This window comes from Cetorhinus maximus, chromosome 5 (genome assembly GCF_964194155.1).
Source record: "Cetorhinus maximus chromosome 5, sCetMax3.hap1.1, whole genome shotgun sequence".
Lineage (NCBI taxonomy): Eukaryota > Metazoa > Chordata > Chondrichthyes > Lamniformes > Cetorhinidae > Cetorhinus > Cetorhinus maximus.
Genome location: NC_135883.1, coordinates 91,201,851 through 91,262,798, shown reverse-complemented (window position 1 = coordinate 91,262,798; position 60,948 = coordinate 91,201,851). Strand labels below are relative to the sequence as shown.

At 44.9% G+C, this 60,948-nt stretch overlaps 1 protein-coding gene across 1 annotated transcript; it reads left to right on the top strand.

Moving 5' to 3' along the window:
• The first annotated feature begins 1,003 nt into the window (after positions 1–1,003).
• On the top strand, positions 1,004–42,633 carry LOC144681123 (G-protein coupled receptor family C group 6 member A-like). The gene is made up of 7 exons (XM_078542853.1): positions 1,004–1,013; positions 11,074–11,242; positions 22,824–23,127; positions 29,750–30,538; positions 31,744–31,944; positions 35,215–35,335; positions 41,525–42,633. The coding sequence occupies exons 1-7, from the start codon at positions 1,004–1,006 to the stop codon at positions 42,631–42,633; spliced, it is 2,703 nt and encodes a 900-aa protein (XP_078398979.1).
• Positions 42,634–60,948: the final 18,315 nt, after the last annotated feature.

The window sequence follows — 60,948 nt, the reverse complement described above, 5'->3', positions numbered from 1 at the left end:
GTATAACAATCTGATCCACTTCACTCCAGTTTTCATCTGTTGAAACATGATATGGCTGCCACTTTGGCATTAAAACAATAACCTTAAGGTAATAACATTCTGGAATATATTCTGCCTCTGTTTCTGAGTAAACTGTCTGTTATAACTGTTCTATTTGCATACTCTTTTTCTGTAATTCTACCAACTGCCTTGAGTTAAATACCTCAGCTGTATTATCCCCCATTCTTTCTTCCTGAACAATCTTATCAAAGACGGTGTCAGCTAATTGGACTTCAACACCTTCTCCTTGCCTTTTAATTTCCTGTTCTTCCTGTTTCAACCCATGAGCCGGCAACCTTGTTATCATACAATCTGGAAACAATCCAGGATGCTTTTTCTGCTGAAAGCACCTCTACAGGCTGCTCAACTACCATAGGCATCACCCAGATCTGTGACCCAGCTATATCATTACCTAAAATAAATTGAACCCCTGCAATGGGCAATTTTTCCATTACTCCAACAATCACCTCATCTGTTTTCCACTTACTCTTTAAACTTACCTTCCACAATAGAATAGGTTAAGCGTCTCCATGAATCCCACTTGTTGTCACCTGTTCCTGCAATACTCCCTCTGAACAACAAATATCACTATCCCACAACATAAAAGATTGGCTAGCCCCTGTGTCTCATAAAATTTTAATAACTTTATTTACTTCACCCTATATGCATGGAAAGACTTCCCCTTCACATACAAAATCTTTAAACATTTCTGCAACCTGCTCCTCAGAGCTCCCTTGGGTAAATTATGAACACATTCCTACTTCTTTACATATAACTGATTCCTTCTGTTTCACCTGTGCCTGAACCTCAGAACCCACAGTACTTTTACTTCCAGAACTTTTCTGCATCCCAATAATTCCAACAGATTTTCCCTGTAATTTTCAACACACTGACTTCACGGGCAGAATATCATGCTCTGCGTGTAGGCGTGCGCCCAACACGCCCGTGTGTAAGATAACGTGCGATGACGTCAGGTGAGCGTCCCAATGTCATCGTGCAGTGTCACAATATTTTGCTCAGCGGGCACGCGCCAGAGTTGGCTGTATGCCACCGACAATTAAAAGGCCTATTAAGGCCATTAAGAAGCTAATTAAATTCAAATTTACAGTAATCGTCCAACTTAACAGTTAGTGTGCAAACAAAAAGGCAAAGTGGCCTTTATATTTTTTAGGAAACCTTATCCACGGGCGGGATGAGGTTTTCTAAAGCAAATAAACATCAAATAAAAATGTTATTTTTGAACTAAAAACATGTCCCAGCTCATGTGGCAGAGTCACATGAGGGGACATGTTTTATGACAATTATATTTCCTTTTTTTTTTAAACAGCACTTCATCTTCCTGAGGCAGCTCTGTGCTTCAGGGAGATTCAAGCGCTCTTTTGCATGCATGCGTGAAGATCGCGCTAGGCCAGCTCGCTCTCCTCCCCCCGCCTGCACAGGCAGCGCTGACCGCTGGCCGCTGCCGCTCGCGTTCCACGCTGAGTGGGTCTTAATTGGCCCGCCAGCGTGAAATCACGGTGTGGAACCAATTGCGGGCGGTTGTCAGTTTCCCGACCGTCGCCACCGAGCACCCCCGCCAAGGGCAAAATCCTGCTCCACATGCCCAACTTTATTACAATGAAAACACATCAATTTCCAAGTGTCACTTCTACTCTCAGCACCTTCCCTTTTATTCTGAGAAAAACTTTCTGGGCATTTCTCCCTCCTCCTGCTCTTCCCTGACTACCCACCTTCCTTTCACCTTCCCACTTTCTATCCATAAGACCATAAGATGTAGGAGCAGAATTAAGCCATTCGGCCCATCAAGTCTGCTCCCCCATTCAATGAGATCATGGCTGATCTGATAATCCTTGACCCCAATTTCCTGCCTTTTCGCCATAACCCTTGATTCCCTTACTGATTAAAAATCTGTCTATCTCAGTCTTGAATATACTTAACGACCTAGTCTCTACAGCCAACTGTGGTAAAGAATTCCACAGATTCACTGGCTTCTGAGAGAAGAAATTCTTTCTCATCTCTGTCTTAAATGGGTGATCCCTTACTCTGAGATTATGCCCTCTGGTCCTACTTGCTCTGAGATTATGCCCTCTGGTCCTTCTCTGATTCAAAAGGACGATGAAGAAAGGGTTTAGATCTATGAACTAATTTGTAATCATCAGCTCTCTCCGCTGCTTGTCTTGCCATTTTAACCCTCTGTTCCTCTACTTGAGTTCTCACTACCAAAGGAATTAAATCTTTAAGTTCTTCCAAAAGAATGACTTCTCTAAGAGCTGCATACGTCATCTCTATCTTTAATGCCCGTATCCAACTTGTTTTACTCTCACAGGCTCAAAATAAGTTTGCCCAGGCTCTTTTCTCACATTCCTAAATTTCTGCCTGTATGCCTCAGGAACCAACTCATATGCACTCAAAATAACCTTTTTTTAACCACATCATAATCCACTGACATTTCTTCTGACACTGAAGCATAAACCTCATGTGCTGTACCCACCAACCTAGATTGTAACAACAATGTCTAGTTTTCTTGTGGCCATTTCATCTGTTTAGCTAACTGCTCAAATGAAATAAAGAACACCTCCTCATCTCTTTCCTCAAACTTTGGAAGTACTTGAAAGAAATGTTTATTTTTAAAAGCGGCTTAAGTACTTGAAGTGATTTAAATGTATTTCTCAATGAGAGTGATTCTTTTTTTAATTTGTGACATCTGTAATAAATACTTTAAACTGTATTTTGTTAAAACTCACCGTGGCTCCTGAGTTCTGCCCATGATGGATACTGGGTGAGCTGACATGGAGAGTGTGAGGGCAAAGGGTGCTGGGTGGAGGGCATGAGTTGATGCTAAATTGGCATAAGGGCTATAAAGGACTACAGGAATGAATGGGGAGTCATGGATTGGTATCAGCTGGCACTTTATTTGCATGGAGGGTATGATGGGCCATGGAGATGGGTGGGAGGGACATGAGGTGGCATGAGTTGGCATGGATGTGGCATGGAGAGTTTGTGAGGGGTGAAGGGGTGTGAGGGGTGAAGGCTTGAGGGCTGTTTTTGGTTTTACTTTTTCACAGGGGCGGGCCTTTTAACCAGGCTGCCTCGGCACCTGGCAGCTCCTGTGGCTGCCTCTGAATTTTTTCCAGGAGGGTTGGGCCTGACTTCAGTTAGCATCCCCACCCACCCCCACCATCACCTCCCTCCCACCCCATCCCCAACACCCAGAATGAAAATCTGACCACTTAGGGCACTTACTCTCAAGTCGGCTTTCTGGAATGAGGAACCAAGACCCAGATTTTCATTGTCGAGATGGTAAACATAACTTGGGCCATTTCCTGATGTTGTGATCCTGCCTCCTGACTGCAGTACCCGCCCACGCTATTTTCATGGTGGGTACTGGCTGGAGTTGGGCCGCCGCCTCCTGCAGCAGGCCCAAGGCATTAACAGAGGCAGGAGCATGCTGAAACGGGTAGTTTAGAAGGCCTGTTTCTGTCTGCTGGGACATCAGCACATTTTCATAGATGAGTGTTAGTCACCATAGCCCTCACACCTCACCCCCACCCATTCAAATTCCACTTGAAAGAAAACCTGCTCCTTGCAACCTTTTTGTAGCCTCTTTGCATTCTCCGCACAGCTTACATTCCCATCTAACTTTATATCATCAGATTGCAAATTGCTGAGGCCCAAGTACTGATCCTTAGCTTAAGTGGCTATAAAACTGTCAATCAAAACAAAGCTCATAGTCCCCTTGACAGCAGTATCAACAGCCCCTGCTGAGCTAAATCCATTAGTGGGGTTTGGAGCTCAGCCAAGCAATCAAAATAAGAGTCCATTGCATAAATGTGTCAACAAAGCCTCCAAAGTGGAATAGAATAAGGCATATGAATGAACTGAACATCTGGATATCTGTTTTACTCCTTCAAGGACCCAACAAATGGCTTGGCTCCCAATCAAAGAAGTAATCCAGCTGTTCAACTATTTAAAAGGCCCAACAAATGGCTGGGCTGTCAATCAATAATCAATATAAAGATTAAAGCACAGGGTCCAATTGGCACCTTAAAATATGAATTGCAGTACTGTTGAATGCAGAACAACACTTTATCCATTGCACAAAGTACTCTAATGCATTTGAAAACTTTCACAATGCTGGTAAATTTATTGGTCACTTATCTTTTAAGAACAAAGCCCTACCATCAACCACTGCATTAGAAATATACTTAATTTATCATACAGCATTTAATTATTACATGTGACAATTATTACCTTTTAAATTTACCTGTCAAAAATGTCCCTGACTCCAGACAAGGCTTCCCCATGATCCATGACTCCTCTGAGTTCTTTGAACCATGTCACCTACCAAAATGACCCAGCTCCATGAAAAAAGTGGGGGCCTAAAGTGCCCACCCCTGCAATGAATAGGTAAGGGCCAGATTTGCTGTGTGCAGGTTTGCTACCTTAACCTTTAACCCATGCCCTAAAAAATGTGACACAATAGAAATGGGGTTGGGGATCCCAGAATAGGGTCCCACCTGTCATTTTTAAAACCCCCTCATGTCCGTTCTGACTTGGACAGAAGCATGAAAATGAGGCCCAAATGTCTAGTGGAAAAAAGGAGGTAATTGATATTAGTAAAGAAATAGTACTGGAGAAAGACAAATCCTCCAGACTTAATGGTATACACTCTAGGGTTTAAAACTGGTGGCTACAGAGATGTTGAATGCATAGGTTTTGTTCTTCCAGAGTTCCCTAGGTTCCTGAATGGCCCTTGTGGATTGAAAGGTAACAAACATAACCCTTGTATTCAAGAAGGTAAGGAGAGAGAAAATAGGGAACCATAAGCTAGTTAGCCTGGCATCAGTGATAGGGGAATGTTAGAATCTATTATTAGGGAAGTGATAACAATGCACTTATAAAATCATAATGGGGAGAGTTTTCCCCATGTCGGGAGGGCCAGGCGGGAGCAGGCGCGGACCCGGTCGCCACCCGCAATTGGGTCCGCGCCGCCATTTTATGCGGGTGAGCCATTTAAGGCCCACCCAGTGGATTTCTCCATTCTCAAGGATAGCAGGAGTGGGTGGGTGGTGGCGGGCGTGCATAGACCGCTGGGTCCAATGGTAACCTGGCAGCCTGTTTAAAGGTTTGAAGGTCTGGCGGCCTTTGCAAGGCTGCTCACAATGGCCAGCAGAAGGGCTCAGCAGAGGGCTACTATGCAGCATGCAAGTCCTGAGGGTAGGCCAGTAGGGCAGGCCAAGCTGGTGGGTAGGCCATTTGGGCAGGCCAGGCTGGAGGGTAGGCCAGTGGGGCAGTGTGCCCCTCGTTTCTCAGGTGAGTACCTTGCTGCCCTCCTGGAGGAGGTGGCAGCGCGGCGGGAGGTCCTGCTTCCAAAAGACGGGAGGTGGAGGCCCCCTCACCTGACCAAACGTGCGTGGGAGGAGTTGGCTGAGAGTGTGAGCTCCCATGATGTGGTGTGTTGCACATGGGTCCAGTGCCGTAAAAGATTCAAAGATCTCCTGGACTCGGAAAGGGTGAGTACTATATTGGCTGAGGTCACTTAATGCAGCCGTCACCCTTTCCCCAAAGCCGCCACCAACACTGCCCCACACCCCCACCGCCCACCGGCCAATCCCCACCCCCCAGCAACTCTGAGTACAGTAACAGCATTGAATCCTTCACGGCATGGATCCCTCGCTGGGTGGGCCAGCAGATATTACCAATGCCTAGTTCACCTTGAGAGGGTTGAACTAGGGTGTGTTCTGCATCCGCAGCATGTGTGACACTGACACCCAGAGTATAGAATGGGGGTGAAACTCAAGGGTCTGGCCTAGGCAGAGTGCTGGAACTGGGAAGCATGTCAAAGTCAGGGTGCTAACATGCTGGGAGGGGAGCTTCAAGGTGGCAGGGAACTAATCCATCTGCTGGCCTTTGCGCTCCACGTGCTTGTGCCTCCTTGCTTAGCAAAGTTACACCTTGTGGTGCCACATGTGAAGGAGGCAGCATTTGGGCAATTGGAAGGTGGGGGTTTCAGCCCTGGCATTTTTGGGTGAGTGTGCGGCAGCTGTGGGGTGACGAAGAACTGGAGTCCTGCAATGTCCCACTCTGGTTGGGGTGGCAGGGATGCGATGGGAATTCAGGTACAGGCTGGACTAATCAATGCTCTTCTCTCCTTTTCAGGAGAAGACTGCGCACAATTCCGCAGAGCAGATGTGGACTGGCGGAGGCCAGGCCCAATTGGCGATCCTGACACCTTCTGGAGAGGTGTCATGCGCCCAGGTCCACCAGTGGCAGTGAGGCTGGGGTGCCACGGGGAGGTATGTTTGCCGAGCAATCAGGTCACCATGTGTGTCCCAGCAGCCACGGCACTGCTGAATGATCAGTGATTGAAGTTAACAACATGGGTTGACCATTGATTATGGAAGGATGGGCACATAATGATCCGGGGCATGCAAATTGACATTGTCTGCACTGTAACTAATCAAATGTCCTTGTTCCTACTTTCAGCATCACTGGAGCAGGACCAGGACAAGGAGGCAGAGGAAATTGACTCACCAGCATCACACCATCTCTGCCAGGCAGGCACCAGTGCAGATACTAGCACCTCGGTGGGAATTAGGTCTTTGGCTAGTGTCCCGGGGCACGGTGGTGAGGGCACTTCACACTAGCTTGAGGTGCAGGCAGAGACAGGGAGTGCCCAGAGCACCACCAGTCGGAGGACTGCTGGGGACCAGGCACATGCTCGGTCTGTGGCTGATGATGTGCCCCTGGAGTCGTCCATGAGGCAGCAAATGCTGGAAGTGCAGCAGGGTGTGTGGGAGGATCTAGTGGAGATACATGAGACTATGCGTGGCATGGTGCCCATGCTGGAGGAGTCCACACGGAGCATCACCGATGAACCTCATGGCCGAGTGCCATGCTTCCTCCATGGAGAGACTGGCGACTCTTGTGGAGAGGCTCCTCCAGGAGATCAATCAGGGCCTCCTAGGGTTGCACTCGGACCTGCAAGCCCTCATAGAGGCATTGACCTCAGCTGGTCAGTGCCAGTGTGGGAGATGGTCTGGGCACCAAGTATCCCAGCTTGGTGCCTATCCATCCACGGTGAGCAGGGAGGTCAGAAGTGACCTCATGTTGGCACAGCAGCTGCCTGTCATCTCTGCGGGCTCCTCTCAGGGCACTCCGGGTAAGGGCAGCAGCTCCTCCGCCCCTCTGCCAGTGACCAAGGCATCTGATGAGGCTGTGGTGACTGGGGAGAAGCCAGCAGTGGAACTGGCCGCTTCCTCCCAGGCGAGGCCATCAAAGGCTCCACGGCCCAGAGGACATTCGCCAAGGTCATCGAGGCCAACAGGACAGCGCAGTGAGCAGGCTGGCTCAGATGCCAGTCCCAGCAAGGGGAAAGCACCTAGACATAGCACCCGTAAGTGTAAATTTAAGGCACCTTAGGCACACCATGGGCTTCTCACTGGTGCTTTTATGTTGCCTCATATTAGTTCATTTAAGACTTTTTTGACTTCTGAAGTTACTTTTGTTCTCTCAATAAATTTTGATATGTTGCCATGCCTCAGGATGATTCCTTACTTCTGCAAGTGGACGGGAAGCCATGATGTTATGAGGGAGTTGTTTGACTTTGAGCTTTGTTGATAAGGGCCTTTGTTAATGTTATTATCCAGGTAGATTTAACAATCAGAGCCTGCAGCCCTGGCTTGTGTTGAAGGTCCATCTGTGGTGGGCTAGCCGAAGGTTCTTTGGATTAAAGCCTCCTGGGTGTCCCTGCCTCCCTGGAGTATGCCCGGGTCAGCGTCTACTCCCTCAGCATTCTCCTGTGTGTGCTCATCCTCGGACTCACTACTGGACTTATCATGTGCACCCGAAGCCACTGCGTCTACGTCTTCCTTGTCCACTGCGTTGCCCCTTTCCAGCGCCAGATTGTGGAGGGCGCAGCATGCAACCACTATCGGCGACACAAAATCTGGGGGGTACTGGCGTGCGCCCCCTGAACGGTCCAGGCATTAGAAGCGCATCTTGAGAAGACCGATGGTTCGCTCCACCATAGCCCTTGTGGAGGCGTGGCTCCTATTGTAGCTCTGCTCAGCTTCTGTTATCGGATGGCGGAGAGGCGTCATGAGCCACCTTTTGAGGGGATAGCCCTTGTCACCCAGCAGCCATCCATCCAGCCGGGCTGGAGCACTGAAGAGCCTCGGCACCTGGGAGTGTCTGAGGATGTAGGCATCGTGGGAGCTGCCTGGGTACCTTGCACAGACTTGTGAAATCTGCATCCTGCGATCACACACTATCTGCACGTTCATGGAGTGGAAGCCCTTCCGGTTGACGAAGGCACTGGGCTCACCTGCTGGTGCCTTGCTGGCCACAAGTGTGCAGTCGATTGCACCCTGGATGCAGGTAAAGCCAGGAATCATAGCGAAGCTTCTGGCTCACTCTGTCTGGCTGGCTTCGTCCCAGCGTGAGTGGATGAAAGTCAATGCACGCCTGAACAAAGCGTCTGTCACCTGCTTGACACATGTGTGGACAGCTGATTGGGAGACTCCGCAAAGATCACCCACTGACCCCTAGAAAGAGCCAGAGGCATAGAAGTTTAGCACCACTGGCATGGGGTGCCCACCCACACAGTTTGCGCAGATCTCAGGGCCTATCAACTGACAGATGGAGGTGACTGTCTCCCTTGTGAGGTGGAGCCTCCTTCGGCACTGCACCTCAGACATATTAAGGTAGCTGCTTCGCTGCCTGTATACCCAGGCAGCAGGATAATGGCATCTTCTGCAGCCCCTTCCGCCTTGGGCTTCTTGTTGGCCCTGAGCACCTTGATCCTGCGCCTCTCCTCCCAGAAGTGGCTCCCTTGGAGGCTGAACATGGACTCCTGGCCTCCTCCCGCTTCTGGCCCTCCCTTCCTCCTCAGAGGAGGTGCCTCCAGTGGAGAGCGCAACTCCCATTTCCAGGCTAAGGGAAGGCTTCCTGAAACCTGCAGGCCCCAAAAATGATCTTTACTCTAGAGTCCTGACCTGAAGGCTGTTAATCCTGTCCAAGCATCTGGTATGAGTTTTGAAGTATTCCTGCTCACACAGGCAAGTATCAGTAACTTTCACAATTAAATATCTGACAGATAACATTCGCGACCCCACTCACCCCTCTTATCCCGCCCGTGGATGAGGTTTATTCAAATTCTCCTACCCGCCTGCCCGTTGCACCCATGCGACATCCTGAAGATCACACGGGAACCAAAAAATTGCAGTCAATTACTGCCTCAAGAGCATTAGCTACATGATTAATTAATGGCGGGCGCGCATCGGAGAACATCACGCGCCCGCCCACCTAAATATTGCGATGGCACGCGGTGACATCGGGACGCTCGCCCGACATCACCGTGTGTCACTTTACGCATTGGTGTGCGGGGCCCAATATGTTTAAGCAGAATCAACTTGGATTTATGAAAGGGAAATTGTGTTTGACAGATTTGTTAAAGTTCTTGAGGATGTAATGTGTAAACATTTAAATAAAAGAATAAGTAGGTTGGAAAAGGGAGAGCAAATGGACGTAATGTATTTGAATTTTCAAAAGCCATTTGATAAGGTGTCACGCAAGAAGTTATTACACAAAACTATGGCTCATGGGGTTGGGGGTAAATATTATGCATAGAGGATCAGTTAATGCACAGAAAACAGAGTAAGAATGAACAGGATTTTCTTTGGGTTGACAAGTTTTACCAAGTGAGGCACTGCAAAGGTCAATACTTGGGCCTCAGCTATTTACAATCTATATCAATGACGTAGATGAGGAAAATGTAAGTTTGCTGATGATACACAGTTAGGTGTAAAATGTAAACTGTGAGGAGAACGCAAAGAGGCTGCAAAGAGGATTTAGGCGGTTTAAGTGAGTGGGCTAGAATGTAGCACATGGAATTTAATGTTGAAAAATGTAAAGTTATCCACTTTGCTAGGAAAAGTAGAAAAGCAGATGTTATCTTAACTGATGAAAGACCAGGAAATGTTGGTATTCAGGGGATCTGGGACAAATCATGGTAGCAAACAATTAGGAAAGCAAATGGTGTATTAGCCTTTATTACAAAGGGATGGGGTATAAGAGTAAAGAAATATAACTGCAATTGTACAGGGGCTTGGTGAGCCACACCTCAAGTACTGTGTAGAAGTTTGGTCTCCTTAGCTAAGGAAGGATCTACTTACTTTGCAGGGAGTCACTTAGTTCACTAGACTAATTCCTGGAATGAGGAGATTTTCCTATAAGGAGAAATTGAGTAGCCTAGGCCAACATTCCCTAAAATTTAGAAGAATAAGAGGTGATGTCATTGAAACATTGTAAAATTCTTAAGAGCTTTAATAGGGTAGATGCTGAGAGGATGTTTCCCCTGGCTGGGAAGCCTAGAATTCAGGGTCAGATTTAGAATAAGGGATAAGCCATTTAGGACTGAGATTAGACTAAATTTGTTCACCCAAAGGTTTGTGAATTTTTGGAATTATCTACCCCAGAGGGCTGTGGATACTCAGTCATTGAGTATATTCAAGACATTGATCAACAAATCTTTGAATATTAAGGAAAACCAAAGGACTGACAGTGTGCGAAGGTGTGGAAGTCATCCATCATCTTATTGAAAGCTGGAGCAGACTCAGGAGCTGAAGGGCCTGTTCCTGCTCCTATTTCTTATGTTCTTATGTTACAGTTATCATTAAAATCACAATTAACATTGATGGAAGAAAAAAAACAATCAGATCTTTAACTACCTTCCTTAACGGCTAGAAATTACCATTAGTGCTATTATCCTACAACAGTTTAATGTACTTTGTGAAATTTGTCTGTCATAAATAAAAGCAGCCATTGATCAATTTAAAAAGGCAAGCTAAAATGTATTTAAAAATAGTGGAGAGAGGAATTTGATATAAGTAGCTCCTCCCCATTGAATGATAGTAAAAGCAGATAAGGGTGCTGTTACATTAGAATTCAGCTTACCACAGGTACTCACTTCACACCTAGCTTGACGTGTTGATGAATTGGTGAACATGTTTTCCACACTTGTCGTACTCACAGTTTCTTGCTGGGCTTCACTTATCCACCCAGTCAGTCTTTGCAATATCCCTGATGATATTGTAGGAGCCAGAGCTCCAGGTGACATCATCATCGGAGGACTCTTTGCAGTCCATGATAAGGTAGCAAATTTGGAAAACCGGACTCAACCAGGACGATTACGTTGTTCAGGGTAAGTTTGGCATTATTATTAATTAGCATTCCTTCGATATAAATTACTGTCTTTTTAAGACCATGCTTATTTTCAACTGAGTTGGGTGAGGTATTTAAAGAAATGAAGGAAAAGGGAGGATAGAAGAAAAGAAACTTCTATTTTTATTGTGTTCATCAAGGGCTCAGGATGTACGAAAGTACTTCACAGCCAAGGGAGTACTTTTGACATGTCATTGCTAGCACTAATCTTAACTAATCCAGCTGCTGGGAAACCTACACTAACTAAGAATGATTTCTAATTGCAGTTTTTAATTATTATACAAGAATAACAATGCTAGCAGAATCTGAGCAGGGGCCAGAGGGATTGTGGTACATGAAAAATGCAATAATTCGATGAAAAAATATAAGTAAAATAAGATGGCACCAGCCTTCCACTGAGTGGTTAGGCTAAAATTGTAATTTAGGAATCACAACAGGCAATCTGCTTACATCAAGGTCTCTCGAACAGCAATCTGATAAATGAGCAGTTAATCCATTCTGATGTTGCTTAAGTGATAAATTTTGGACAAAATGCCTGGAAAGCTGCCCCTCTCTTTTTTCAGTAGTGCCATGATATGTTTTAAGTCCACCTACAAGGACAGATGGAGCCTCGGTTTAAAATCTAATCTGAAATACAGCACTTCTGACAGTGTAGTAGTTGGGAGCCACGTTCTTAATACCTGTGAACACAACCCACTGACGGATATTTTGAATGCTGCCTTTTATTGTAAAATAATAAGGAAAACCATTTGCAAATATTACATGCAATAGCTCTGCAGTCAATTCCATTGCATATACATAAAACTATATATCTTTCATAACCTTCACCGTGATTAGTATAATAGTTTTAACATAGCACAAAATATAAACTAAAAAATGAAAAATTGAAGTCTCAAGCAGTAACCAGTAGCAAAGGCAGTAGGGGAAGTAATGGGATCCCATTTTGCCTCGTTGTGCAAGTTGATGCTAATCTGAGTCGTACAATGCCTAAGGCTGTGCATTGTTCTACTCAGAAACAAAAGCTATTTTTACAGCCGCAGACGCAAGTGTTTTGTGGATCATTTTATGAATATTATATACTTGTGATGTACTTTGAGGGATAGTACAATTGTAAGTGTACAAAACAGTTGTCCAAGTGAACGAAACAAAATCAAACCTTCCAAACAAACTTCAGGAAAAAGATGTAGCAAAGATTTTTAACCAGGAAGCTTCATGAGTGAAGGAAGGAATTGTACTTCCTGCTAGAATTTGGCCAGTTACACTGGACATTTTGCATTGTGTTCTATTACCTCACCTTCCCTCACTCAATTTCAAATAGGCACAGGAGTCAATGTGTGTGAGCATCATGCGTGGCTTAAGGACACTGACTTCTGCTTAAAGCAAAAGAAGTCTTATAGAATCATTAAATGATACTGCACAGATTAAGCCATTTGCCCATTCTGCTTGTGTCAGCTCATTGAAAGGGCTATCCAGTTAGCCCAGTACCACTCTTTGCCCATTGCCCTGCAGATTTTTCCATAATAAGGATTTTTCCAATTTCCATTTGAAAATTATTATGGAATCTCTTCCAACCCCGTTTCAGATTGTGCTTTCCACAACATAGCAACTCTGCATAAAAAGCGGTTTTGTCACACCACCACTGGATCTTTTGCCAAACGCCTTAACCCAGTATCCTTTGGTTACTGACCTTTCTGCCAGTGGAATCAGTTTCTATTTATTTACTGTAGTACTTATTCAGGTTGGGAAAATTATTGAATAAACTAACAGTTAGAATATTGGCATTTTCTTCAGTAAATCAAAGATGTGACTGACACCGGTTCACATAAAACACCTCATTTATTCCTGGAGATTGTAGCTTGCTTGACGAAACTAAAGATAGATAAAACTAGATTAGCATAAATTTCCTTCATGTTGTAATTATTTTTGTCTTTTTTTCAGTTCCATTATTTTCTGGTACATATGACTCTACCCTCTTTTCCTTGTATCTCAACAATAAATAATTCTGAGAGGCTGCTTTCCCTAGCTTTGAAGGTGATTTTCCTAAATTGTTGTTGCAAAGATGGAACGCAGTTTGCATGGAAAGAAAAATAATTATTTTTCTCCCTCCATCATCCTCCTTTCCCTTTGATCTTTTTTATCTCTTCTCTCCTGAAGGTGCTGATTTTTGTTGGGCAATGCATCTACCGTCACTCCTTGTTCATGACTCAAATGATGACCAGTCTTATATGAGACCTGACAGTGAAAGAATAGCAGGTTTTGGAAGGAGTGGCAGCTCAGCCCAAGCCTGTCCTAACCCTCAACTTCCTGACATACATCATACACCATGCAGCACTGCATAACAATGAGGAGTAGGAACACTAGCTGACTTCTCCCCACTTGGTCGCAAAATGTTGTCCCAACTGAGATCAGTTAACTCAACAGAGAACAGGAAATGAAAATGGGGACTTTTGGTCTGAAAAATTGAGTATTAACAAAACTGTTCAAGCATAATATAGTGTTGAAAAATAAGTTACCTTAATTATATTTTCTAAAGCTTCTACCTTAGTAGCTCAGGATTATGTAAACTGGAATTATTATTAATATTATATGTGTTACCCAGTGCTTCCCAGGTATTTTAGGCATATGGGTCTCAATATTAATCCACACCCCACGACAGGCAGAAGGTCAAGGTGGGCTTAAAAATGTTAACATGGGGAACGTGACCCTAACTTGCCTTGTACATGCCTGTTGCTGTTTATGGTGGTAGATTGTGTGTCCTGCAAAGTTTGCAGTTTGGACAGGATGATTGGAAGCATGGTTTAAATTTAACCATTTCTGTATGGTTTTCCCAGGGTAAATAGGAAACCTGCTGTGAAAGGAAGCTGCCCATTACAATGCTGCTTGTGATCCTGGAAGAGTAGTAGTGCTTCCCCCCATCCCCACCCTGCCACTCCCAGCCAGTCAAGGAAGCCTTTTGCCTCCCCTATGTTCATTTAAGCCTCTCCCTCCCTCCTGCTGTGATAACAAACCTCCCCTTGTCCAATTCCAAACTCAGGCCTGACAATTGCTGACTTTTCCCCTCATCAAGCCCGATCACTTGCTCCCCTCCTTCCACAATGGCCTGTCTCCTCACCACCCATCCAATCCCTGATCACCATCCTGCTCCCTCACCCCTCCTGATTGTCAGGGACTGTGTCCAAGGGTTTTTCCACAGTTTGCTTGCCTGACCATTTGGCCAAATGCCAGGTGGTATATGGAAGAATAATTAAGGTCCCACTTTAAAATGAAAGGATCTCCAAATCCCTGGCTTTTCCCAGGTTAACTTGTTCTCTGCACCCTCTCTATCTTCTCATGATTTCCATGGGGGAGGGCACAAGCCCATGCTCTTTACTCAATTTCAGCAACAGACATTCCTTTCTTCACTACTTATGATTCAGATATATTTCCCAGTATCTTAATAACTTACACTTACATAGCACAACTGGAAATAACAACTTGCACTTATATAGCATCTTAACATAGTAAAACATCTCAAGGCACTTCACAAGAGTATTATCAATCAAAAGTTGCCACCAAATCCCAAAAGGAGATGTCAGGACAGAGGCCTCAGCAGGATCTATACAGAAAATAATTACTCATTGTCTATTGTGTCCATAATGACTGATCAAAGTTTTGCCCAAATGCAAAAGTAATCTACGACAGAAAGTTTTCAGGCTTCCGACGACTGCACAGTCCCAAGTGGTTGCACCTGAGCAACCCATTGTCCTGGTGACGCACTCTCAGTGAGGACAATGCAAACAAACCTTGAAACTTTAATGCATGATCTATATGTTAATAGTTACTGCTTCACAATGTGCAAATGGTGACTGGGGGGCAGTAGCAAGATGATGCCATAACATTCTGCATTAAGGAGAGTTGCCGATAGGACATATGGTGCTCTCATGATGCTGCTCCCTGTTGAGCCATCCATCCAATAATGCTTGAAAGAATGATATATATGGCCGGGGCACCTTATTATGCAGGTGTCAGACTGACGTGAGTATATCCCTGTGTGATTTGGAATTCTATCCAATTATAAACTGCAATGGACACTGGTGTGGTGAGTGCATGGGTGAAAGGACTGTACTATGTGGAGTTGCCTAAGGATGTGCGAGAAAGGAGTGCTGTTCAGGATCCACAGGGTCCAGTTGCCGAGACTGCTCAGTTAACCATGGTTTAAGCTCTTCCAAGAATGACCGCATCATTAGGGCAGACTGATATTTCCCTAATCATAGTGAGAACATTGAACATTTGAAAGAATTTCTTGCTGAGATTGAAAGTGACCCTTCCAGGCAGCAAAGGCGAAAGAAACTACTATTGTGAGAATTTGTCTGCACTTTACTCCTCCTGGAATCTTGTAGCTATCAGGTTGTCATGGGCACATCTTCCATGTCATTCCCTTGCGACGGTCTCTTCATGTGACTTATCCACATCCTCGCCCTTGTCAGATGCATCCCCTTCAATGTCCTCCTCATCCGAGGAAACATTTCACTCCCCTATTTCTTCCTCAGGCAACACATGCCCCCTTTGCAAAGTTGTGTAGGGCGCAGCAAACAACAATGTCCTGGGAGACTCTCTGTGGTGAGTATTGGAGAGCCCTGCCTAATTGGTCCAATCATCTTCAGGAGGCCAATCATCTGCTCTATCAAGGACCTGGTGGTGGAATGTGCAACATTGCACCTCTCTTTAGCAGTGCTATGTGGATAGCAAACAGGCAGTCAGGTTTTCTGGGGTATCCCTTGTCACTGAGGAGCCAGCCCTGTAAATGCTGAGGTCCCTCAAAGATCTGTGGCACCTGTGAGTGTGTCAAGATGTAAGAGTTGTGAGAGCTCCCTGGGTACCTAGCACAAACATGTAGCGTCTGCTATCCGTGATCACAAATTAGATGGCCGTTCAGAGAGTGAAATCCTTTTCAGTTGATGAATCTCACTGGCTGCTGCCAGCAAGCTCTCAATGTGTACAAGCGATGGTGCACTTGTGGAAAACCACATATTGTTGCAAATCCAACAGTTCTGGCAGCCTGGTTTCTGGAATTCATGCAGAATTAGGCATACTGATGAGCTTTATTGAAAAGGGCATCTGTCACCTCCCTTATGCATTTGTGTGTCGCCGATTGGGTGTTGCTGCAAAAGTCACCCAGACGAAAAAAGCTCGGTGCTGCTGTTTCAAAGCCAGCTGCATGGGATGCCCTGTAAGTCCTTGTGGCATCAGTTTTCAATGGAGAAGCTGAAAAATGTGAGCTACCACACCCCTGGACAAGTGAAGGCACCTGTGGCATTGTCTTTCGCTCATTTCCATATATGAACATCTATATACCTGTGGTTGTGCCACTAGTGTTCATTGCATTTGTCCATCTTCAGTAGCATCTTGGAATTCTTGGGGCCCTGCTCTCTCTTGCTGCTCAAGCCGCTGCTGCTTGTGGACCTGTGCCAATCAGTGGTGAGCCCTTTTTCTGCTCATTCAAATTAGAGCTATAAACAAGACATGGTTGCCTGTGGCCTGCATCCTCTTTATATCTGTCAACAAACAGATTTGAGAGTTCACTTTAACTTTCTGTTGATTGGTTTCCTGCCATCTTCAAGCCAGGAAGCCAGCACAAAGCCCTTGGCCTGACCTCTGTCTAGACATGGCATCCCCAGGCCACACCTTGCAGGTGAAGCACATCCTAGAGATCCACAGGTCTCAGACATGACAAAGGGTCTTGACTGGGATGAATACAGCCATATGTGAGAACTCTCCATCAGCAATTATCAGCTTGCCTCCATGGGCCAAGACATTCAATATTGATACCATAGCCTTGTAATAATGTCATGACTTTAGGCATTGTGCCTTGTAAACCATGACCATTAAACTGGGAATATTGAGGCTTGGAGTGTGCATGTAGCTTCTGTCCAGCAGCCAAAGCCCTTAAATGTTTTATCTTCCACCCCTTTTTACAGGCCTCTGTCAGGAACAAATGGCCAATCACATCAAATCAAAAGTAGCCCCAAAACTTAAAGGTTTCTCCCATGAATGTGCTCCATTAGTCAAGGAGCAATGCTTCTTCGAAACCAGTACTCAGCTGAGCCTTGTTCTCCATTTCTTGAGTGAATAAATAATAGGGTGCCCCTTCATTTGGCCCAAAAGGGTAGTCCTGAACTCCTCCCACACAATTTGAGACCCCCTCCCATGTTGTTCTTTTCAGGTATGTTTGTCCAACTGTGTCATTACTCAGTAAAGGTGACAATGGTGCTGCTAACATTTGTGAGTGCGACCAACACTTCCAACTTCTCCCGGTCAACCACCAAGTTCCTCCCATCCTCCTCCATTGGCAACACCTTCTAATCCCACTCCCTATAGTTACCATCCTTGACCCCATAATTGTATATTCCTGATGTCACCCTGTTCTCTTCAATGTTGATGCCCTTTCTTGATCTGACCCTTCCCCTTCTTGAGGCCACCTGCATCCTTACTTTCAGTTTTTTTTTAATTCACGGGATGTGGGCTTCATTGGCTGGGCCAGCATTTATTGCCCATCCCTAGTTGCCCCTGAGAAGGTGGTGGTGAGGTGCCTTCTCGAGCCGCTGCAGTTCATGTGGTGTAGGTACACCCACAGTGCTGTTAGGAAGGGAGTTCCAGGATTTTCACCCAGCAGCAGTGAAGGAATGGCTATATATTTCCAAGTCAGCATGGTGAGTGACTTGGAGGGGAATTTCCAGGTGGTGGTGTTCCCATCTATCTGCTGCCCTTGTCCTTCTAGATCGTAGTGGACGTGGGTTTGGAAAGTGCTGTCTAAGGAGCCTTGGTGAATTCCTGCAGTGCATCTTATAGATGGCACACACTGCAGCTACTGTGCGTCGGTGGTGGAGGGAGTGAATGTGGTGCCAATTAAGTGGGCTGCTTTGTCCTCAGTGGTATCAAGCTTATTGAGTGTTGTGGGAGCTGCATTCATCCAGGCATGTGGGGAGTATTCCATCACACTCCTGACCTGTGGCTTGTAGATGATGGATGGGCTTTGGGGAGTCAGGAGGTGAGTTACTTGTCACACAATTCTTCACCTTTGACCTGCTCTTGTAGCCACAGTATTCATATTGCTAGTCCAGTTCTTTCAGAATACTCCACTATGAGACCATCCAACAATCCCCCCATGCCCCCACCTCCGACTTTAGAATTTCTGACTTACCAGATCCAAATGCCTCCAATGAATGTGACTGTGCCCTCTGTATCCGAGTACCATGCCTCAAAACCCCAGGACCAAATGCTTTAGTTGACTGACCACACCCTACACACAATTCTGCGCAAGGCCATCACTGCCCAGACAGGCCTTCCCCCGCCTAAGACCGGGACCAAGACATGCATGGCCGGCTCTAACATGGCCCAGACATTGTGGACATTCCCTGGACGGTCTCTTAAAGGTGCCCCCGACAATGTGGCATCATTCCACAGACAGTCTCTTAAAGTGTCCTCGACAGTGTGGCCTCATTCCCTGACAGTCTCATATAAATAGTAAAAGGGTGGTAAAAGGAGGAGTAAGGCTGATTAAAGACCTAAAAGGGAATTTACACATGGACAAAGGAACCATGGCTGAGGTATTAAATGAATACTTTGCATCTGTCTTTACCAAGGAAGTAGATGCTACCCAGGCCATGGTGACAGACGAGGAAACTCTGTCGCTAGAAGGGTTCAAAATTGACAAGGAGGAAGTGTTGAATAGACTGTCGGTACTTAAAGTTGACAAGGCACTGGGACCGGATGAGATGCATCCAAGGACATTGAAGGAAGTGACAGTAGAAATTGCAGGGGCACTGGCCAAAATTTTTCAGTCTTCCTTAGACTCAGGGGTGGTGCCAGAGGACTGGAGAATTGCAAACATTATGCCCTTGTCCAAAAAAGGTTGTAAGGATAAGCCCAACAATTACAGGCCAGTCAGTTTAAGTTCAGTGGTGGGCAAGATTCTAGAAACAATTATTCGGGATAGAATTAGTAGTCACTTGGAAAAATATGGGTTGATAAGGAAGAGCCAGCATAGATTTCGAAAGGGGAAACCATATTTAACTAACTTGCTGGAGTTTTTTGAAGAGGTAGCAGAAAAAGTTGATGGGGTAATGTTGTTGATGTGGTGTACATGGACTTTCAAAAGGCATTCGACATAGTATCACACAACTGAACTGTGAGAAACGTTATTGCTCATGGAATAAAAGGGACAGTCACAATGTGGATACAAAATTGGCTGAAAAATAGGAAGCAGAGATAATGGTCAATGGGTATTTTTCGGGCTGGAGGAAGGTTTGTAGTGGAGTTCCCCAGGGGTCAGTACTGGAATCCTTGTTTTTCCTGATATATATTAATGATCTAGACCTTGGTGTGCAGGAGACAATTTCAAAGTTTGCGGATGATGTGAAGCTGAGGGGTTTTGTGAACTGCGAGGAGGACGGTGTGGAACTTCAAGAGGACATAGACAAGTTGGTGGAGTGGGCAGATAGGTGGAAGATGAAGTTCAAGAAGTGTGAGGTGATGCATTTTGTTAGGAAGAACATGGACAGACAGTACAAAATAAGGGGTGAAATTTTGAAGAAGAAGCAGGAGCAGAAAGACTTGGGTATATATGTGCCTAGATCATTGAAGGTGGCAGGACAGTGGAGAGAGCAGTTAATAAAGCATGTAGTATCATGGGCTTTATTAATAGGGGCATAGAGTACAAGAGCAAGGAGGTTATGCTGAGTTTATATAAGACCCTTGTTAAACCTCAGCTGGAATATTGTGTACAGTTCTGGGCACCATATTATAAGAAGAATGTGAATATATTGGAGAGACTCTGGAAGATGTGATGGCATAGTGGTATTGTCGCTGGCCTAGTAATCCAGGGACCCAGGGTAATGCTCTGGGGACCTGCGTTTGAATCCCATCATGGCAGATGGCAAAATTTGAATTCTATTAAAAGTCTGATGATGACTATGAAACTATTGCTGATTGTTGTGAAAGCCATCTGTTCACTAATGTCCTTTAGGGAAGGAAATCTGCCCTCCTTACCTGAGAAAAAAACATTTTCACACAACGAGTGGTTTGGGTCTGGAATGCACTAGTGAGGTGATTATTGGAATAGAATCAAAGTGCAGGGGTTCAAGAAAAAAGCAGGGCAATGGCACTAGGTCATAATGCTCATTTGGAGAGCTGGTGCAGACACGATGGGCCGAATGGCCTCCTTCTGTGCCATTAAAATTCTGTGATTCTGTGAAGGTGCCTCTGACAGTGTGGTATCATTGCACAGGCAGTCTCTTAAACATGCCCCCAGACAGCCTTTCCAACCCTCCCGGACAGTCTGTTAAACTTGCCTCCCGGAGGGTCTTCTACCCTTCCCCTCTGGTCCTTCCCCCCACCTAGTCCTGCCTCCATCTCACTCTTCCGCTCTGGCCATGCCTCCTGTGCCCAGCCTTGGCACTACTTGTGTGACAGGCACACAATATATATCAGTAACAATGTAAAGGAAAGGTGAAAGCCGCATCTACTGACCTCCAAATTGTGGATGAAGTGAAACTTGCCAGATGCCACAGTTGTGAAACAGAACATCCTAATTAGCTACTGGTGGAGAATGTGATTCCAGCAAGTTGGCCTTTTAATGAGCATTCATGGCATGCTAACGAATGCAAATGGGCTTCCCAACATTGCTGAGTGGAAAACTCGACCTGCCTTTAACCCATCTTGAAAGTCAGGAAAACTAATTTCCTGCAGTCAGGAAACTGATTTTTCATTCATACATTAAGTATCCCGCCCGCCACGATTCCTGCTGCTGGTGAGAGCAGAAGATTCTGCCCTATGTGTTTTTTTAAATACTGGAAAGACTTTATTAAATAGGCTTAGTGTTTAAATCTTACTGTTTATTATGGTGCATCATGATGCATTAGTGTAGATAGTTAAGCGCTTTGCTAGTTAGTTTTAGTTGTATTTCATCTTACCTCCATTTCATGAGCAGCAACTACAGGCTTGTTTTCCCACATTGATATCTGTCATTTTTTTAAACTGCTGGTGTATTTCCCCTTACTCTTCCTTCTTGACAATTCAATGCAATTTCACTTTGTGTTATCTTGTTTGTATTGCTAAAAATAAACTTACCTCATAGTGCATGCAGTGGTTTGTTCCAATTGCATTTAGTTATTGAGCAACCTCCAACCAGAGCTCCATTTCCTCCTCGTATTGGGTAAATTGCCCTCAATATTAAATATTTTTTGACATCCACCATGTGCAGATCTAATTCTTGGGTCAGTAAATCTTTATTTCTGTATGTTTTAGCTAGGTGCAATATTTTCAACTGGATATTATACTTTATTATTTATAGCTGTCAATGACCTAATTTCTGGTTTACTTAGATGCTTTACTGTGGTTATGCTGGTCTCTACTGATTAGATAGTTTAACTTCCCAATAATGACTGCAGGATGCTGCAACACAGAGGGATCTGGATGTCCTCGTACATGAATCCAAAAATTTAGCATGCAGGTGTAGCAAGTAATTAGGAAGACAAATGGCAGGTTGGCCTTCATTGCAAAGGGGATGGAGTATAGAAGTAGAGAAGTCTTGATACAATGATACAGGGCATTGGTGAGACCGCACCTCAATGTACAAGTACATGTATAGCTTTGGTCTCCTTATTTAAGGAGAGATATACCTGCATTGGAGCCAGTTCAGACAAGATTCACTAGGTTGATTCCTGGGATGATGGATTGTCTTATGAAGAAAGGTTGAGCAGGTTGGGCTATATTCATTGGAGTTTAGAAGAATGAGAGGTGATCTTACTGAAACATAACAATTCTGGGGGGCTTGACAGGGTAGATGCTGAGATGAAATTTCCCCTCATGGGGGAATCTAGAATTAGGGAGTGCAGTTTCAAAATAAGGGGTATCCCATTTAAGACAGAGACTAGAAGGAATTTCTTCTCTCAGAGAGTTGTTAATCTTTGGAATTCTTTACCCCAGAGGGCAGTGGAAGTTGGATCATTGAGAATGCATTCAAGTCTAAGTTCGACAGATTTTTGATCTACAAGGGAGTCAAGGGTTAGGGGGGACTGGCAGGAAAGTGAAGTTAAGGTTATAATCAGTTCAGCCGTCATCTTATTGAATGGCAGAACAGACTTAAAGGGCCAAGTGGCCTATTCCTGCTCCTACGTCTTAAGTTCTTATGTTCTTATAATGGTAAGTTAAAACTCTCTCAATATCCAGCACTCCTAAGGATAACTAGAAATATAATTTATAAAACATGTGTAACTTAATGTATTTACCTCAGAGAGCCCATATCAGCTCTACAGTAACACTACAACATTCCGGTCTTCGCACATAAATCATAGGCACATTGGGGTATATTTTTCTATCAACACTCTTTTGGTATGAGCAATTAATTCCTGTCTGTGCTAAATTAACATAGGATTTAACATATTTAGAACTACTTGTACCAAAATAACACTAATTGGAAAATATATTCCAATATGTCTTGGATCAGCATGTTAATAGCTATGAAAAAAAAGGATATATCCAAAATTGGGGAAAAAATTGTTGTGTTTTTTAATTCTCTCTAGATTCGACCTTTCCGTGTTTCTCCAAGCCCAGGCTATGATATACAGCATCAAACAGATAAACAATTCCACTTTTTTACCGGGTGTAAAACTGGGATATGAAATTTATGACAGCTGCTCTGAGGTCATCACTGCAATACAAGCAACCACAAGGTTTCTTTCCAAATTTAACTCCTCAGACAGCAGAATTGAAGTTCACTGCAATTATACTGACTACATACCAAATGTCAAAGCAGTTGTCGGGGATGTTTACTCAGAAATATCGATTGTAGTTGCACGATTGTTGAATCTGTACCTTATTCCACAGGTATGTGCATTTATTCTTTATTATAAGTAACATTGTTTCTTCAATTCAACTGTTATAATTAATTTCGGATGTGGGAATTAATGGCAAGACCAACATTTTATTTCCATACATAGTTGCTCTTGGGAAGGTGACGGTGGATATTCCTCTTGAACCACTGCAGTCCATGTGGTGCAGTGCTCCCACAGTGTTGTTAGGGAGGGAGCTCCAGGATTTTGACCTAGTGACAATGAAGGAAGGTGATAGAATGCTCTGCAACTTGGGGTGAAACTTGGAATTGATGGTTTTTCCATCAATTTGCTCCTTTGTCCTTTTCGGTGATAGAGGTCTCAGGTTTAGGAGACATTATGGTGGAAGAAACCTTAATGAGTTGCTGCATTGCATCCTGTAGGTAATAGACACTGCTGCTACACTAAGCTGATGCTGAAGGGGGTGAGTTTTAATTCAGTGGGTGCAGTGTCAATCAAGAGGACTTCTTTGTCTTGGATGGTGTTGAGCTACTTGAGTGTTATTGGAGCTGCATCCATCCAGGCGAACGGAGAATATTCCATTACAATCCTGATTTATGCCTTGCAGATGGTGTAAAACCTTTGGGGAGTCTAGAGGTGAGTCACTCGCCACAAAATATCCAACCTGGGATCTGTATCAGCAGCCACAGCATTTATTTGGCTAGTTTAGTTCATTCCCTACTGAGGATGTTAATAGTGGGGGTTTTGATGATGGTAATGCCATTGAATGTCCAAGGGGAGATGATAATGTTCTATCTTTTGGGATATGATCATTACCTGACACATGTGTGGTGCAAATGTTATCTGCTACTTATCAGCCCAAGTCTGGATAATGTCCAAGTCTTGCTGCATGAAGTCATGCACTGCTTCATTATCCAAGGAATTATGAATGGTACTGATCGAACTATGCAGTCATCAGTGAGCAGGTTCACTTCTGGCCTTCTGATGGAAGACAGGTCATTGATGAGGCAGTTTAAAATAAGGGAAAGGGTATTGCCAAGAGAAAACCCTGCAGTGATATCCCGGGGCTCAAGTGATTAGTCTCCAATCTCCACAACTAATATCACTTTATGCAAGTTGTGACACAAACCACCGAAGAGTTTTCCCCTGACCCCCTTGACTTAGTTTTTCTCAGCTTCCTTGGTGCTACAAATCACCTCTGAAATTCAGAGCTTTTGTCTACATTTGGGTCAAAAATATACTGACGTCTGGAACCAAGTCATTCTGATGTAACAAACTGTATTAGCGAGCAAGTTATTTGTGAATATGTGCTGCTTGATAGAACGGTTAACAACATCTTCCATCACTTTGCTGGTGATTGAAAATAGGCTGATTGAGCAGAAATTGCCACATATGTTGCTAATTTTCAAAAAGTAATCCTACCGTCGATTGTTATTTTTAAAAAAGATCAAAGAATTAAATTTAAATTTTGTCAAAACTGACAGAAGCAAGGCTGAAATATTAATTCAAAAGTAACACTGATGATAACCCCTCATATGTTGTTAGTGTCGAATGCACTACTGGGGTGGAGACAAAGAAAGGCTCAGGTTTGATCTTTTATATGCTGAAGTAAACAGGGCTCAGGGCAATTGTAGCCATACTGCAATTGGTCTCAGTGTCCTTGGGTAGGAAAATGGAAATCATGCAAGGGTCCCATTCTCAATACTATTCAATGATCACTGCACCAAATTGCATGCTTTTGTGTGTATGTGTACAAGTCACTGCCTTCAAGCGATATGCAGTGGTGGGAAAAGGAATCCACAAAGCAAAATTGGGACATATAAATTGAGATGTGTAGGTTCACTACTGATCACTACTGATAACATATGGCCCATTACATTAATGAAGTAGGGACAGTAAGATTTAACTTGTCTGATAAACTGCAGAACGTATCGCAGCATCAATGAATGTCCACTGCACTCTATTCTGACATACTTTTTACAGAAGATTTTATTCAGTAGAAGCAGCTGTTTCTACACAATGCAATAAAAAGTTTTCAAATTTATTACGCTGGCAAACTACATTTTTAGTGCAGGCCAATGTTGTCTCCAGCTACAGCTCCTACTATAGTCGTTTTACAAGATTCATTTTAAGCTATGAAAATCATTTATTTTTCCTCACTCTGAGCAAGTATTCTTAGAATTTTAGAGAGTAAGGAGAGTTTGAGGTTATGACCAATCCGCAGCATGAGTTTCACATGCAGGTGATGAGTTGAAATTCGACCCCAGAGTGACATTTCATTGTTTCTATGGGCAGAATTTTACGTCCTGCAGGTGGGTGCGCGCCCGACCCAATCGGACATAAAATAGCACGCGATAACGTTGGATGAGTGTCCTGACGTCATCGTGCACTCGCGCGATATTTCGGTCGGTGGGCGCGAGCAGGAGCTAGAGCCACGCCCACCATTAATTAAGAGGCCACTTAAAGCCATTAAAAAGCCAGTTGACGGCGATTTTTCATTGCTCGTACGATTTTTGTGTTCGTTGCACGGGCAAAAGGGGCAGACGGACAGCCGACAATTTCAAAACCTCATCCGCGGGCAGAATAAAAGGGGTCAGTAGAATTGCCAGTGTCAGGAGTGGGGGGTTCGGTACATAGTTTGCTGCTGGTGACTTACTGGTACTTGGCAGCTTCATCTCAGTTCGGGGCTTCATTGTTAGCATTACTAGGCCTCATTTCAGGATCATTGCTGTCTCCAAAGGCCCCCGGAGGATTCAGACTGTGTGGACCCTTCCAGATATCAGACCTCCATTACCCTGGTAATGGGGATTGTGGTCTATGATGGAGGCACCTCCTCCTCTGAGGAAGAGAGGGGCAGAAGGGAGAGGAGGCCAGGTGTCCCTATGCGACTTCCAGGGGAGCGACCTGTGGGAGGAGAGGTGCAGGCACAAGGGACCAGCAGATAGTCCAAGGCGGAAGGGGCCGCAGAAGACGCCACTATCCTGCTGCTAGGGTTTACAGGCGGCGATGCAGCTACCTCAATATGTCTGAGGTGCAATGCCGAAGGAGGTGCCGTCTCTCAAAGGAGACAGTGACCTCCATTAGCCAGATGTTTGGGCCTGAGCTCAGCTCCGACTGTGTGGGTGGACACCCCATGTCATTGGCTCTGAAAGTCACAGCGGCCCTCGACTTCTATGCCTCCGGCTCTTTCCAGGGGGAATCTTTGTGGATTCTCCCAGTCAGCTGTCCAGTTGCTTCAAGCTGGTAACGGAAGCTCTGTTCAGGCATTCTTTACTGTATGAACAAGGCCAACAAGGCTGAGCGAAGCAGAGCGTTTGCAGCGATTGCTGGGTTCCCCTGTGTCCAGGGTATCATCGACTGCACACATGTGGCCATCAAGACACCAGCAGTTAGTCAGGTGCCTTCGTCAACAGGAAGGGATTCCACTCCATGAACGTCCAGATAGTGTGTGAAAGCAGGGTGCATATTCTTCAAGTCTGTGCAAGGTACCCTGGCGGCTCCCATGATGTGTACATCCTGAGACACTCCCAGGTGCCAAGGCTCATGACACCTCTCGGCCACCCAAGAACAGAGGCAGAGCAACGTTACAATATGAATCTTGCTTCCACAAGGACAGTGATAGAAAGGACCATAGGTCTTCTCAAGATGCGCTTCCGATGCCTGGGCCGTTCAGGGGGAGCACAACAATACCCCCCAGAGCAGGTGTCACTGATCGTGGTTGCATACTGTACTCTCCACAATCTGGCACTGGCAAGGGGGGACCCACTGAAGGAAGAGAATCTTGACGCAGTTGCACAGGCCACAGAGGATGAATCCAGTAGTGAGTCAGAAGAGATGCATGATGAGGAGAATGCTGAGGGAGTGGAGGCAAACCTCAGTAACCTCCTGGGAGGCAGGGACACCAGGGATGACTTGATCCAACGCTTCTTCAGCTCGGCTGCCAAAGATCAGCTTCAACCTAATCCTTGATGTCTGAAATGACCCTTTCATTTGTGTCCAAAGTTACTCAGTGCCTGTGCAATAAAGTTTTGAGCCACATCCAGCTTTACATATTGGCATACTCTGCACCACATTAAATAAAAAAGGTGAAGCATACTCAGGCCATTATGACAAGAAAATTTATCTCATGTTGACATTCAAAACAAATTGACAGAACCTTCTCTGGTCTTCAACCCCAAACCGGTTAAAATAAACAAAACATTGCACAACAGAAGATCACCCATAGCCAGTCTTTCTTGTGATCATGGTGCCTTAAACTTACATTTGCGAGTGCTACATCTTGGTGCTCCCCCCGCTGGCACTGGCATTGGAGCCTTGATGTCATTGGCAGTTGTCCTCTGGCCAGTGGAGCCTGGGCTGGCCCTGCTTGGGAGGGAGTAGCCAATGTCACAGCTGGCATCTCCCCAGTCATCGCAGTCTCACCAAATGCCATGGTCACTGGCAGAGGCAGAGAGGAGCTGCTGCCATCATCCAGAACACCCTGAGAGGAGCCCGTAGAGATGACAAGCAGCTCATGCACCAACATGAGGTCGCTCTGGACCTCCTTGCACACCATTAATGGACGGCACCTAGCTGGGAAACTGGGTGCCTCATCCATTTCCCACACAGACACTGACCACCTGAGGCCTTGATTCTGTTCCTGGAGCTGTGTCTCCATGACAGTCGCCACTTTGTCAATGGAGGCGGCAGTGCACTCGGCCATGAGGGTCCATGCTGTGCTCCTGCTCCACATGGACTCCTCCATATGGAGACCATGGCACACTTACCTTCATGGATCTCCGCCAGATCCTCCCAGACATATCACTAGACATCCAGCATCTGCTGCTTAATGGATGACTCCAGAGGCTCATCATCTGCCTTTGACTGAGCATCATCCTGGTCTCCAGCAGTCCTCCGACTGCTGGCGCCCTGGACACTCTCTGCCTCTGCCTGCACCTCAAGCGAGGTAAAATGCCCTCACCGCTGTGCACCGACAATCTAGCCAAAGATCTAATGCCCACCAAGGTGCTGTTATCTACACTGGTGACTGGTTTAGAGAGCAGATGTGACACAGGTGCATCTGGAGCCTGGCTGGCCTCTGTTGTCAGGGGTGGATCTTCAGGGTCATGCAATTGGGTGCATGGTGGCACCTGAGGGAGGACAAGGACATGCCATTAGTTTAAGTCATCTCACTGTCACTGTGCATGCCAGGCACCCTGGTGAAACAATGGAGATCTGCAGCATGGAGCCATCGTTTTTCAATGATCAATTGAGAATCCAGTTTTGAGGCTCCCATCAATAATGAGACTGCACAAGAATATTTGCAGCATCTGAAACTCTCACCTCTGTGCACCGCACTCTTACCTTCGTCTGACACCCCAGCCTCACTGCGGCCGGTTGACTGAGGTTCCGTGGCTCCTCTCCAGATCTAAGGCGTCCTGCTCATATCTGGAAAGGTTTAGGAGGTTTGCGGGGTCATCGCAGGTCCGCGACCTTTTATTGTTGTTATGGGTCGTCTTCTCCTGAAAGGACAGAGGAGCATGGATTAGCCCACTCTCTACCTGCAGTGACATTGCAGCCTGGCCAACCCCACCTGAGGAGCACCTTGCAGGGCACACCAGAGTCGTGGCCCTCGAGCCGCAAGGCACTCAGTCCAAGCAGCCAGGGCTCACCCCCTTGGCCAGCTCCAGCGTCATTGACCATTGACACTCAGACTCTAACGCCCCTGAGCACCACGGTGGGGGTATGGCCAGACCTTAACATTTCACCACGCTGACCCATGCCGACACTGTACTCACCCTTTCCGAGCACAGCAGGCCGTTAAACCTCTTGCGGCACTGCACCCAGGTGCACTGTACCACATCATGGCTGCTGACCAGCATTGCCACCTCCTCACAAGCTCTTTTTGTTAGGTGCAGTGGCCTCCTCCTTCCAAGATCAAGGGTGTCCTTCCTGGCAGCCATCTCCTCCAGGAGGATTGTGAGGCACTCATCAGAAAACTGGGGTGCCGAGTGCCCACCCAATCTGCCCTTCCGCCTGGTGTCTGCAGCTGCATTACTCTCCATAATTTATAATCTCCTGTTGACAACACCGAAGATGTCTTCGTCACTGGCAGCCTTCCAGGGCCTGACTGTGCTGGTTTTAAACCAGCTGCCGGGTCGCCATTGGACCCAATGGCCAACAAGCCCCATCCCCCACCTGCCCCTTCCCAACAATTGGGGAACCGCCATTCACGCTCAGCAGGTCTTAATTGGCTCACCAGCGTGAAATTGCGGTCAGGGGCCGATCGCGGGCAGTGGCCTGTTTCCCAGCCGCTCCTGGGCCCACCGACTGTGCCCACCCACCCACCGACCTCAAAATTCTGCTCTGTTAGTCTGAGCTGACTGAGTAAAACTCAGTGCAAATTAGTACTGAATTATAGGTCATTTTTGGCCCACAGCATTGGCTGTGGGCTCAATGCTACTAAAACTGGATTGAGTCTATACGAACTTATTTCTCTCTTACATCTTTCATGCTTCATTATTTATAAAAAAAAAGTACAAATTACTGCCTCACACTTTTAATATTTGATTAAAAATATTTGCTTAAAATAATTAATGTTTGTATATAAATGCATTTTTTTCTAAAAATACAAGATGGTTCTGTTTTGAAACATTGTCTCCTTGAACTCTTGACAGGTCAGTTATGCATCATCAGCAGAAACGCTTAGTGACAAGGCAAAGTTTGCATCATTTCTACGGACTATTCCAAATGACGGCCATCAAACTTATGCTATGGCTAAACTTGTTGAGCATTTCAACTGGAATTGGGTTGGAGCCATTGCTAGTGAAGATGCATATGGACGGGCCGGACTAAACAGTTTTTTCACACATGCAGCAAGACTCAATATATGTGTTGATTTTCATGAATTTATTCCAATTCATGACAATGAACAACACAGTGCTAAAATCAGTGCAACAGCTGAAAAGATTATGAATTCAACTGCAAATGTTATGATCACATTTTTAAGAGCTTTAGATGTCATCAAACTATTCACTATACTGGTTCAACAGAATGTAACTAAAACCTGGATTGCCAGTGATTCCTGGTCCAATTCTAGGCAGGTTGCCAGCATGAACCATATTGAAAAGATTGGACCTGTTTTGGGCTTTACATTCAAAAGCGGAACCATCCCAAACTTTAAAGACTACCTTAAAAAGTTGGAGGTGAATCCCCACGATGATAAGGAGCTTGATAAAGACTATATAAGCTTTGTAAACAAAGGCGACACAAATAAACCAACTTGGAATGATTCAAACTCACAGCAAAACAAACCTCTGACGTATAATCAAATAATTGAAACTATTAATGAATCCGCTATCTATGGGGTATACTTAGCCATCAATGCTGTAGCTTATGCCCTTCACAGGGTGCTCAATTGCACTCAAGGAAACTGCGACCTAAGTTTTAATTTCCCACCATGGCAGGTAAACAAATGTCAACATTTTTTCTGTATTATTCAAGCATCTTCAGAGTCTTACCAGTCTACTTCCCTCCCTGATCTCCATGACTTCCCAAGACTTGATTTTTCCAATCCTCTCATAATTGGCGCTCTGCCTCCATCCTTCACAACCTTCAACTCATCCAGAACTTTGCAGCTTCTTTCCTATTCCAAATAAAATCTTGTGTGCTCTGTCCTCATCTTTAAATAGGTTTTTAACCTCATTCAATCCTACCCTGACAATCTTCTCAACATCCATGTACCAAATACACATTCCAGTCTTCTGCCTCTGATCTACGCCACACACTCTCTCCTTCAAATCTATCATTAGTGACAAAACTACCAGCCACATCTCTCCTCACTTTCAAAACTCTCCATAAAACTTGGCTCTTTGGAAGTAATTTTAACTTACGTCACCATGTAAGAAACAAGCATTAGCAAACCAGTCACTTATTTTTGCACCCCACCTGTTTTTCTTTTCCATGAACGTTAACCAGGTGACAGATTCACAATTGCCTCTTTTTTGCCAGGTGATAAAGTTATAATTCTCTTCTTTTCTTGCTTTTCTTCCCTAACCTCTTTAGTTTTCTTACCTAAAAGCTTCCATCTGGCTCAGGAGCAGATAACACTTAGCTTTGGCAACACTAAGGTCAGCAACATCGTGGGGAAGAAATGCAGGAGACATCCTTCTGCAGAGAAAAACCTCACACTCCATTAAAATAAAACTTAAGTTCACTCATCTGCTTCACTAACCTTATAACTACTCATCTACTACCATATCTCTTCACACATGGATCAAGAGAACTCCTTGAAATGCTCCCTAGGAGCCTTCTCATTTCCAAAGTTAGCTAAGATGTATGCTTGCACATGAAACACATGTACCTGTTCTTTGGAAGTGTTGGCAGTGATAGTGCTCTGAAGTTCCCTCTTTGGCATCTGAAATGATAATGCAAGAAAGGAAAACAAAACAACACTAAATAAAACTCTTACCTAACCCCAATGAGCCATATTCTCAACTCCCTCAATCACAATGCCATTGTTGTAAAGACTTTCTCCCTCTGCCCAAACCTCACTCTACCTGAAAATTGTTAACATTGTACACCTCAATATTCTGAAAATAAAGTGGTTCTGCTCTGTGTTTGACATATTTCTGTATAAACTTTCAATAACTGAAGAATGTTCTATTTTCAGTTGTTAAATGAATTGAAGACCATTAGTTTTACGACAGAAGATGGGCAATTTGAATTTGACCGTTCAGGAGATTCCTCAATTGGGTATGACATAATCACATGGACAATGGTGAAAGGTTCAATACAGTATGTCAAAGTTGGTAACTACAATGTGGTGAAACGCATGATAAGAATCAACAATAACTTCGGGAAAACAGCAAAGGTGATTTATTCAAAATAATTCAGAAATGGATGTGGTTGTTCTGAGTTATACTTTTTTTCTGTACATTTTTAAAAAAATATCTAATATAAAACAATTTGTATTTGGGCTTCAGGTTTTAATGTCAGGGAGTGGGGATCCAACCAGGGGAAGGGTATGTTGGGGTGATTGAGAAGGGGACCAAGGTATTGCAAAGGAAAAGGCCCTTTCAGAATGTTGAAAGAGGGGGAGTTGTGTAGGAGGTGCCATCACATTGGAGGCGACAGAAATTGTGGAGGATCATCCACTGATTAAGGAGGCTGGTGGAGTGGAAGGTGAGGACAAAGGGAATCCTATTATAGTCTGGGAAGGTTTGCAAGGGGTGAAACCAGGAGTGTGTAAAATGGAACAGGAATGGGTAAGGACCCTATTGGTCATGGTGGGGAGGACGGGAGTGTTTGGTTGAGGAAAAAGGAAGACTTAGCAGAAATGTTAGTAGGAAGATTTTTTTTCGTTCATGGGATGTGAACGTCACTGGCTAAGCCAGCATTTATTACCTATCCCTAATTGCCCTTGAGAAGGTGGTGGTGAGCTGACGTCTTGAACTGCGGAAGTCTATGTAGTGTAGGTACATCCACAGTGCTGTTAGGAAGGGAGTTCCGGGATTTTGATCCAGCAACAGTGAGGGAACAGTGATATATTTCCAAGTCAGGATGGTGAGTGGCTTGGACGGGAACTTCCAGGTGGTGGTGTTCCCTTGTGTCTGCTGCCCTTGTTCTTCTAGATGGTAGTGGTCATGGGTTTGGAAGGCGCTGTCTAAGGAGGCTTGGTGAGTTGCTGCTGTGCATTTTGTAGATGGTACACACGGCTGCCACTATGCACCAGTGGTGGAGGGAGTGAATGTTTGGGGGTGGGGTACCAGGCAAGTGGGCTGCTTTGTCCTGGATAGTGCCAAGCTTCATAAAATGGACAAAAAAGTTATTAACAATATAAGCATGTACTGGTTTTGCTGTTGGCACCAATCAGATATCATGCCAGTCACCTAAAATCAACCATAAGATTGGAATCTAATGATAGGACATGAAAAATGACAATTTGGAAATAAAACTCCTGTAAATTTGCAACATTGAAATTTTGAATTCTCAAACAATACAAAGTCAAGGAAGGAAATAGAAATGAAACAATAGGAATGAATAAGTTAAAAAATCCAAAAGGTAGAACGGTGCCAGAATAAATAAAATATGCTACCCACAAAATTAAACAAGTTAACTATTTACATAATTTGAATCGTATACCTGATATGGTATAACATATTAAGTTATGTAATGGGGCAAATACTGACAGTTTCACTTATTACCAACACAAAATCCCAACCAATCTTGCCCAACATAGAAATCTGACTAGTTTGTCCTGAATTGTTGGAAATATGTTGCAATGGACTGATGCTACAAACTTATATCATGAAAGCATAGTCATTCTCAAAGGGTAAAATTTTCAGCTCGGCGTGCATCCCAACGTTATCTCACACTTGTGCGATATTTCGGTCAGTGGGCGCCTGCCGGAATTGGCAGCACACCCGCTGACAATTAAAAGGCCTATTAAGGCCATTAAGAAGTTAATTAAAATAATTTTTCGCTGCCCATCCAACCTTAAGGTTGGCAGGCAGGCAAAAAGGCCAAGCGATCTTTGCACTTTTTTGGAAACCTCAACCACGGGCGGGATGAGGTTTCCAAAAGCAAATAAAATTCAAATGAAAACTTTATTTTTTTATTAATAACACGTCCCTGCTCTATGTGACAAAGTCACATGAGGGGACACGTTTCATAACATTTATAAAATCTTTAATTTTTTCAAAATCAGTTCATCTCCCTGAGGCAACTCTGTGCCACAGGGAGATTATGAAGCACGCACTTGCGCTCATGAGTGAAGGTTGCGCTTGCCCAGCTCGCCCTCCTCCCCCCACCCGCACAGGCAACGCTGAGCACTGCTGCTCGCGTTTCATGCTGGGCAGGCCTTAATTGGCCCGCCAGTGTGAAATTGTCTTCCGGCCCGATCGCGGGCGGTAGTTGGCTTCCCAAACACTCCTGCCCGCCCTCGCTGAGCCTGCTTGCCAAGGGCAAAATTCTGTCCATAATATTATTGTGATTTGTTGTAAAAGTAGGTTAATAGCGGTGTTTGGATAGTTTCTGTGTGTGTGTGCGGGATTTAATTGAATTGGAGACAGCTGGTCTGGAGGGTTTGACTCATCAAAAGAAGCTAGGTTTGAAATGCTAAATATGTAAACATGGCTGAAATCTTAGAATGTAACGTGAGGAGAATTTGCATTTTTAGATGAATCAGGGCAGTTGGAGTTTCAAAGAGATGATACGCTGTTTATACCTAGCCAGAGAAGCTAGGCCAAGCAATGTGTTTATTTTTCCCAATGGTTACTGACAATATTAGCACCATGAAAAGTTTATACTATGGGAAAGACATATGGGAAGAATGGAATTTACATTAAAAGGGAGAAACATGTTTAAAGGAGAATGAGACTATGTGTTAGCAAAGGCATTGTAAGGCCTAACAGATGTGTGAGAAGCCTCCAGTATTTGTGCATTAAGCCTGCTGTCTGCAGAAACAGAAGCTGGGAAAAGCCATTTTGAATTCTACTGTCCAGGTTGTCATGTTGACTTGCTTGGATATGTTTAAAATCTATTTTTATTTACTGTTGCCTTAACAGAGGTGTAACTGGAAGCAAAATTAAGTAGGAGCTTTAGGAGTTATTTTAATAGTAATTTGTAGACCTATGTATGTGCTTGAAATCTTTTCTTTTGTTAATAAATGTTTAATTTAGTTTTCTAAAAAACCTCTGAAGCCTTGGTGGACTTATTACTTCTTAATTCAGGGCACACATCTTCAAATAAATACAAATTGCGAAACTGTTGTGATCACGTGATCAAGTTTCGCTCCTGGATTTGATCCAACTGACACACATCATCTGCTGCGTCATAACACTTGGGTGAACTTGTTTCACATAGACTTGATGACTGTTAAAGCTTTTCATTCTATTTCTTGCCTAAAAGTGATTTAAAAGCTGGTACCATAACTGAGATTAAGTTTTTCCTATCCATTGCATCACTATCCCTCTGCACCACAGCCCCTTACTATTTTGTTTTTCGCTACCTTTGCTAGTGTTACATTAGTCTTTGTTCTCCTAGGCTGGTTGTAGTGTTGGCTTGAGGTGGAAGCTTCAAAAGGTGCACTGTCAACAAAATTTTCAGTTATTCATGCATTTTCTTACTGTGTTTCTCATAGGTTGCATTCTCTAATTGCTCACGAACCTGTAGACCTGGAGAAATGAAGACTTTATCCAATAAAAACCCTTGTTGTTTTAATTGTAAGGTCTGCCTGGCAGGATTTTACTCCAGAAAAAATAGTAAGTATCAAGCGTGAGACAGTAGGGAGAAAATCTAGCAGAATTCATTACAAATATAAAGATATATACAAACAATGGACTGAACATGAGATTGGACTTTCAGTTTGTAAAGTTACTTCTAATATTTAGTACCTGGTATCAATTACAATGCTATAATCTAACCATGGTCACAAAATAGTTATAAATCAAAAGAGCAAAAAATTGAGTGGTTGGATTGTATTTTGAACTCCAAAGTTCAGTATTAAAATCATTATTGATACCCATTATTTTTATGTATACGAACTTGCAGATCTCATTTGGCCAGTGAGCCAGAGGTTATGCAGTTTTAAGCAGGAACATTGGGGTGTGGAAGTGGAATAGCGGTGCACCCTGCACTAAAAGGACATGGAAAGAAGTTTGTAAGAGATCTCTAAGATACAGTGAATTCATTTCTTTTATTGATTCTGAAAAAGAATAGGGTGAGGCTTAAAAGCAGCAATGCTTGTATGGTCTGTGAATGACTCTTCTTCCTGTCATACTTCAAAAAAATCTAAGAATAATAACCATAGAAGCCTGCTGAGAGCTATAGTTTGCACCTTGTTGAAGATTTCAGTCAACAATTTGTGAAGCCCCAAGTATATCATGGGGCACAGAAAATCCTATTGAATAGATAAGTTTGGTCACTGTTTTTTCAAGTCTTTTCATCATGTTTCAAAACTTATTACCTATACTAAGTATGTCACCTTAGAGACAGCTTAAGAGGGTGGTTGAAAGGATTTTTAAAAAGCGTATGAATTAATTCAATTTCAACATTGAGTTGAACAATATCAGATCAGAACCTCAGCTTCCATTTTATTTTGTGTTTTCTGGTTTTGTTTTTAGACCGCAGCTGTTGGTAATAATTCTACATTCCAATTTATGTCTCCACTAAACCCATCATTTGTTTCTGTTTGCCCCATTACCAACTCCTTTTGCCTTCCACCCCATCACAGACCTCCCCTTTTATTCTATCCCTCCCCGCTTTTCCTGCCTGTATACTTGCTTTAAACCTATGACATTCCTAACCTTTTTCGGTTCTGATGAAAGGTCAACGACCTGAAACATTAACTCTTTTCTCTCTTCACAAATGCTGTCAGGCTTGCTTAGTATTTCCAGCATTTTCTGTTTTTATTTCAGATTTCCAGCATCCACATTATTTTGCTTTTTTATTTGAAATAATTTGACTCGTTCCCCCTTTTTTACATTGTTTGTAGCTTGTTTTTATACGTACTTTGTCTGGGATTTTCCACCCGCCGCGAGAATCAAAAATTTGACAAACTAGCAAAAGGTCTGCTGACTTTGAGTGGGAATTTCCGGTCCTGTGACGGGTGGGACCAGAAAATCCCACTCTTAGGGCCGAATCCTCTGCCTGTCGGGCGAGCTGGTCGGGAGCGGGCACGGGCGGCGAAAGAGTACTGAAAACTCCCTGAGGCACAGAGCTGCCTCAGGGAGATTAAGTACATGTTGAGACTTTTTAATAAAGAAAGTAAAAAAAATCATCTACACATGTCCCCTCATGTGACAGTGTCACATGAGCTGGGAGATGTTTATGAAATGAGCAAAATTTATTTATAAATTTAATAAACCCTTCCCACCCATGGATGAGGTTTCATGAAAAACGCGTGGGCCGCTTGGGCTCCTCGCCTGCCCATCAACCTTAAGGTTGGACGGGCAACGTTTAGAATTACTTTAATTAGTTTATTAATAGCCTTAACAGGCCTTTGACAGTTCGGCGGGCGCGCAGAAGCGCCTGCCAAATGGAAGACCTGAATGACGCACGGTGACGTTGGGGCACACACCCGACGTCACCGCGCGTCATTTTATGTGTTGGCATGCAGGGCCCGCCCCCTGCTCGCTGGTGTGAAAATTCTCTCCTTAGTCTTTTTTTAAAATCAATTTCTCATTGGCATTTTCTTTTACCACTTAATATAGTTTGTTCCTGTTTTATAATTATAAAATGGTAGTCAAAATATATGTTGAATAATAGAAAAAGTGTGACTGAGATATATTAGAAACTGAATGCTAAGTGCAAGACATTTATAAATTCATTTCTGTGGTACATATAAATGAGAAATGTTTCTGTTGTCTGTGGAGCAACATAACTACCAAGAGCAGCTTTTAGTTGGGAGATTAAGGCCAGAATTTTCCTGCCCTGTCGGCGCAGGTGTCATGGTGGGTTGGGGGTGACAATATGACAAGAAGGCCAAAAATTGGTTTCACGCCGTCGTGAAACCAGTTTGGGATCGTCTGCTAAACCCGTCAATGGCGGGCCATGTTTCCCGCTGCCCCACGTAGGAAGCCTAGGCCAGAATTTTTCCCTCGTTGGGCGGGCTCGGCAGGAGCGGGCAAGGGCAGTCGGGAAGCCAACCGCTGCCCGCAATTGGCTCTGCTCTGCGATTTCACACAGGCAGGCCAATTAAGGTCCGCCCTGCGTGGATCACGAGCGGCAGCGCTCAGCGCTACCTTTGTGGGCAGGAGCAGGAGGGAAAGCGGGCCTGGCTGCCTCAGGGAGATTGAAGTGCTTTTTAAAAAAAATTAATAAAGATAGCAAAAATTTTTTAAAAACGTTTCCCCTCGTGTGACTCTATCACATGAGCTGGGACATGTTTTTAATTCAAAAATAAAGTTTTTAGTTAATATTTATTTGCTTTAGAAAACCTTATCCCGCTCATGGATAAGGGTTCCTAAAAAATGTAAAGGCTGCTTGGCCTTTTCGCCTGCCTGCTCACCGTAAGGTTGGACGGACAGCGTTAATTTGATTTCAATTAGCTTCTTAATGGGCTAAATAGGCCTTTCAATTATCGGCGGGCGCGCAGCCGAATAAAACATCACAGGAGTGTGCAATGACGTTGGGACACACGCCCAACATCATCGTATGTCATATTACGCTCAAGCATTTTGGCCGTGCACCCACACGCCCAATGTAAAATTCTGGCCCTAGTTTCAATACGTTAGCATCTCATTATAAGTCCTACTTACTGGAATCATCACCACTGCCGCCACCTCCCAAGCTGGCGTGATGAGACTGATGGACCTCCTGCGGCCAGAGCGGGGGTAGAGGACATCACAGGCGGGTGTCCAGAAGGTGTCCCGGGGACGCATCACTGAATCGGGGGCCTGCATTCTTCTTAGCCTTTCGGGGCCATGTCTTCCCCAGTGCCCTCCTGCCCTGCAACATTGAGGAGTGTGCAAGCAGCTGTAGTTTAAACATGGCACCCTGCATGAGGAAGCGGTGTGGCAATGGTGTAGCAGGCAAATTGGAGCCTACTGGCCAGCATGACGGCCTGTTCCCTCTGACTGCATAATTAATGAGGTGGGAATAGGGAGATATGGCATGAAAACCCGTCATTGAGGCCGGCAGGTAAAACTGCTTTTCCCGCCCACTTCTGCACTTTGTGCAAATGTGGAATGATTCCGCCTTAAATGTCAGTGCAATCCATGCTCTTGATAGAGGCCAAAGTTTAGAAAAGTGATTAATGAATGTGGGTCATTACTTCAGATTTATCAACATTTAAGGGTAACCTGACCTTGTAATTTAAGAGAGAAGTGTAAGAATGTCACCGCTACAGTGATGTGGCCCTTTGTCTGTTCCAAGCTCCCTTTAACAGTAGCTACCTATTAGGAATGCAATATTTGTGAATGCACCCTGTAATTTGCTTAAACATTTATATCCTTCATTGGTTTGATATGTCATTTGATAATTTTATATATTTTTTGCTTCCTGCGCAGGAACTTCACCTGTTAGGGGTGCATTTCAGGGATTTTAGAATGTGCTCAAATTCTGAAGAAGCACTTCCAGTGCAGCTTCACACTGGTAACACAAGCTCACAAACTAGGCCTGTTATGTCAAAAATGCTGTTGTTACAATACGCCAGGTGGTATTTGCCAGGCTGAACAAATCCACAAGGGAAACTTGAGGCAGGATCTTCCAGTTGGCGAGCAGGGGCGGGGCCCGCTCGCCGACGCATAAAATGATGCAGGGTGACGTCGGGTGGAACTCCCGATGTCACCCCATGTTATTTCCATTTTCAGATCGGCGGGGGCGCAACCGAGTCGGGTGCACGCCTGCCGACCTGTCAATGGCCTATTAAGGCCATTAGAAAACCAATTCAGCTCATTAATGGACCTGCCTGTCCAACCATAAGGTTGGTGGGGAGGCCAGGAGCCCTGGCGGGCTTGTGAAAAAACATGAAACCTCATCCACTGGCAGGATGAGGTTTCATGACGGTATTTAAATTTTAATGAAAGATTTAAATAAAAGTTATGGACATGTCCCAACTCATATGACAGTGTCATATGAGGGGACGTGGCAGGGAAAATTTTTAAACTCCTTTATTAAAAGTTGAAAATCTGAGCCGATCTCCCTGAGGCAGCACTTAGCCTCAGGGAGACCTGTGCACTATTTCATGTGCAGGCGCGAAAGAGTGAGCTCCCAGCTGAGGGAATCCTCCCCCCCGCCCACACAGGGAGCACATAGCGCTCGCTGGTGGACATCACGCTGATAGGGAACCTGCCCGCTCATGCCCACTCCTGCTCTTCCCCCCCCAACGGGGAGGAAAATGTTGCCCTTGGTCACCCTATCACAATGGATTTACAATTTGTATTTATTATGAGAAGATTTGTGCACTGAATTCAGAAGAAATGGACAGAATTTAGCCCATGGATGGCGGGCGGGCCTCACCGGCTGGGCGATGGCTGGACAGCTGAACCCCGTCGCCAAAATGGGGCCCGCCGCCATTTTGAGTGGGCGGGCCAATTAAGGCCTGACCAGCTGCCTGCCCAACAGGAAACGCTATGCACTTCCTGTGCGGGGGGTGGAGGGAATCCCCATCTGTCAAAGTGCGCTCTTTCATGCATACGCGCGAAAGAGCGCACTGCTCCCTGAGGTAAAGTCCTGTCTCAGGGAGATTCGTGAGAGGTAAGTAAACTTTAAAAATAGATAAATATTAAAATTATTAACATGTCCCCCTCATGTGACAATGTCACACAAGATGGGACATGTTAATAATAAACACATAAAATTTATTAAATCTTTAAAAAACGGACATGAAACTTCATCCCGCCAGTGGATGAAGTTTCATTAATAATCTGCAGCCTGCTGGGGCTCCTGGCCTGCCCGTCAGCCTTAAGGTTGGCCGGGCAGGGTGTTTAATAAGGTTAATTAGCCTGTCGATGGCCTTAATTGGCCATTGACAGGTCGGCGGGTGGACAGCTGATTTCGCTGTCCGCCCGCCTTCGTGAATATTTAAAGGGACCAGGATGACATCGGGGGATCCTCCCGACATCATCCCGCGTCATTTTCCCCTCGGCAAGCAGGCCCCGCCCCCAAATCGCCGAGGGGAAAATCCTGGCCAATGAGTTCACTAACGCCTTTAGAGATTTTAAAAATTAAATTAAAACATTTGTAACAAAAGAAAAGAATAAACCCGTACACAAGATTACAATTGCATAGTTTCTTATTATTATAACAATTCCCAAAATTCCTAGTTAACCAGACTCCCAACTTTACATCTCCTTTAAGGCAACAGTCCAAAATAGATTTTAACTTAATAGAGACAACCCAGAAATGTTACCACAAGCACCCACTTGTGTTCTTCCAAAGGCTGCGAAGTAGCTAGAGGCTTTTCCCCGTGTCTGTTTCACATGGTGTACCTTTCAGATCTTACACAGCCACACCCCATAGCCTTCCAATCCTTCTTTAAATATACTTCTTCCTCATTAATCTGTAAATCCCATTGCTCCCCCATGTCTTTGGAATTTACTTTTCCCATAATATAAAAATCTTTTATGGTGTCATTATGGCCAGTATGTTTGGTAAAAATCAACATAATAACCTGTCTTATTTATCTTGTTAGTTGTAAACATCCTACCATCCCTTTGAAAACCAAATACCCCTCCACTTATTTTAAAATGCAAATTTCATTCACACCCTATCTGATGAGACTTTACCCTAGTTCACTCATTAACATTTTATATGCGCTTTTACACCAAACTCTTTTGATAATTTCAACCTTGTACTCTATCTGTCTCTAATTTAATTAAATCAGCCAAAGTCAGAACCATCCACACACACACATAAAAAACATAAGTCTACTTTACAATACCCCACAATAATATTATGGAAAATATGATAATTTTGTGACACTATTCTATAATATTCTTTCCCTACAGATTCTAATAACTGTGAGAAGTGCTCAGAGGACCAATGGTCTGAGGAAGGAAGCTCAACATGCCAGAATAGAACTATAGAGTTTCTTCAATGGAGAGATGCTATTTCTGTTGTGTTAATTATACTTGCTATTTTAGGAGTACTCAACATATTTGTAATACTCATATTATTCACAAAATATCTGGATACCCCAGCCGTGAAAGCTGCTGGAGGTTGGATGTCTTACATAATGCTGTTCTCACTTGTACTAGGTTTTGTCAGTGCTGTTTTGTTTATTGGAGAGCCATTTGAATGCATTTGTAAAATACGGCAACCACTTTTTGGTATAAGCTTTACACTTTGTGTTTCCTGTATTTTGGTGAAATCTTTTCGGATTATCCTCGCTTTTAGTTTTAATCTAACTATCCACAGAAGACTGAAGAATGTCTATAAACCAGTGCCCATTATAATTGTTACCACAGTGATTCAATTGGTTATTTGCTCAACATGGTTATCTTTGAATACTCCGAAATCTGTGCAATATAGAAAGAACCCCAAAATCATTTTGTTGTTATGCAACGAAGGTTCCTATGTAGCATTTGCTGTAATGTTAGGATACATTGCTTTTCTTGCATGTGTCTGCTTTGTTCTTGCTTTTAAAGGAAGAAAGGCTCCAGAAATGTTTAATGAGGCGAAATTTATCACATTCAGCATGCTTGTTTATTTAATTGTCTGGATTTCTTTTGCTGTTGTGTATATTAACATCGAAGCTAGCACCAAATATTTCCCAGTAATTGAATCGATTGCAATTTTAGCATCAATCTATAGCATTTTATGTTGCCATTTCTTTCCTGCCTGCTATATAGTTTGCTTCAAGAAAGAAAGTAACGTTGAGTCAAATTATTTGACACACGCAAGAGAGCATTTCAAAGAGAAAGGACACTTTGTGTGTCCAACTACCAATGTAAGAAGGATCTCTGAGATTTCTACTGCAGGTCAGCCTTCCACCTTGATTCAAACGGTGCCAGATTCTGAATTTGAATGTCAAGATAATCAGACAAACCAGGTCAAAAATTGCCAAAATCAAATACTTGAATCAAATTGCCTGAGAAAAAGACATAAAAGCTGGTAAAAACTTTTATGCTGATCGGGCGGGGGCGCACCCAGGCCGATCGGGCGTGAAATCACGCGAGATGATTAATGAGCTTAATTGCCCTCTTAATTGTTGGCGGGCGCAAAATTCAGAAGTGCGCCCGCTGACAATTAAGAGGGTGATTAAGATCATTAATGGTGCAATTGTCTGTCATTTCACATGGCCCATCTAAACTTAACGGTTGACGGATGGGCGAATCGGCCAGGTGGCCTTTGCATTTTTCAACAATCCTCATCCGCAGGCGGGATGAGATTTCTGTGATGAAATAAAATATAAATAAATTTCTGTGGACAGCATTTTCATAAGCTAACTTTTCAGGTGACTGATTATGCTGCATGGACACTTTTTTCAGCTTTTGAAACCTTTATTTTTGCTGTTTCAGGTCTTTATAGCTCCCTGAGACAGCTCCCTGCTTTCAGGGAGCTTTCTGTCAGTGCTGGCCTGCGCACACGTTGATGTAATCGCCAGCCCTCATCCCACCCCCCACCCTGGCAACCGTTAGTTGACCAGCCAGCCTGAAATCACGGGTGGGGGCCAATCGGGGTCAGCGGTCTGTTTCCTGGCCGATCCTGGGCCCGCCAATCATGCCTGCCCACCGAGCTGAAAATACAGGCCGTAGTGGAAAAGCAGTTTATTCCTTGTTTCAACCACTTTGATATTAACACCTATACTTCAGTAATTTTGCACAATATAAACAGCAGTTCTTTGAAATTATGTGTTGCAATATTAGCAAACAAATACATTTGTATGAAATTAATTTGTTATTTTATAAGCAGCATTAACCCACTTTTTTGAGCTGGGCCAAAATAAATCAGTTAGAACCGCTTAAATTAGAATTCAAAACAATTCTCTATAAACACATTATGCACTAATATTGTACAATATAATTTCAAGACCCAGGTTTTCCAAAGGAATTAAGTGACACTATGGTCTGTTCTAACATTTTAACCCTGATTAGAACTTGATGGACATTTGGAATCACTGCCTGGCCAGTTGGTAGCAGAGGGATTTTGCATGGCTAAAAGCCATTACAAGAGGCATGATGGAATGATCCCTGACACTAAGGTAAATGGTCAGCTGAGGAGTAGACAGGGAAGCTTGATGCCAGGGAAGTGGGGGAGAAGCCTGGGGTAGGGAAGGCCACACCATTCTTCCTGGGGCCAGGAAGAGCACTCACGAAAATTATTTTTTAAAAGTATCAATATTATGTTATAAAAAACGATAAAAAGATAGTATTTTCCAGACCCTCTTCCACCCTAAATCCTGCTTGCCACTAGATTTCCCTGGTAGATTTTGGAATAGGTGTAACTTGGGAAACCTGGGTTTAAAATTGCATTAGGGTCCTAACAGCATCATATTTACATCTTGTCTCATAGTTTTGTAGCAAACGACTATGTGAATGAACTGAATAACTTTCATCCAGTGTTGCAACTGCTTGAAAATCATAATTATGGGGTATACTTTGCTCTGCAGAGTTAAAAACAAATTCTTTGGGGATGAACTCTCTCAGTTGTTCTGCTAGAGTTATGGTGGAAGTCCAGAAGAATGACTTAGAAAAAGGCCAGCGTGCAGATGGGCAGATCCTGACATTACTTTGGATTTCTCTCTCTGACTTTGTATGGAGTGGGGCTTCTGTCTATCCCTTATATGGCCACTGAGTAGAGTGATCAGGGACAAGGTTTCACTGGAATTCTCACTTTTCTAGTTCATGAGGAACCCAGTGTAACACTCAGTGACATGATACATGAAGGTCATCAAAGATACAAAGGCAGAAGGACACGTAGGCTAGGGAATCAGCTCGATCCCCAAAAGTGGGGAGTGGTTTAAAATGTTAGATTGATGCCCCCTACATGTGGTGATGTTGAGAGTTTGATGAAATGAGATCTCTTGGGGGAGCTTGTGTTATACCGAATTTCAATGATTATCCAAGTTTCCAGCAGATTGGGGTAGGATGGTGCTCAAGATGCACCCATTGTATTGCTGCATCTACCTGCTCCATTTAAATGAGAAGAGGTCAGCACGAAGAGATCAGTACGAGGAGGTCAGCATGAAGAGATAAGCACAAAGAGGTTAGCACAAAGAGGTCAGCATGAAGAGGTCAGCACGAAGAGGTCAGTACGAAGGGGTCAGCACGAAGAGATCAGCACGAAGGGGTCAGCACGAAGAGATCAGCACGATGGGGTCAGCACGAAGAGATCAGCATGAAGGGGTCAGCACGAAGAGATCAGCACGAAGAGGTCAGCACGAAGGGGTCAGCACGAAGGGGTCAGCACGAAGAGGTCAGCACGAAGGGGTCAGCACGAAGAGGTCAGCACGAAGAGGTCAGCACGAAGGGGTCAGCACGAAGAGGTCAGCACGAAGAGGTCAGCACGAAGAAATCAGCACGAAGGGGTCAGCACGAAGAGGTCAGCATGAAGGGGTCAGCATGAAGGGGTCAGCTGTATTACAGGGCTTTTGGATTGCAGCTTTTATAGAAAGCTGTCACTGATTTATTGTTGACAGTTAATGGAATGGAGTTTCTTTTATCTTATGCCCAGAAAAATGTTCATTGGGTGGAATTTCCCATCCACGTTGGCGTTGGGCATCTTGGCGGGTGTGAGTGGACAATATGGAGAGAAGGCCAAAAATTTGTTTTATGACATTGTGAAACCAGTTTGCCATCACCCGTCAATTGCGGGCCACGTTTCCCACTGTCACACATCAGGAATCTCCTTTTAGTACATCTGCATATAATTATTAGCCCTGCTCGCGAGAATCATCTCTCCACGCTGGATCATCCAGGCAACCATACCGACATGTTTCACAAAAACATTTAAAAGGCGTGCATCTGGCGAGCTGAACTTCAAGGTGAGTGCACATTAACGTTGCGCAGCGCTTGCAAGGGTCACCCATTCGACTTCAAGGAAGAGGTGCTGCGTGTCAGGCAAGGGCACAGGCAAGTCGCTTTCTCCCGGCTGGCTGGCTGTGTGGTGGGGTATCAGGCAGCCATGCAGCGCACTAAACTCTGGCCATCCAAGTGGTGGCCAGCACTCTCTGGAATGCGTTAAGGGGCCTTCAGACTTAACCAAGAGAGGTTCTTAGTATACGCATGCTAACCCATGCATCTCTCTGTTTCATCCTGCAGGAGGAGTACATCAGGAGCATGAAGCCTGGTGACCCCTAGCTGTATACCTCATTTCCTACAGGGAGCGGAGACAAAGGAGAAGAGAGTGATGGAGGTGCCTGGCTGGGCAGAGGGAGGAGCAGCACCCTCAAGAAGAAGGGGCGGCTGTGGTTACTCCGCATACCGCTAAAAAGCCACAGCGAGCTGTCGCTGGTCGGCGCCTAACTAGACCCAGAGTTTATAAATGGCGCTTGTCATTCATGCAGATGACTGAGAACCAATGTCACCTAAGACTGCTCATGTCCAGGGAACTGGTTGGTCACCTGCTGCAGGATTTGACACCACGGGGACATGGGGGGTATCCACTGCCAGTGGCTATGAAAATGACTGCGACGCACAATGTTTATGCCAATGGCTCCTTTTAGGGCTCCACAGGTGACCTCTGTGGGATATCACAAGCCTCCACACACAAACGCATCCAGACACCATATTTGGGAAGATGCACAACTTTGTGCATTTCACCTGGGATCAGGAAAGCCAGTGTGCAAAATTTGGGATTTGCACAGATCTCAGGTTTCCCACAGGTGCAGGGTGCCATCAACTGAACTCACGTGGCACTTAGATCTACATGGCAACAAGCGGTCAACAACGTGAACTGCAAGGGCTTCCACTCACTGAATGTTCAGCTGGTGTGCAACGACCACAAATGCATCTTACAGGTCTGCACACAGTTCCCAGGGAGTGTCCACGACTCCTAAATTCTCAATAGGTCACGGATACCTTACAACTTCCAGGGTCCACAGATGTTGAAGGGTTGGTTCCTCAAGGGCAAGGGCTACCCGCAGAGGACATGGCTGATGACACCCATGTGACAGCCTCAGACTGCAGCAGAGCGAAGGTATAACCAGGCTCATGCTGCAACTCGCACTTTGGTTGAACAAACAACTGGAATGTTGAAAATGAGGTTCTGGTGCCTGGACCTGCTTGCTGGAGCCCTGCAATACAATCTGCAGAGGGTGTCACTCATCGTCGCCACCTGCCGTGCCCTTCACAACCTGGCGCTGCAACGGGGAGGTGAGTTAGCTGAGGAGGAGATGCACGTCTCCTCCGATGGGCAGGATGTCGACGGGGATGAAGGCGATGAGGTCCTCGAAGGCAAGGATGATGGCGATGAGGCCCTCCCATTATCCAGGCAAGGCAGGCACACTTGGGAGGCCCTCATAGCTGCTAGACTCATGGAGACATGCAGTGAGGAGACACCATAGATCCTCATATTGTATCTGTGAACGTTTGACTCCTGTCTGACTGATGGCAGCGCACATACTCTCTGTGCTAAGGCTCCTGTCATGGAGATGCAGCAGATGCCCATAGTCTCTAAATTCCAGGAGGATGATGATGACATGCAGTGGGGACACTCCATAAATCTTCACATAGCCTCTGTAAATGTCTGATTCCTTTCTGGCTGATAGCAGATCACTCGCACTCTGTGAACAGGGTCATATCATGGAGATGCAGCAGGGAAGATTAACTTCTCCTGACCCTATGGCATCCTTCGTGAGCTGAACCATTCAGGACCACACTATCACCGGGCATAGATGCTAAAGAGATGGGGACCAGCCACACCTCAAAGGTGCTGAGAGCACACAGAGAGAAGGACGGAACTCTGTGCCACCGGCCCAGGACATTCTGGCAGTAATGATAAGCCCCATCGAGGTGCAAGCATCCCAAAGGTATCCAGTGAGTGTGAAGCCGGACCATCACTTTGGTCTGAAGGTTACACACTGCACAGGGAAGAGGCCCTGGACTGAGACACCTGCCTTTATCTTGTGCAGGAACCAAGGTTTCACATCTGAGTGACACGAACACTGCTCATCAGAACAAGGAACCACAGGCAAGGAGACATTCTTGGAGTTTATTTACAATAGTGATCATTATGTACAAATGATTAACACCCGTGCCCAGGTTATGCAACTACATCTTCTTTACCTTCCTAACCCTGCCGCTACGTCTCTCCCGGCATCCACAGTGGAGGTGGAGGCAGCCAGCTGACTGTTACACCCTGTCTGTGATGACCTTGACGGGTGTCCTCTGGAGGGCTGAGACCTGGAGGGCCGTGACCTGCTTTTGGGGTCCTTCTGTGTAGCAGTTGCACCCTCCTCGGCCTGTGAAGCTGGAACTGCTGGGGTCACAGGAAAAGGAGATCCGGATGGACCAGACACCCCCAGAGTCACCTGGCTAGATAGCCTTGGGGTGTGCGCCTGCTGATCCTTCTCCCTATGGGTGCCTGAGGGCCCCTGGCTGACTTCTTGAGGTGAAGGTGTGTTGGCATGCCGGCGTTATCAGCTCAGACTGAAGGTGGATGGAGTCTTCCATCGTGCCTTGCAATCTTAGGAGTGCAGCAGCCACCCCTTCCTGATGTTCCCAAGCTTGCTTTTGCAGCTCCAGCAATTGAGGTATGACCAAGCCCAGAGGCTCGTTATCTGATTCAGACTGACAGATTTCTGGCCTCCAGCGGTCCCCCGAGTGCCAGACACCTGGGAAGGCCCTGTCATTGCCTTCTGTGCATCAGACAGAGTGAAGTGCTTACCAGATTGTGACTCTAGAGCTAGGTCCCACCGAGCTGTGTGTCTCTGCGCTGGTGGAGGGTGTAGGTGAGTACTATGTCGGTCTTTCAATTAGGGTGTCATCAGATTCTTCTTCCGAGGCTTGACTCGAGGAGCTGGATCATGGAGCCCCTCGACTGCTTCTCAGATCTACCTGCGAAAGCAAGTAGAGATAATTAGTGCATGGCAGGGGACTGCGGAACAGGGGAAGCGACTCACAGCACGATTGTCTGATGGATGTTGCGCTGCTGGATCCTCTTTGCTTGACCACCGCTGAACACACTGTCAACACAAAAATGGTCCAGATTGTCGCCAGCCAGCCGGGTGACTCTGTTGAATCCCTTGATTTCAGGCATTCCTCCACCAGTCTGCAACCTGTCCCTTTTGTTGCATGCCAGCTTGTCCTGCATGAATACAAATAGAGAGAGCATTAACAGGACGCTTGCCAGGCCAGATGAGAAGGATACCTGACATGTGTGTGGGTGGGGCGTGGTACCATGGACAGGATGAGGACAAAATCCACCAGGCAAATGAAGGTGTGTGTGAGAGAGTGAATGGTGATGTCCCTTGAACTGGCAGTGAGTGAGATCCCTGTGTATGTGTAATGAGTTTGTGAGTGTGTGAGTTAAGAGTGATGAGAAGAGTGACTTACCCTGGCGGAATGGAGGAGATCATTCATCCTCTTTCGGCACTGGGTGGCTGTCCTCTTTTGCAGGACATTGGCACTGACCACCGCAGCCACTGCCTCTCATGCTGGATTGGTGATCTTGCTTGCTTGTCTTTGCCCGAATGGGGGTAGATGACATCACGGCCGGCCTCCATTGTGTCCAGTAGGCACTCGAGGGAGGCGTTGCTAAATTTGGGGACAGCACGTTTCCTCCCATCGGCTCCGAGCAGCTTCCTATCCCTTGAAGAGTGCTAGCTCTGTGCAGGTGTGGCCTTTAAATATGGTGCCCGGTTTACTGAAGGCCTGAGGTGATGACGGGGGGGAGAATCAGGGGCCGTCCCACCAGCGGCCGGGCATGTTTCCTGGGATTTAATTATTAATAAGGCGGGACCGCCAGGATTGGGGAGATATGGCGTGAAAAGCCGCCTTTACAGCCAGCGAGTAAAACATCCTTTTTTCCACCCGTTGCCGCATTTAGTGCAAATCTGGGACGATTCGGCCCATTATGCATTATAATTTCCAAATTCTAAAAAAACTATAATAGTAATTTAAAATCTCTATTTAGATGTTTGTTTTACTTTGCTCAAAAAAGCATTTTAATCATTTTTGCATTATGCTAATTTAGGAATATATGGCTGAAATATATATTTAAGTAATATTGTTTTAAGAAGCTCTAGATAAAATACTCATAATTTTCAGTCTCTTTTCATGATGTTCATAATAGATGCTCATAGTTTTAAATTTAGAAATAAAATGGTTGAAGGTGTACAACCCACTTTACAATCAATAGTTTTTAATCACATAAGAGATTACTTTTGTTTTGCATTTCTTAATCATTTGTCTATTTGTATTGCATGCATGACTTGTCAGTGACAGCCATAACGTTTATGAAATGACACATTGATTTCTTAAATAAAGGAACTTTAATTTTAGTACGTCAGCATTATTCAGAGCTATGATGTGATGAGGCTTTTTTAGTGAAATTAAATAAAGTGAATGTCCATTTACTAGCAATTCTCCACTGTTTGAATTCATTTCATTTGTAACGAAAAGGAGCTAAAGGCTAATGATGGAGTCCAGCTGCACATTGCAGGCAGCCTTGCTGTACGGGCAGGATATCCAAAACAACCCATCAGTTGTTACAGGGCTGCTGCAGAAATTTAAAGGGATCCGGCCACTTAAAAACCACAATGGGGTTAAATCTTATCCCTGTCCTATCTAAGCTCTGTCCATTAGCCTTGCAGACTACATGAGTTGTTATTCAATAACAAATAGCTTTTAGATCATTCTTAATAAAAATAGACAACAATGAACTGTTTCTGAAATCAATGAGACATTTATCAGTCATCAGGTGAAGGAAAATATGAGATTTACCTAAAAATACGAAATATTTCGAGTGAAAACTAATCCTGTGATGAAATTCAACAATCAATTCAAGAAATGATCTTACTCAGATCTACCAGATCTACAAGCGTGCTGGCAGTGTCTCAAGAGCAGTCAGCTAGCAACCTTTCTTCTCGGTTGTACACTGGTACTTAAGTTTCGCACTTAAAAATGACTTAGGTGAAAGGAAAGTCTGCACTTAGAACAGGCACCTAGCAAGTTAATTTGAATGGTAACGTTAATTTTCAGAAGCAAAATGACAGAATTTTATGAATGTAAACATAAATAACAAATAGTTCAAGATTCATATGGTAACTACCTGCATTAGCGTAGCATCTGTAGCTGGAACAAGCACCCAAAGCAGCTTCAGGAATAGGGATAAGGAAAGCAAAATGCTCATCCAAAAAAAGAAAAAAATATGATAAATCACCAGGGCCTGATAATCTCCATCCCAGGATATTAAAGAAGGTGGCCATGGAAATTGTGGATGCGTTGGTTGCATCTTCCAAAATTGTGAAGATTCTGGAGCATTCCCAGCAATTGGAGGGTGGCTATTTAAAAAAGAGGGAGGGAGAAAACAGTGAATTACAGACAGCGTAATGTGGACAAGTGTGAAGTTATCCACTTTGGTAGGAAAAACAGAATGGCAGAGTATTATTTAAATGGCGATAGATTGAGAAATGTTGATGTACAAAGGGACCTGGGTATCCTTGTATGCCAATCACTGAAAGCAAGCATGCAGGTGCAATAAACAGTTAAGAAGGAAATTGGTATATTGGCCTTCATATCGAGAGGACTTGAGTACAGGAGCAAGGATGTCTTACTGCAGCTGTACAGGGCCTTGGTGAGACAACACCTGGAGTATTGTGTGCAGTTTTGTTCTCCTTACCTCAGAAAGAATATATTTGCCATAGAGGGAGTGCGGCAAAGGTTCACCAGACTGATTCCTGAGATGGCAGGATTGTTGTATGAGGAGAGATTGGGCCAACTAGGTCTGTATTCTCTAGGGTTGAGGAGAATGAGAGGGGATCTCATTGAAACGTATAAAATTCTGACAAGGATGGAGAGACTAGATGCAGGGATGATGTTTCCTCTGGCTGGGGGCTCTAGAACAAGGGGTCACAGTCTCAGGATATGGGGTAGACCATTTAGGAATGAGATGAGGAGAGACTTCTTCACTCAGAGGGTGGTGAACCTGTGGAATTCTCTACCACAGAAGGCTGTGGAGGCCAAGTCACTGAATATATTTAAGAAGGAAATAGATAGACTTCTGGACTCTAAGGGTGTCAAGGGGTATGGGAGAGTGTGAGAGATGGAGTTGAGATAGAGGATCAGCCATGGTCATATTGAATGACGGAGCAGGTTTGAAGGGCCGAATGACCTACTCCTGCTCCGAGTTTCTATGTTTCCTGCTGATTACCACATACGACTACATCTCACCACCTGCCCCTCTCCAGCTGATGAATCAATGCTTGTCCATGTTGAACACCACTTGGAGGAAGCACTAAGCGTGAAAAGGCGCAGGGTGTATTCTGGGTGGGGGACTTCAATGTCCATCACCACGAGTGGCTTGGTGGCACCGCTACTGACTGAGCTAGTCAAGTCCTAAAGGACATAGATGCTAGACTGCGTCTATGGGAGTTAGTGAGGGAACCAAAAAGAGGGAAAACATACTTAACCTCATCCTCACCAACCTGCCTGCCACAGATGCATCTGTCCATGACTGTATCAGTAGGACTGACCACCGCACAGTCATTGTGGAGATAAGGTCCCATCTTCACACTGAGGATACCCTCCATCATGTTGTGAGGCACTACCGCCTTGCTAAATTGATTTTGAACAGATCTAGCAACTAGAGCATGGGCAACCATGAGGTGCTGTGGGCCATCAGCAGCAGCAGAACTGTGCTCAACCACAATCTGCAGCTTCATGTCCCGGCATAGCCCAAACTCTACCATTACCATCAAACCTGGTTCAATGAAGAGTGCAGGAGGGCATGCCAGGAGCAAAACCAGGCATACCTAAAAATGACGTGTCAACCTGGTGAAGCTATTACACAAGGATACTTGGATGCCAAACAGCATAAGCAGCAAGTGATAGACAGAGCTAAGTAATTCCACAACTAATGGATCAGACCTAAGCTCTGCAGCCCTGCCATATCCAGTCATGAATGGCGGTGGACAATTGATGACTGAAGGGGGAGGCTCTACAAATATTCCCATCCTCAACAACGGAGAAGCCCAGCACATCAGTACAAAAGATAAGCCTGAAGCATTTGCAACAATCTACAGCCAGAAGTGCTGAGTGGATATTCTCTCCTCCTTTAGGCCCCCAGCATCATAGATGCCAGTCTTTAGCCAATTCTATTCAGTCCACGTGCTGTCAAGAAATGGCTGAAGGCACTGAATACTGCAAAGGCTATGGGGCCTGACAATATTCTGGCAATAATATTGAAAGACTAGTGCTCTAGAACTTGCTGCGCCCCTAGCCAAGCAGTTACAGCACATCTACAACACTGTAATCTAGCCATCAATGTGGAAAATAGCCCAGGTATGTCCTGTACACAAAAAGCAGGACAAATCCAACCCAGCCAATTGTGGCCACATCAGTCTACTCTCCATCATTAATAAAGTGATGGAAGGGGTCATCAACAATGCTATCAAGCGGCACTTGCTTAGCAATAAACTACTCACTGGCGCTCAGTTTGGGTTCTGCTAGGGTCTCTCAGCTCCTGATCTCATTACATCCTTGGTTCAAACATGGGCAAAAGAGCTGAACTCCAGAGGTGAGGTGAGAGTGACTGCCCTTGACATCAAGGCAGCATTTGACTGAGTGTGGCATTAAGGAGCCCTAGCAAAACTGGAGTCAGTGGGAATCGGGTGAAAATTCTCTCCTGGTTAGAGTCATACCTAGCACAAAGGAAGATGGTTGTGGTTGTTGGAGGTCAATCATCTCAGTTTCAGGACATCACTGCAGGAGTTCCTCAGGGTAGTGTCCTAGGCCCATCCATCATCAGCTGCTTCATCAATGACCTTCCTTCCATCATAAGGTCAGAAGTGGGGATGTTCGCTGATGATTGCACAATGTTCAGCACCATTCTCGGCTCCTCAGATATTGAAGCAGTCCATGTCCAAATACGGCAAGACCTAGACAATATCCAGGCTTGGGCTGACAAGTAGCAAGTAACGTTCATGCTACACAAGTGCCAGGCAATGACCATCTCCAACAAGCGAGAATATAACCATTGCCCATTGATATTCAGTGGCATTACCATCACAGAATCCCCACTAACAACATCCTGGGGGTTACCATTGACCAGAAACTGAACTGGACTAGCCATATAAATACTGTGCCTACAAGAGCAAGTCAGAGGCTTGGAATCCTGCAGCGAGTAACTCACCTCCTGATTCCCTAAAGTCTGTCGACCATCTGCAAGGCACAAGTCAGGAGTGTGATGCAATACTCTCCGCTTGCCTGGGTGAATGCCTTTCCAACAGCATTCAAGAAGCTTCACATTATCCAGGACAAAGCAGCCCGCTTGATGTTCACCCCATCCACAAACATTCACTCCCTCCACCACCGACACATAGTGGGGAAGGGGGTTATCCCAGGGTGTGTTGGGGGGGGCACATGTTGATCTGTGTAAGTGGCCTCAAGATGGTGAGGGCTGAGATGGCAGTCTCCAGAGGAGTTGAGGCCAGATGGAGATGTGAGGGTGTGTATGAGAGAGTGAGTGGTGATGCCCCTTGAACTGGCGGTGAGTGAGATGCCAGTGAATTTGTGATGGCCTTCTGAGTGTGTGAGTTTAGAGTGATGAGATGGTTTCCTTCCCCTGGCAGCACGGATGAGATCATTCATCCTCTTTCTGCACTGGATAGCCAAGCTCTTATGTGCAGCGTTGGCACTGATCACCTCTGCCGGCACCTCCCAAGCCAGAGTGGTGAAACTGATGGGCCTCCTGCAGCTAGAGCCGGGGTAGAGGACATCATGGTGGACCTCCAAGGTGCCCAGAAGGCATCCAAGGATGTGTCGCTGAATCAGGGTCTGCACTCTTCTTGGCTTTTGGGGCCATGCCTTCACTGGTGGCTACATAATTAATGAGGTGGGAATGGGATGATACAGCATGAAAATCCGCCATTGTGGCCAGCAGGTAAGATATCCTTTTTCCTGCCTGCTACCGCGCTTAATGCAAATCTGGGACGATTCCAACCTGAGAGTCTGTGAGACTATACACAACAAGGCCAGCTGCCTCCTCCTTTGTGTCTATGTGTTAAAGCTTGCACCTTACTTTCAATAGGTTTCAATTTGAGTTTCTATCTCCATAACAATGGCATCACATGTGTTTGTCTCTGGGCAGACTTCATAGAAGGTCACATCCTCCTCTCCAAACTATTCCATTCTACCTTGAATTAAATGAGACAATTTAAAACATAACCATCTTATAAAATCCAGCATTCATAACAAGGCAAGTGGACAGTATTCCAACACAGTACAGTCCTGATTTGTGCCCTGTAGATGGTGGACAGACTTTGGAGAGTCAGGAGGTGAGTTACTCACCACAGAATTCTCATCCTCTGTCAATCAGCTTTTTAAAATCTTCAGAACCACTTTACCTGCTGCTAAACAAGAGTTCATGATGACCAGGTGTTCATGTGTTAAATTAGAGAGCTTGATTCTCCAAATGTTTCTGAACAGCACAAAGCTTCACCAATCAGGTAAAGTAGCAGAAGAGCAAAAAGAAAAATAGATCAGCAACTAAAGGACAGGCATTAGCATGTCTGCCTGGTGAGAATGGTGTGGATAGGGCTTTAGGATGCAGGGTCACACTTCCATAACTTACCCAAGGACAAGCACAGGGACTTTCTTAACAGTGGGATGCTGTGACCTGATAATATTACCAGTGCCACAACGGCAATTTTACCTCCTGATTCAGGAGGTCCATGTTCACTAGTTCATCCATAGCAGGAGTCCGCAGAAGAGACCAAAGTAAGTTGAAAAATAAATTTTTTTTGTGTAATCCTTGAAGGCCTGAAGAAACAGGAGTGCTTCCCCACTCCCGGACCCGCTTTGGGCCACCCAACCACAGCTTTCTTTCCCCCTCTCAGTGCGGACAGCCCCTAAGGAACCCCCTCCCCAGCGTGAACTTCATGCTGGATCCATAGGCAGGATTTTCCCATCAGTGAGCAGGGGGTGTGGCCCGCTCACCAGCACGTAAAATGGCGCACATTGATGTCGGGCGGAACTCCCAATGTCACCGCGCCCCATTTAAATTTTCCGGTAGGCGGGGGCGCAGCAAAATCAGCTGTGTGCCCGCCGACCTGTCAATGGCCAATTGAGGCCATCGACAGAGTAATTAAACTAATTAATGGATCTGCCCGTCCAGGCGGGGCAGGCCAGGAGACCAGGCGGGAATTAAAAAAAGCAGGAAACCCCATCCACCGGAGGGATGAGGTTTCATGTAGGTTTTAAAAAATTTTATTAAAGTTTTTTTAACAATTATGGACATGTCCCAACTCATGTGACAGTGTCACATGAGGGGACATGTCAGGATTTTTTTTTTCTATTTTTAATATTTGGAACAGAACAGCCAATCTCCCTGAGGCAGCACTTAGCCCCAGGGAGATGAGTGCACTCTTTCGTGAACATGCGCGAAAGAGCGCACTCTCGGGTTTCGGGAATCCCCCCCCGCCCGCACAGGGGGTGCATAGCGCTTCCGTGTGGACATCGCGCTGGGTGGGCGTTAATTGGCCCACCCACATAAAATGGCGCCGCACCCCCAATCTGGGGTGCCGATCGGAGACGCGCCTGTGGGCGCCCGCACTTCAACTTCACCCCCGATGTGGGGAAAATCCTGCCCCATTAGTTTGAATCCCAGTGTCCTCAGTCTCCCAATCCAATTTCAGCTCTGCCCCCATCCCTCCTTACATCATTTGCACCAGTTTCAGGTGCCATATAAATACTGTGGCTGCAATAGCAGGTCAGAGACTTGGAATTGTGCGATGAGCAACTCACATCCTGACTCCCCAAAGCCTGTCCACCATCTACAAGGCACAAGTCAGGAGTGTGATGGAATACTCCCCACTTGCCTGGATGACTGCAGCTCAAGAAGCTTGACACCACCCAGGACAAAGCAGCCCACTTGCTTGGCACCACATCAACAAACATTCACTCCCTCCACCACCGACGCACAGTAGCAGCTGTGTGTACCATCTACAAGATGGCACATCTACTTAGGGGTCCATTTTAGCTCAGAGCAGTCAAGGATATGAGGCAGAGGGAAATCCCTGTGTGGAGCTTAGCGTGTGATCTGGACAATTTTAAGTCCTAGGGCTCAGTTAAATATCCCAGGGCTGTCTCTTGCCTTTTTAAAAATTCATTCACGGGATGTGGGCTTCGCTGGTTGGGCCAGCATTTATTGCCCACCCCTCGTTGCTCTTGAGAAGGCGGTGCTGAGCTGCATTCTTGAACCGCTGCAGTCCATGTGGCGTAGGTACACCCACAGTGCTGTTAGGGAGGGAGTTCCAGGATTTTGACCCAGCGACAGTGAAGGAACGGTGATATATTTCCAAGTCAGGATGGTGAGTGACTTGGAGGGGAACTTCCAGGTGGTGGTGTTCCAATCTATCTGCAGCCCTTGTCCTTCTAGATGGTAGTGGTCGTGGGTTTGGAAGGTGCCGTCAAAGGAGCCTTGGTGAATTCCTGATGGTGAATTTTGGGACATAAGGCTTCTCATCCACAAGGCCTTCCCAGAGCTGGTGCAAGATCAGGAACTGATATAATCAGGGCTTAGCCTAACTTTCAGCCACTTTGACAGATTCCAGTAAAATTTACAGCTGTTGTCTGCCAGGTTGGATGAAGATTGCTGGAGTAATTAACTCTCTGTTAAACAATAGTGAGAGAAATATGGTACAAGTGTATCCAAGTTTCTATCCTTTACTGTTGGAATGGTTTGCAAGAAGTTTTCCTATATTGGATGACTGTGCTCTCTGGGGTGGGGCTTGAGTTGAAAATGTCAGCTGACCTTGCAGGCTGAAGATGTCTAGTTCCTGCAGTCAAATTCTGTGTGTGTGTCAGAGAGCTCTTCCTACGAACATGCTAAAAAAACCCTCAAAATAACAATAATCCAGTTTATTTTTCTCTGTGCTCCATACAGTTTAGCAATTATGTGATGACTCTATGGAGCAGACTGGTTTCACTCAGAAACAGTTAAACTTTTTACAGAGATGTTTTTAGTGCTTGCATGTGCGACCAGATCTCTCATCAGAAAGCCCTGCCCTACAGATTGCCCGCGCTAAGAGCTCACAGGTTGGAGCCCCAGCAGTACATCACATGATCCATGATTGACAAGAGGGAGTGACTCTACAACTAGTTACCACATTTCCTTCCCCTTTAGTTTTTACAATTACTCTTTACAGGAAAACCTTTAAACAATCTAAAAAATATATATATATAATTTCAGGTGATTATAAATCAAGCCTTTGAGGTGCTCTTCTTGTGTGGCTAGATCGGCGTAGCACTACCACTGGAGGATCCTGAACAGGGTCGACAGGATTCGGAGCTGCACTGTGAGACACATCATCGGAACAAGGCAGTTCAGGAATTGGAAGCTCTTCTGAAACATCTGGAATGTCTGTTCTAGGTCAATCACACACCTCAGAAGATGACAGTTCAACATTACTCATGGTTAATCAGTTAATTGTTGGAATGCCTCTCTGGCACGGATGTGATCTACGTGCTTACAGACAATTCAATCTCCCACTTGTACTTGGAAAGATAATGGACCAGTCTCTGAAACAATGGCTCCCAGGGCCCAGACAATCCTTCCAGGACGCGTTCTGTCATGTTTGGAGGAACAGTACTCTCAATCGCTTTGGGGGACTTTGTCGGTTTGACATTTCCCTTTTTCCACGATGTCTGTCGTGTTCTGCTAGACGTTGATGTCTCAAAAATGGAACCTATATTTCCACTTGTTCCACAATTTCAGCCATTTTATTTTTCAACGGCTCAGTGGTTCTCAGTATGTTTGAGGCATTCAGTGCTTTTTATTCTAGCTCTGTGAGCTTCAGTGTTGGATTTACATTTCCAAATCTTATTTCTGTCTTTTCTTTCTCTGTCTGCAGCAGAGCTTCTCCTTTTCCTTCACTTTGGTTTCACAGTTGGCCAGGTCTCTCTCCTATGAATTCTTAGCTTGCTTCAGTTCTGTAATTGTGCTGTTCATGGCTTCATTATCCACTCACATCTTGGAAAGTTCCATGACTTTTCCTTCAGCTTGTTCTTCAGTTCTTCAGTCTCTTCCTTGTATCTCTTAGCCTTTTAAGAACATTGGACTAATGAACATTGCTGAGTCTTCTTTGCCAACTGTTTCTTCAGTTTGTTCAGAGTGGCATTGAACTCATCTTGCTTCTCTTCATCATCTTCCAGAGGAACAAACTCAGGCCTGAGAGATCCTTGCAGCATGTGAAGCCCCTTCCATTTTCCTAACTCACCCTGAGAACCCATGTTGTATTTTCTTAGAAGTTCTGGGATTCCATCTGATTTTAGGTGAAATATCTCAGAAGAGTCGAGTTTGATCTTCTGTAGCCAATCCCGACCTAAAAGATTGGGTCCTTCTCCTTTCACTGTTATTACAGGCAGCTGTGCTGTCAGTCACTTGTAAGAAACTGGGACAGTGGCGATGCCCTTTACTTGAATAGATTCTCCCGTGTAAGTTCTTAATTCCGCTCCAAGTTTATTGGCTGCCTTCCTTCATTAAGGTACCTGAAAGTGTGCTCCCCTACCACTGTAGTTGAGGCACCAGTATCCACTTCCATTATCAGTAGCTTCTCATTCACTTGTACTGTCACCGTAAAAGGCTCAGTCTTCGCAGCCGTCACGTTATATAAGGAGTAAAAGTCAGGAGCAGCAGCTTCAGCCTTTGCTGTACTTGTTACTCCTATCATGTTTGTTTGATGTTTTTCAGACTGCTTCAACTTTGCCGGCATTGCCTAACCACGTGACCCTTCTTATGACAGTAATGGCATTCTGCCTCTTTGAATTTACGTATCTGCTCCGTGGTCACCTCCACACCTATAGCAATTTTGTCTTGAAACCAATGATGAAGCGTTTCTGTTAGGCTTCTTAATGTTTCTCAAAGTGGCCATTGAATTGCGCTTTAATTCTGCAGTTCTAGCTTTCGCGCCACATTCGGTGGCAGGTTCCCGCCCAACATGAAGAATGGTGCCATTATCCATGTGTTGCAAAACCTGCGAGTCTCTCGCAGCACTTTCCATGATAAGGGAGATTTCTAGGGCGCGTTTAAAATCGATATCGACCTTGGCAAGCAATTGGTGCTATTTGGCATCGCCCTAGACTCCACATACCAATCGGTCCTGCAGGATTTTGTTTAAAATGCCTCCAAAGTCGCAGTATTCTGTTAACTGTGTCAAGGAAAAATACCAACAACCACAGGTTACATCGAGAAAGAGTACTTTTATTCAAGCACAAAGCCGTATAATGGCCATTGGGAGAGATCATCTAGATCTGCTCGACGTTACAGTGTTCAACAAGCAGTATTTATACAGTACAATTACGTGACTCCAGCATATTTGCACAGTGATCTTATTAACTTGCCCTTCTTTATTCTCTTATAATTATATCTAGGTTAGCTAATTGATTTTGCTTACCCATACAGTTTCTTGATCATCCCTTATCTCTTCTAACAATGTACTATTCATTCCATGAGACAACGTCTGTTTGTGTTTATCGTGTCCTATATCCTTTTTATCTACTCTTTGCCTAACCTTTGATCTCAGGTCATTTCACGTGTCAAGGCTTGTTTCTTCTTATTTTTCTGCTCTTGCTTCCCTTTATAATTTAACCCTTTAGGTGATTTTTCTTTCTCAACTGCTTGAGGTTTGCGACATAGGTTGCGATGGACTCTCCCGGGGCCTGAACTCTTGAATTGAATTTAAAGCGCTACATTATCATGGATGGCTCTGGCTGGAAGGGTGTTTTCACTAGGTCCACTAATTTGCTATATGATTTAGAATTGGGTGCGCTCAGGGCAGTCAGGTTATGAATCAAGTTATGTGTTTTACTTTCACACACACTTAAGAGGATCACTTTCAGCTTTTCATTGGCATTTATTTCATTTGCTACAAAGTAAAATCTGAGGCACTCAACATACTGGCTCCAATTTTCAATATTAGCATCATACGGGTCGATTCTTCCAAACAGCGGCATGACTGATGAGTAGTTTTTTAAAAATTTGATTTATTCACAGTAACATGGCAAGGCAGAGTCGAAGTTGATCCCATCCTCGTCGCCAAATGTGATGACTCTATGGAGCAGACTGGTTTCATTAAGGAACAGTTAAACTTTATTTTTAGTGCTTGCACATTCGGCAGCTTTCTCATCAGAAAGCCTCACCCGGCAGATTGTCCACGCTAAGAGCTCACTGGTCGGAGCTCCCACAGTACATCACATGACCCGTGATTGACAGGAGGGAGTGACTATACATCCAGTTATCACAAATTAAATGGAAAAATCCTCAGCTGACA

What these genes read in the sequence shown, in the direction of transcription:
- LOC144681123 (XM_078542853.1), top strand. An exon ending in GGACGATTACGTTGTTCAGG is followed by an intron (nt 11,243 to 22,823) that starts GTAAGTTTGGCA and finishes AATTCTCTCTAG; the next exon opens with ATTCGACCTTTCCGTGTTTC. An exon ending in ACTTCGGGAAAACAGCAAAG is followed by an intron (nt 31,945 to 35,214) that starts GTGATTTATTCA and finishes TGTTTCTCATAG; the next exon opens with GTTGCATTCTCTAATTGCTC.